The 70,552-nt window shown below is 46.1% G+C and overlaps 3 protein-coding genes across 6 annotated transcripts; all 3 read left to right on the top strand.

The window, feature by feature from the left end:
- The first annotated feature begins 12,108 nt into the window (after positions 1-12,108).
- On the top strand, positions 12,109-15,185 carry tmem9 (transmembrane protein 9). The gene is made up of 6 exons (XM_062458647.1): positions 12,109-12,206; positions 12,705-12,832; positions 12,923-13,014; positions 13,113-13,221; positions 13,512-13,643; positions 14,049-15,185. The coding sequence occupies exons 2-6, from the start codon at positions 12,734-12,736 to the stop codon at positions 14,187-14,189; spliced, it is 573 nt and encodes a 190-aa protein (XP_062314631.1). The 5' UTR covers positions 12,109-12,206; positions 12,705-12,733; the 3' UTR covers positions 14,190-15,185.
- Positions 15,186-16,031: 846 nt separating this feature from the next.
- LOC134018577 (dihydropyridine-sensitive L-type skeletal muscle calcium channel subunit alpha-1-like) lies at positions 16,032-39,177 on the top strand. 3 transcript variants are annotated; one of them, XM_062458628.1, is made up of 44 exons: positions 16,033-16,496; positions 18,389-18,494; positions 22,479-22,618; positions 23,105-23,238; positions 23,554-23,706; positions 23,919-24,124; positions 24,419-24,522; positions 24,764-24,903; positions 25,164-25,242; positions 25,483-25,643; positions 25,930-26,155; positions 26,581-26,788; positions 26,995-27,115; positions 27,334-27,448; positions 27,563-27,662; positions 27,812-27,881; positions 28,476-28,608; positions 28,851-28,980; positions 29,228-29,287; positions 29,395-29,501; positions 29,675-29,762; positions 29,886-29,993; positions 30,119-30,171; positions 30,362-30,508; positions 30,737-30,938; positions 31,435-31,593; positions 31,769-31,879; positions 32,090-32,173; positions 33,266-33,313; positions 33,880-33,906; positions 34,061-34,186; positions 34,285-34,350; positions 34,617-34,708; positions 35,333-35,492; positions 35,658-35,785; positions 36,039-36,238; positions 36,333-36,434; positions 36,546-36,673; positions 37,357-37,482; positions 37,651-37,862; positions 38,059-38,120; positions 38,246-38,283; positions 38,407-38,499; positions 38,664-39,177. In XM_062458628.1, the coding sequence occupies exons 1-44, from the start codon at positions 16,306-16,308 to the stop codon at positions 38,907-38,909; spliced, it is 5,490 nt and encodes a 1,829-aa protein (XP_062314612.1). In that variant the 5' UTR covers positions 16,033-16,305; the 3' UTR covers positions 38,910-39,177. The 3 variants fall into 3 exon arrangements, with proteins under 3 accessions (XP_062314613.1, XP_062314612.1, XP_062314611.1); XM_062458627.1 differs by having other exon boundaries at positions 38,246-38,292; XM_062458629.1 differs by lacking the exon at positions 33,266-33,313 and having other exon boundaries at positions 16,032-16,496; positions 38,246-38,292.
- A 13,620-nt stretch (positions 39,178-52,797) lies between these two features.
- LOC134018582 (voltage-dependent L-type calcium channel subunit beta-3-like) lies at positions 52,798-63,390 on the top strand. Of its 2 annotated transcripts, none has more exons than XM_062458643.1 (14): positions 52,798-52,860; positions 56,332-56,451; positions 56,882-57,004; positions 57,147-57,262; positions 57,464-57,516; positions 58,155-58,174; positions 58,476-58,556; positions 59,828-59,886; positions 60,010-60,110; positions 60,445-60,596; positions 60,692-60,787; positions 61,031-61,201; positions 61,609-61,659; positions 62,289-63,390. In XM_062458643.1, exons 1-13 carry the CDS (start codon positions 52,822-52,824, stop codon positions 61,636-61,638), a joined length of 1,161 nt encoding a protein of 386 aa, XP_062314627.1. In that variant the 5' UTR covers positions 52,798-52,821; the 3' UTR covers positions 61,639-61,659; positions 62,289-63,390. The 2 variants fall into 2 exon arrangements, with proteins under 2 accessions (XP_062314627.1, XP_062314626.1); XM_062458642.1 differs by having other exon boundaries at positions 57,147-57,268.
- Positions 63,391-70,552: the final 7,162 nt, after the last annotated feature.

Genomic DNA, 70,552 nt, shown 5'->3' with positions numbered 1-70,552 from the left:
AATATTCCTAACAAAAGTTTAAAAAAGACAAATAAAAACGAGCGTTGATGATAATGCTGTGTAGTGCTGAAATACTATTAAGGTGTGTGTGGCCCTATCCTAATGTGGTTATGCATTGTACACACACACTGTACAGTGTCATGCCTCATCTATTTCCATTTGCTTGAAGCAGCTCACTTAATTGTACATAGTAGTATGTGTACGTGTGTTTGTGTGTGTGTGTGTTTGTGTGTGTGTGGATGTGTCTACATCCTGGTGCTGTTTCATTAGGCTCTGATTATGGGACCTGATGCAGAGTGACAGTGTGCAGATTGAGTTGCACAGCCGTTCTAATTCTCTCTATTAATAACAGCGCTCCACACTGCCATCCCGGACCACATTTATTAATCACAATTTGTCATCTGTCCAATGCTCCACCCTCTCTCTCACACACAATCTTTCTCCCTCTCTCCATCCTGCCCCCGGTGTGTCCAGTTATCCTTTGGGCTCCTCCACTACCCAGCCCAGAAACATGGTCAAGCATACTAAGGAATGTTCGCTCTCTCTACTTTTGTCTCTCGCTCTCTTCTTCGGTGGCGCCGCCTTCATTTTCTTTGAAGACTCCCAAGATTAAAACAAAATCTTTTCCATTTTAATTGCTTCAGGAACCACAGCTGACAGCTTGAAATGAAGGCTTTTTTGTTTTAAATGTATTTCCAGGGCACATGGAACAACATCTTAGATACAGGGATGAGTATGGAAATGGTATTCATGATAAATAAAGTCACTCATAAACCTTCTATGTAATGCTCATGAATCAGTAACCCAGCATCTACAGGATGTTGTGGAAATTGTTGTCTGTCACATTACAACAGTGTGACAATCATATTTATGAGTATCAGACAACCAGTTGATTGGAGTTAGAGTTCACTTACACATCGACAAGAAAAATGACCAGCTGAGACAGACAGTGGTACAGTAGTAGTATAGTCTCTCTGAGGCCTGAAGGCCAGTGAGAGGGATCTAATGTAAAGTGAATAGAGAAAAACACAGATAACATACAGCCTACAGGTCTCTGTCGTTTTCAATCAGGACGAACACACACAATTATAGACCTGTGACTTTCATCAGAACAAAATGTAGTTTACAGTAGGAGCACATGCATATAAATTAATTGAAAGACATAATACATTAACAGATAAATTAGGCAATATCTGATTTACTGAGTATGATTAGCATACTGTAATCACACAGAAAATCCTTGATTTGTCCCACATGTATGAAGATACTGATAAGCAAGTGAAGCTTGTATAATGTTGTATCACAGGAAATTAATATGGGCTGGGGCTTATTTTTTGCTTTCCTAAAGAAATCCATTTGATGGATTGAGGAGAATGACTGAAAATTAAGAGAAACCAATAGATTTAAAAATGGTTCAGGGTACTGAGGTTAAATGAATACTCCATTGGACCATTAATGGTACGTTAAAATTGAGAAGTTCATAGTAAAAAGGTTATATAAAAAAGAGAAAATAAGAAGACCTCGGGAAGCCCTTTTTCATGGCTTAACTCAAAAATGAACAATCTGTCTCGTTTTTTTGGAGCTCAAGGGGTAAGGTCATTATACCAAGTATGAAGTATAATCAATATGCACATTCCTTTGTATCCATAGGACTGACGAGAAAATATTCCCATGAGTGAAATCACATTTCTGCTCATGTCTGAGTTGGACACCCCTTGACCCCATTCGGTTGATTTATGAGCCAGACACTCCCTCCTGTCCTGTCCAGCTCTTCTGAATAACGGAGGAGAATTTATACTCCTCTTTAACATTATTTACCAACTATTGACATTTTTGGGACGTAGCCTACATTTAGAAAAGCCACTGCATTTAAAAATAGACACATATCTCAAAGACGAATAGGACTTATTGGGATGCTGACGGAACAGTTGGATGTACAGTCTATAGTAGATTTGTTTTCGAAGAGAAACAAGGGTGGAGTGGTCAATAATGCAACGCTTCAGCCTTTACGTGGCACAGTGTTTCTGTCAGGTGAAAGTGGCATGTCTTAATGGGAGGAGCCCTCTGATTGTACTGCTATGTACACCAGCATGACCACCTCTAAACCCTCTAGTACCACCACCCACCATCCTTACACCAGGGTCCCACCACAGGTTTCCGTAATCAGAGTTGGTGTTTTGGGGGGTGGGGGCATGTGTGCGCATGTGTGTGTGTGTGTGTGTGTGTGTGAAACAAAGACCGATTTTCATGTGCAAATGTCAGTCAGTCATCTCCCAGCATTCACACCACCGCCTTCTCCCGAGAGGGGAGGGGTTGAGACGCTCTGCCTGAATAATTTAGCAGCTCAGCGCCACCCTGTGCTCTGGGGTCGCAACCTTCTAAAGTGATGACAGAAAATGGTCCCTTAGACCCCACCCCTCCCCCTCCCCCCCCCCCCCCCCCCCCCCACACACACAGACACACACACATATACCTCATAGTCACTGTTCCAGACTGTAGGCATGACAAAGCCCCGCGGCCTCCAGGGGACGAGGCTCAGTCCACACACAGTATAAACTGTGTCGTAAAATAGAACTCAACAAAACAATGACATTTTGAGAGCGTCCCCCACATTGATGTTTATCCCTGCGTTGACACATACAAACACAAACACGCACACACGTTCACAAATCATGAAAAGCCCACCGTAGCAGATCAAAGATATGTGAGACAGATCGAGAGAGAAAGAAAGAAAGAAAGAAAGAAAAGGAGACTGGGTGACACATTGTGGACAAACACCCTCCTCCAGAATTGGCAATAGAACAGAAATTCAATTCAGGAGAGAAAGTGTCCAAATATTCCATCCGAGGATAGTGATTAAGATCATCTTCAACACATGACAGGGGGGGACGGGACATGGAGAGATAGAGGACAGAGAGAAAAATTGATCTGTCGTTCTGTCTGCGCAGACACTCTCTACCTTTCTATCAGTCAAAGCGAGACACTGAGTCATCCACCCAGAGCGGTCATCACTTCTCTTAAGCCTGACCATGACAGGGACGCCTGTGGGACGTGTGCACTGTCCAACTAAAAACGCCAACACTAGATGTTGACACGCTCTGTGAATGTTGGTCTATTATACTTAGCGCGTTCATTCATCATTTCCACTGAGCTGATTGCAGTATTAGATACAGGCTTGTCTCCCAGTGGTTGGGTTCCTCATTGTTCTTGTTCCCATTTGTCTAGAATTGTCCTTGTGCGTACGACTGATGAAGGACCCCAATTATGGAAGTCCATTGCTCAGCTCTTCCTGCACGTTCTATAAATAATGTTGGTTGATTCATTTTCCTAGCAACCTTTCAATTGACCTTGTGTTCACCTTAAATGGGAACCGCTAAGGATTCCTGTATCCTCTTCATTTCTCTCATTCCCTTTATTACAGGATTGATATTCACACTGTGGCTATCGATCCGTGCTGGTGAAATGCAGCCGTGCTCAACGTGTCTGCTATCTGTTACCATATGAGCACAGATGTCAAAGATGTTTAGCAAGGCACTCTTTATATCCTCAACCGTATTCGACTCTCACAATGTCGGACGATTTAATGGAATGTTGGAGAACCGAAGTGAATTGTGGTTCGGGGATGCAGTGGGGCGTTCCCATGGCGATGTCAGTAGTTGAGCCTAATTAATGCAGACGTGGAGATACAGGATCAGTAAAGATGCTGGAAGAACATGAATGTTGTGTTCTGTTTTCGCTACAAAGTCCTCTCCAACCTGACGTTTTGTTTCCTTGTGTGCTTTTTGTTTTGTTAATAAAGGTCACCTGGTTAACTCTGACTGAACTTCTTGCTGAAATTGACACGGGGTGTGTCAATAGACAGTGTTCTGACCTGCTGTCTTAGCGATGTGCTACAAGGGCAGGGGGAAGGCGAGCAAGACATGAGGGATCTCTGTAAATTATTGAGAGCGATTATTGGGTGACTTATGGTCACTGGCTGTCAGGGATTTCTCGATAAATTGTGGCCCCAAGAATTACACTTTCTCCTTTTTTTTCTCCCTGCCGTCTATTTATCTCCCCCTATCTGTCTGGTCGTCTTGACACTATTCCCTTTTCCTCCCCTCTATTCCTCCTCCCCTACCCCTCTCTCTTGCCTTCTCACCCTCTCTCTCTCTCTCTCTCTCTCTCTCTCTCTCTCTCTCTCCTCCTCTCCACAGCAATAAGTTCACAGTTAGAACGACTTTTGCAGCCCCGTGTCCTCAGTTGTCTTGCCGGCCCGGTGTCTGTGATAGACCGGTTTTAAAAGCACTGCGTGGGTGTTTTATGGCTGCATTTAATCTGCCTCTTTGCTTATTCGTCTAAGTTCTATTTATTATAAGGATCCTGAACAATAAATGGGCAGTGTGCAACATCCTGGCTCTAATCACTTACAGATAATAATATAACTTAAAAGATTAATTATAGGGGGCATTTGTTTTTTTTTAACCCTCTCCCTCATTAAATATGTACAACACCTGTTGCTGTGTTTCAAATGCTTGCCTCAGGTACACAAGGGTGTCAAAGGGCATCAAATGATCCTAAAAACTTAGTTTGTCCCTCTCAGTACAGTCAAACTAAAACATACCCATATGATATCTTTCATCCTTCTGCTTGGCATTTTATTTTGAGAAGTGACGGATAGCGTTTATCAGGACCCATATTTCCCTGTTGCATAATGTTTTGTAACTGACTGATCAGGTAGGCTGGATGGAGTTCTTTGTGTAAAAACATTGTGAATTATTCATCCCGCCACTGTCAGAGAGAGGGCATTTTCCAAATCAGCCCGCTAGGCCCCAGACCATGAATAATTGATTCGATCTGATTAAAGTTTGCTGTAATCAGGCCTCCCCTCCCCGCTGATAAAAACGCCACACCTGTGTTTGCTGTCTCTTAACCTGTCTCTCTCTCTCCTGTCACCATCACGCCATTCAAAACAAACAAACAAACAAAACAAAAACACAAGTGATTTAAGGTGATTCTTTTCGTCAGTTTTCCCCCAGACCAAACTTGGAATGAGAGAAGCTACAGCATTTGTCTTTCTTTGATTTTGTTAATTTTTTCCTCCTTGTTATGATGCCTTCGGCAGCAAACACATTTGTCCCTCTGTGCCTTGTTTCCACTGCACTCATTTGTGGACCGCTGTGAACTGTTCATTTACATCAGGGCTCTGGATCAATTTCTTGTATTCAGAGTGCAATATCACTCTGTATGTATTCATGTCCCTAATGACACAATACATTCTTACTCTTCACCGGAAAACCAACTGCTGACTGTTGATTAGTCTCAGAACAAGTGTTGAAAAACCGATCGCTTCCCTCCAAAGACTTGAGAGTGATGGATCCTTTGATACACATAGACCCAACTTCACTTGAAACTGTAATTGTAACCGGCAGACTGTCTGATTTACTGAATCACTTAATGATACAATGTTCCATCGAGGGCAGACTCCATGCCTACCTTCCTTCCTCCCATCCTTTCTCTCTTTTTCTGTTTCCTACATTCTCTACATCTTCTCATTTCCTTCTCCTTGAACACACACACACACACACACACACACACACTCACACAAGACTCATTCTGCAGTGGGATCACTTCCCCTCTCTGCTCTTAACCTTCAAAGCCCAACTAAGGATGGCACTTTGATCTGTCTTCCAAAGCCTGGGAATGAAATGCATGACAGAGGTGCGTCTTGAGGAGTGCAGGAGGGAGGGAGGCCTGGAGAGTGACAGGTAATGACAGTGGCTACACACTGTGACCTTTAGAACGATCACAGAAGCATGACGACCAGCCTCAAGGTGATAGAACAGACACTTTTGGGTGGAGAGAAACTGGGAGAGGAGTCGCAGACTAAGCGTTTGTGAGTCTGGTTGAGAAGTGACATCGTAGAGGTGATGGGAAGGGAGGGGTAGTCCACCAATGGTGGGTTATGTGTGTGTAGGTTGTCACTGTGGTGGGTACACTGGGAAGAATGAATGAGTATCAGGGATGCTTGGCACTGGGCTGTCTGACTGTGTGGAGTGTTGTCCTTTCTACAGCATCCATCCATCCATCTATCCATCCATCTATCCATCCATCTATCCATCTATCCATCTATCTATCCGTCCATCTATCCATCTATATGTTTGTAATTTCAGATCAGTTTAGTGTGAGACCATGCAGTTACAGTACAGTACAGTGCCGTTCTGGAGCAGCAGGTGAGGGTTGAAACAGACATTGACAGGAAGGACTTCTCCTGTCTCCAGTGTTCCATCCTTCCAGCCTCCACACCGTGTCCCTGGCGGGGGCTTTCAGGCGTCTGGGCTTCCTGTCTGTCCTGTCAGCCCTATATAAGCAAACACCCCCGCTCTCACAAGCCCTCCCTCCCAGCCGGCATCCCACACGGCTGGGCCGGGCCTGGGTAGCAGTCCGCTTGTCTCTGCTTCCCTCCACAGAGTCCTCACAGAAGGGATGAGAGGAATACTAAGAAAGCCGGCATAGATTTTCTGTTGGGGAAGAAGAGAGAGGGGGCAGGGGGCTGGGGGGCTGGGGGGGGGGGGGGTGGGTGGGTTGGTGGAGGGGCTTGACTGCCCACATCAAACTCTCCTCCTCCTCCCTCGCCCTGCTCCATTTTTTCACTCCCTTTCTCCCTCTCTCATCTGGCGGACTCTGGAGGGACCCTCTGTTTGTCAGCCAGGCAGTGGAGCGTCTCCCCCTAACCCCACCTCTCCCGCTCTCTTTCTCTTTCCTTCCCTCTCTCTCTTTCGCACTGTCCTTGTGTCTAACTCTCCCCATAGCTGAGTCTCTCTTCCTTACCTTACACACCTCTCTCACTTCATCCACCTCCGTCTCCCCGCCCCTCTCTCCTTCTTTCTTTCTTCTTCTGTCTCTGCCAAAATCCTCCTCCACTCCTCTCCCAGTTAGGACCGAGCCTGTTGAGGCAATAGAGGGGGAGAGACAGAGACATGATGGAGGGTGTTAAACAGGGCTGGGTATCCGTGTGCTACTTAGGGAAGAAGGGAGAGAGAGAAATGGCGAGAGGGAGAGAAAGAGAGAGAATTAATATGGACCAAGGAGATGTTCCCTAATAGGAGAGGCAAAGGATCTGTGGAATTCCAAATGAGTTTATGTGTGTGTGGTCGGGTGTGTGTGTGTGTGTGGAGGGGGGTGGGAGAGAGAGACAGAGATAGAGAGAGAGAGAGAGAGAGAGAGAGAGAGTGTCTGTGGAAGAGAGAAAAAGGCAACAAGAGTTTTATTTTAAGAGGCATTTCAAATCCAGCAACAGCTGCAGACCCATGTTTACACTGCAGAAATGTTACATTCAAAGCTTGATAAGGGTAGTGCAGAAACATTGTGCTTAGTCAATGCAATATTTTGCACCACATTTGCACTCAATTTATACAATCAACAGGGCTTCCTCCCATTGAACAACCCCCTCTTAAACAAACCCCAATCTCTCGGTCCAAACCTCAGACACACACACTCATGGCCTGGCCCAGCCAATCCTCCCCCCTGTCTTCCAGCCTCTCCACCCTCCTGCTTCCCTCCCTCCTCCTCGTCTACCCTGCCCCCCTCCCAGGCCCCTCCGCTGGGCCCAGCCAGCCCCAGCTCACTCCATACGTGTGAGGGAGATTAGAGGGAGAGAGAAGGGGAGGGGGGGGGCGCTCTATTGATTTCTGGAGCTGTGAGATGACAACTTTGGTCTAAGATCTTCCTGTTTACAGCTGATTCACAGCCGGTCTTCCCACCGTCGTGTATGCGCGTGTAGTGTACCCGCAGCCTGTGTGGGAGCTCATGCACGTTCACTGTTGCTTTTGATGCATTGTAATTGTCTGTGCGTGCACGTGTGTGTGTGTGTGTGTGTGTGTGTGTGTGTGTGTGTGCACGTCCTGGTGTGTCCGCATTGAATCCATTCACAAATGGGTATCTTGCCCACTCCCCTTTTCAGATCAGAGACGAAGCCTCAGCTACAACCACAACACAGGCTTCCACTCCTCCTCGCAGACACCCTCACCTGCTTCCAAGCTTCCCCTCGATGTGCCCTTCTCCAGGCCTCGGCTCTCCTTCCTTGTGTCTGGCTGTGGAGGTGTTATAGGGTGGCGGGTGTTGTGGGCGGGGGGGGGGGGGGGCAGGCACGATGCTGCCAGGTTCGATAGCGGTGGCTACGGAGGCAGAGGAGGATGAATCACTGTGGCATTTGGAGCACGAGGCTCAGGAGGAGGAGGAGGAGGCCTGAAGACGTGGGCCGATGGAGCAGGTGGATCCGATGCACCATCACCTGGGGGTTTGTGTGTGTGTGTGTGTGTGAAGGGAGAGTCGGGGGGGGGGGGCATGATGCTAGCAGGCTCAACATGGACCCAGTAAGGGGACAGAAATCTTCGCCCCCTCTACACACACACACACAGCACGTACACACACACGCACAGCACGTACACACACACACACACACAGTGTGACCCCCACCAGCCGCGGCTCTGGGGAGAGAGCTGTGCGGTCTCCCCTGGGAAGGATTAGAAGTGACAGCCTTCTCTTGATCTGTCAGCCCTTTTGTCAAACAGACCCCTGACTCTCAATGACCTTTGATGGCTTAGCATGTTATCCAAACACTTTGATGGGGCTGACACAGAGAGAGATGTCGCACAGAACTTCTACACAAACACGTCCTTTTGACACTTGGTGTGGAAAAGAATTGAGCCTATCCATCCTCTGTGTCTTGAAACACAAGGTCAAGCACACACTGATATGACTGTGTGTCCTCATGGGTTTCATGTGTGTGTTTGGGGGTTTCATGTGATGTGGTGAGTATATATAGATCAGCTGGTTCTGTCATTGGAACCAGGGATGTATTCATGGCCGTCAGGGCTATCGACCCTGCTGCCAAACCCTGTTAAAGCCGCCAGGCTGGTCTGTCGAGACCAAAGCTTTAAATCGCTTCTTTTTATTCCAACAACAAAGTTACGTCCTCCCCTCCAGCTATTTACTCACCTCTCCATCCATGTCTCCTTTCATTTCATTTTGCTTTATTGTTTTCGACTGTTGATCTCTCTCTCTCTCTCTCTCTCTCTCTCTCTCTCTCAATCGTTCTCTTTCTCTGACCTCTCCTCCAGGCTCCTATGTGAGATGCATGAGGATTTCTGGCAGGTTTGCTTGTTTCCATAAAATTTGCCAAAGGGATTCCATGACTGCCCTCCGAAGCTCTCCTCCAAGATCCCCCCCCAGGTCTATCTCTGAACATTACCAGAAACAGCAGGCGGCCCTCGTTATGGAGGCCCAGCGTTCTGGGCTGCCCAGGATGGACTGCAATGCAGGCTTTCCCCTTAACTCTTTATCTGGGGTCCTTACTTCTGAGATCATGCAACAGGATCTGAATCGTGTGCAGGGATGTGTGTGTGTGTGTGAGTGTACATAAGAGTGTGTGAGATCACGCTACGGGATCTGAATATATAGCAGGGCTGTGTGTGTGTGTGTGTGGTGTTACCTCCACACACTCGCGTGTCCGCGCACGGGTGTGTCCATCATGTGTCATGGCCGCCCCTGGATGTCGTGTTCTGTCTGGCTGAGTCTCCCTGCTCCAGCACTCCTCCACTTTCCCTCCCTGAGAACCTCTGTCCCTCAGAGGCCCCAGCAGCCCGGCTTTGGAAGTCTCGGCTGGGCGTCAGCTCTCACCTTGCTGACACCACAGCAGACAGCCAGCCAGACAGACACCTCTCCCAGCCTGGGCTCAGCTGGCGGACTGACAGCTGTCTGTATGGATGAAGAGGTGAAGGAGAACAACAACAGGCTGCACTCTACATGAACCGCATCTCTCGCTCGGATCTGACGTTCTGTGATTCTGTACTCGAAAGTGGCTCATAATGTCTGTGACAGTGTAAGTCCATTAGTACATTGATGCATCATACCTCTAAAAAGAGTTGAAGTACATTATGAATAATTGCGTAATATCACCACTTCCTACAGTGTATTTAATTACATTTTCTTGGTACACAGTATGAATGGCAGATGTTGCTTCCTGAGTCACAAAATGACATATGAGTAAGCCTTTCCAATGGTTACCAAAGCTGAACCATGACTCTAAACAATCCACACAGATAAAAACTGTACTCCATGTTTGATTACCATGGGAACCAGCAAATTCAGTCCGGACCCGAAACAACCCCCCACCAGTTGGCTGATGAAGACAAATGTGCAAACCTATGTTGGCAGAATTGCTTTTCGGTTGAGCGTGATCGGCTACGCTCGTGAGGGCGGAACCGGGGGGTGATTTATCGCTTTGGATTGTCACCGGACCACCAGCACCTGCCGCCTCCCACCATCTCAATAAACACGTGCGTCTATTAGAATAGGAACGGTACCCACAATACATCACTGCGGCAAAGGGAAGACTTGTGGGAAATATCACTTACCCTGGATCTTGTCTTGTTATTCAAGCAGTGTTCTCTCAAAGACGTGATAGAGACAAAGAGAGGAGCGCAGAAAGACACTACAGGAGGTGTTAAAAAGGTCAAAAAGAAAAATGGATAGTTTGGGGGAAGTAAGAGGTGTGGACTGAGAACTACAGTAATGCTGCAGTTGGTGTACTGTCGCATCCGACTTGTATGCCTTTGTCTTTTTCTCTTTTTCAATTTAAAGGTCCCTCGATAGCCCTGGTTCTTTTCTTTTCCAGATGAATACACTCTCAAGTGTTTATTGTTTCTGCCCGCCTATTAGTTCCCGGGTTTAGTTGAAAGGAGTATGTAATTATAATGTAGGGCAGGCTAGTATTTCCAAATTGTGGGTGTATGTGTTTGAAGCTAGTGTTAACAATTGTTATGTTTTGCATTGAATGTGTTTTGAACATTAATCCTCTAATGTTTTTTTTTTGGCTGCTGTTAATATTGATATCAACAATAGCACTTTGAGATTTAGCTAAATATAAAGTGCATTACAAATAAAATTATTATTATTGATTATTATTACTGCCCACAAATAGAATGAATTTCTGCTAGACTACATACTAGCTCTTGGGGGTTCTTAGCACCCCTTAGTGGACAAACTGATTGCTGTCGTTTAAGAATACGTATTGGTTTTTGGGGCCAGATGCTATACACAATTTCCATAATTACATTTGTCTAACAAGATTGTGGCCTTGCTCTGCTCTCTCTGGCTACTGTTCCAAGTATCCGGTGATGTACCTAAGTCATGCTCGTTATATGGGGGGTCCTATAACACATTCTAGATTAGATTTTGTGATAGTCTGCATTGCCATTTAATTTTGAATGCCCTCCGTTGAGTTCTGACATACCGATGAAACCCAGTGAGTGTCCAAGCGGACTGGCTGCAGTGTTTCCTTGACACTAATTACCCTTTGGGAATGGAGAGCCACACTGTGCATCCGACAGGTTCTTATGATGGAGGATGGAGTTTGTGGAGGCAGGAATGTGTGAGAACATGCTGGGTCTGCAGTCTTCTAGTGTTCAGGGTCCACACGGCAAGCAGGTACTGGATATGCCTAGTGACGTGCTTGGTCCTTTTTTTTTACTGAACCAGTGACCAGCTGTCAGACATCTTTAATAGGCGTAGGTGGAGAATGTATGATTTGTGGAAGTATAACAAGCAATCACTTTCTTACCGTCTCCAGTGGGGGTCTGAAGTGTGTGATTCATTCGTTATGAAGCCCTGTGTAAGGTATGCAAGTAGTTTACAATAAAGAGAGATATGAAAGCAGGATTAGGAGAAAAAAGGGGCTATGATTGGGTCAAGCAGTGAGAGTCACATAAACAAGTCCACCATGGATGCAAAGATCATTTGATCCAAAAGATAGTAACTATGATTTCACAAAAATACAGTGTTTTAGTTAATTTGTGGTATACATAAATTGGCAACTTTTTTCTGCCCTTTGCCTTATAGTTCTATCCTATGACAGTGTTTGAAGTGGCTCTGAATCTATAACATATTTGTATTTAATCACTGGTTTCAGTGTTGGTATCTGAATGTGAGAGTCACACTGAAAGACAGCTGCTTTCCTTTTAATCCTGAAGGAAACTGTGTGCATGTTACTAGCGCTTCTATACCAGCCCAGATGGTGGCAGTCGAGCGTTGACAGTGTACCTCTCCAGAGTTCTGTTTGCATCTTGTCATAACAGACAAGAAGAAGATAAGGTACTGTACTGCCTGCAGTGAAACAGAAGAAGCTAAGGCAGCCTTCCAAGAAGCAAAACCGACAGGCTCCTGTGGTATGAGCCGTTATAACATGGATGCTTATACAATGTATTATTTGTCTGCAGAAGCTAATATGGCTCGCATCCACAAAGTTCATAAATGCGCATTGAGTGAAGATGCAGGACAGAGACCGCAAGCTAACATAACAGTAGGGTAACTTCAAGCTAGCTCGCAAGCAAGGAAACTACATTTAAAGGGTGTGTGGGGTAAATTTGTTTTGAATGCTAGACCATATATTAATCAAATTGATTAGGGTTAAGGTTAGGGATAAGTTGCCGACTAGTGTAAAATAACATGACGCAATGCAACGGTTTTATTCCTGTCGTCCCCAAATTTTGGAGCATCTGGAATCATCTTATAAATTAATATATCTTAAACATTGGCTGGCTTGTGCGTTAGTCCGCGTGTGTCCATTCTCTTTATTAAGGTTACAGAAACGTAGGTATTGCACCACGGACAACAGGGAATTTGTTTTCGTGACCATATTGCAAATTTCAATTTGTCATCCCCAGCTTCAAGACAGAAGGTGCTGCGTAGGAAAATGTCTTCTAGTAGGCAGCAAGGGTCGCGTTTTCATTGGTTAACAGTTGCGCTGGCTGTACTTCTCCTTGAGGTTGCCACCTATGCACACGCTAGTAAGGTATGCCAGTCACCCTCATCCAATCGTCCAAGATTTTCAGTCATTTTAGGTTACGAAAAAAAGTTGATAAGGCTACCATCCAATTCACAGAGTTTTGAAGATATCCGCTGCAAGTGCATCTGCCCACCGTACAGAAATATCACGGGACACATCTACAATAGGAATGTCTCCCAGAAAGACTGGTAAGCTATCCATGCGTCACAACAGTCCCCCCCACCCACCCCAACTCTCCAGTGCAGTGATAATATAATTAGTTTTTCACTGACACGTGTGTTTTCAGCAACTGCCTTCACGTAGTGGAGCCCATGCCAGTGCCTGGCCATGATGTGGAGGCCTACTGCTTGCTGTGTGAGTGCAAGTATGAGGAGCGTAGCAGCAACACCATTAAGGTAGGCCACCTCAGCCCTACCCGCTGGAAAGGAAGCCAGCCCTCTGTCCAAATACCATTTGAAATGCATAACATTTCAAAATAGTTAAGTGGGTGGGGATTGCACATTTCCATCGTGGCAGACAAGAGCAATCTTGCACAGTCAATTAAAGTGTTGAATTTGACCTAGTGTCTTCAGAATGTTCTGTTTTGGGGCTGAGTTAGGTGTGGCGTGTTAAACAGTGGGACATATGATCTTTGGAGGAGTGCTGCTGACTGGTGATGAACTTGATGGTTGACCACTCCCACCAGGTGACCATCATCATCTACCTGTCAGTGGTGGGCTCCCTTCTGCTCTACATGCTCTTCCTGCTGCTGGTGGAGCCGCTGATCCGCAAACACGACTCCTACACCCAGCCCCTGCACAATGAGGAGGACTCAGAGGTACTCTCAATGTTCACCATGTTTCTCTCTCTGCTTCTCTCTCTGCTTCTCTCTCTCTCTCTCTCTCTCTCTCTCTCTCTCTCTCTCTCTCTCTCTCTCTCTCTCTCTCTCTCTCTCTCTCTCTCTCTCTCTCTCTCTCTCTCTCTCTCTCTCTCTCTCTCTCTCTCTCTCTCTCTCTCTCTCTCTCTGCTTCTCTCTCTGCTTCTCTCTCTGCTTCTCTCTCTCTCTCTCTGCTTCTCTCTCTCTCTCTCTGCTTTTATCTCTCTTTCTTTCTGATTCTCTTTCTCTGTGTGTGTCTCTCTAAAATGCTCTTCACACATTGGCAATGATTAAGGCTACAGGAACAGGTGCATGTGGCAACTATTTATCACTCTCACGTACTCCCCCCTCCCCTCTCTCCATCAGGACATCCGCCCCCAGGTAGATGGTGCCCAGGGCAGGGCCAACACTGTCCTGGAGAGGGTGGAGGGGGCCCAGCAGCGCTGGAAAAAGCAGGTTCAGGAGCAACGCAAGACTGTTTTCGACCGTCACAAGATGCTCAGTTAGAAGGCTTCCTCGGACAGATGGTGGGCCTGACCTGCAGGTCATCACCTCCGGACTCGGCCGGGTTTAGCATTGGCATTAATGTCGCTGTTTATTCAGTACTCCACAACCATTTCAAAGCCCTACCTGGTCACGTATAGTAATTGTATTTGCTGTTGTACTTAGCGGTTTGCATACGGAATGCAGAAATACAGGATACAACAACAATGAAATGATGGGGTATGTTTCAAACATTTTAAGGAGCCATTTACGGCATTAGGAGATGTGGCCTAAAAAGCTTGTTTTGAAGATCTCTGGATAAATATGAAGCTAGCTGAGTCATGTGAGTTGTTTTGAGCTTTTACATTTACAAACTCTTACTGTGAGAAGCACCACAGAAGATGCATGTGGTACACGCTGGCCCAGTCCTCCTCAAATCACTTGACAATCCACACCCCTATCCTAGCATTATTGTATTTTTGAGCTATGTCAGTTTATGGATAGGCTTTATGCTTGTAAATCCTAAAAGCGGATTTCACGGGATGTCCAAACGCTAATTTGTTACCCATGTTATAAGCTATGGCCTAGCCTCTCTCTCCCTATTCCCTAGAGAGATAAAGTACCCTACCCCTTGTATATCTTTTTTGTCCTCGCTGGGAGTTACATCAGTCTTTAACTGGAACTGTGGTCTTGCTACATCTCCCCTCACATTCATTTACTACTGATGCACTCTCATGTGGGGGTCCTCATAACTACACTGGATCACAAGTCACATACTGCTTACAAACACCGGCTGTTGTGTTGTTACTCCTTGATATTGTGTTTTGCTGCATTTATGGTTCTTTTGAATGATTGTTGAAATTGCTGTGAGTGTGCCTATATTTGAGGTTTTTAAAATGCATTTCATCTGATATATTTTACGTGTTTTGTTTTTTATGTTGTGAATTATTTATTACCTTGCTGCTAAAATATCTGTGGTTCATGCTGAATATTGAAAATATCCAATAAAATCACCTTTGAGCTTTGTATCTGACGTAGTATGTGGAACAGAATGAGGCACACAATGCTCTTGAGTGGAGGTTGGTAGTTTCTCTTCAAGGTCTGTGAGGAGCCTTCAAGGCTATCACTAGGGGGCGACAGAAGACACACCTAATTCCTGTAGGCCAGTGCCAGAAAAAACACTTTAAAAGCATCCTTGGCCTTGCATACAACAAACAGCTTCTATATGCAATAAAATGGTATGTTAATTGTTCATGCGTCAAAAAGTTCTCTAGATGGCAATGCTCAGTGTAAGATTCAAAGTGGATTGCTTCACCTTCTCCGTTTGCTGACACACATGATGTAAAAAGAATACTGTATGATATACTTTGGAAAATGATAAAGGAAAATGACTAGCTCTCATGTATGATTTTCTGAAAGGCCTCCTAATCATCTCTTAGTCCCCCCCCCTCCGCCTTCTCCCGGAAAACTCCAACTACACTGTAAACAGTCATCTCTGCACAGCGTCACACAAACATACCCAGCTTGCTGTGCCACTGAAGAAGACCACACTTCCACTTCTCTCTCCCACCTCTTCTCCTCTGGTCATGGAAGACCAGCGGCAGTCAGGGGAACAGCTGCACTTCCTTCTGCTGTCGACCCCCCCCCCCCCCCACCACCACCATCACCACACCCCCAAACTGCTTGGTCTCTTCTCCCCTGTGCTCCCCGCTCTACACCCTAGCCCCTAAAACCTCAAAACCCCCCCCTCGGCCATTCCCAAGCATGGCCACCCAGTGGCTCGTCTGTCTATATTTAAACTAAAGCAGGGGGCCAACTGCTCCTAGGCTCCTCTCATTATTCCTTGCCTGGTGAGGTTTTCAAGCTGCAGCCACGGCCAAGGAGAGAAGCTTCTTTGGCTCTGCGGGGAAAAGACGGAGAGTCAGGAAGAGAAAAAGAAGGTGGAGGAGGCAGACGGAAAGCGACAAACAGAACAGAAGTGTTTGAACCTAAGAAGGGCTCCTCCCACGGGAACCAGGAGGGGAATTTTGGGTACAGGACCCAGAAGCAACACGGTTTTTGGGATATATTCATTGAGAGGGAGCACTTTTTTTCCACCCCCTTGTGAATAGGGAAGCCTTCTCGGGCGTAACGGGTCAAGATGGCCTCTAATGCTGCCGAGGTGGCGATGACTTCGTTCATCATGAACGAGGACGAGCTGAAGAGGAAGCAGAGGGAGAAGCTGAAGAAGATGCAGGCCACCGGGGGAAACCCCCGGCCCGTGCGCTCCCTCTTCCTCTTCAACCTCAAGAACCCCTTCCGCAAAGCCTGCATCAACATAGTGGAGTGGAAGTATCCTTTCTAGTGTTCTGACTGCACACATTTGTACACTCTCACTCTCCGTCTCTCTCTCTCTTTCACTCTCTTTCACTATCGCTCTCTCTCTCACACACACACAAACTGCATTCCTATCATAATGGGTACAATTTGCCCCAAACTCCATGTTCCACACATGGATTGAAAGTGCTCCCTGGCATTTTGTGTTCCCTGTAAGGATATAATCGTGCAGTGTATGTTACAGTTTCCATAACATGTCCAGCATGGAATCTGTAGGGAGTTGAAATGTATCACCTGTAAACTACCATGTCAGATATACAGACAAGCTATGTATACATCGCTAATAATGAACAGATGCTCTGCGTATCTAAAAGCTAGGTTATTTTGCTCCTGAAAAAGGTCAAGTCCCTTATCCTCTTGAAAAGCTTTTGAGATGGTTTGGCCGGAGGTCAGAGTCGGACTGGCCGGAGGGAGATTTCCTGAATGGCCGGTCAAACGGCCACGGTATAATGCAAAAAAAAATATAATAATAATAATAATACACAGTCGTGGGCTGGTCTGCGTTTCAAAGTCCCGCGACGTTTTTCAGTCCCAGTCCAGACCTGCCGGAGGTGTTAAGACTTGTGTTATGTGTGTGGCTGACCAGTATCAATGTGACATATGCAGGCCTGGTCTTTTCACTGATCCAGGGAGTTAACCCAGCACCTCGTTGAGCCATCGGTTGGACATAATAAATAAAACCTCTTAATTCAGTGATAAGTCTGGCTGGCTCACGTTCTGTGCTTTTAAGTCGAAATACTTCCATGGATATGTCAGCACGAGGCTAGTCTGAATACTGCCTGTTGGTGTTGAGTGGAGGTCTTTCTCATGGGGGGACTTTCCACATTGCTTTTAGACCAAACCAGATTGCCTTATTTATGCTGGCTATATATAATATATGACCTAAAATAGATTAGGATGTGGTGATCAAGCCATGTTAGCTCGTGTTTTTGTCTTTGTCATTAAGGGTAGTTATTATTTAGGAATAATTGCATTGCTCAGTGGACATATTTTTCTTCAGGATTTACGATAATTGAGATTACATGTATCTGTCTACATGTTTTTACAGTAGCCTACTTGACATTGTCATCTGAAGTTTGTCAACGATTATCAGTATCAGTAGATTATTGGCCTTTTCAGTTCTAGTTTGGGTGGTGTGTGATATTCGTATAGATATCCGTTTTTCCATTTGAGATCACACACTTGGACAAATAGAAGAAAAAGACCAAATCTACTGAAACCATTTTTTGTAAATTCTCCCACTTGACACCCATTAGCCGACCATGATCTTTAGAACAGATGAACAGTTGATTGAACTGGGAACTTTTTTCCTAATACATGTGAAGTGTACATAGTTTGATCATATTCTGGGGCCCTCCAGCTGTCCTGTGGCATCACAGTCAGACAGCCCACAACCCCCTGAGCTGGCAGGGGAATTCTCACAGAGCGCCCCCTCTGGACCGGACTGCCAACACGCTGGCGAGAGCAGGCAGGATTACACACAGGAGGCCACAGATGGTAGATGAATAGTCTTTGAGGGATACGTTACAGCGAGGTACAGTTATCAAAGTGCACTGGTTACAGGCTCGACTATTTTCAATAATTAGGGGTTTGAGTTGGACATTGAACCTGCAGTTTTGTGTCCTACTCAATCCATCACAGTTCAGAAAGCACCAATCCATATCTAATCTGACAACATAGAACTATCAGTCCCGACCCACCTCCCAGACACAGTCAAGTCAAGGTTGAACTTGAAAAAAAGAGAGATTTGATGTCTGTCAAACCAGCCCCTATGTTTCTCTCCCTGTCTGTTCTGTTTGTCCTCCATTTTGTCACCTTGTTCTGGTCCTGACCCTACCCTCCTCCAGACCCTTTGAGATCATCATCCTGCTGACCATCTTTGCCAACTGTGTGGCCCTGGCCGTGTTCCTGCCCATGCCTGAGGAAGACAGCAACAGCACCAACACCAGCCTGGTGAGCAACCAAACTTCTCTTCCCATCAGGGGCGTTCAGGCTGGGTCATTGTCTTCCAGTGTCTACACTCAGACACAGAAATATATGTATACATATAAAAAAAGTTCTAAATAGACCATTCTGCAACCCAAACAAAGAACCCTTTACTCTAGAAAAGTTGTCCTAATATAACTCTTTTTAGAAAATAAATAACCAAGAAGGATCCAAAACAACACTTTACTGAGCTGAAAAGTGTAAATGTAAAACCTTATTGTCTGAACCTATATCCTTCCATGTTCCCTTTTCATTGTCATAAGAGGCTTTATGTGCTTTGTGCACCCATTTGTTTTTGTAGACGGTTTGTAGTTTGGTTTAGTTTTTGTTGGTTGTCGCTGTACCATTTAATCCCTGGCGTTGTGTTTGCGGATTTATCACAAGCCGTGATATCGGCACTTTAACATGCCAGAGCCAGTTCGTGGCTTTTCATTTGTGGCTCGCCTTTGAACATTTGGAGTTAGTGAGGTCAGACTCTCCACTCTGGTCACTGGCTGGTTGAGAAAGCTCCCGAGTCCCATCCTCAACATGCCTCCAGGACAGAGTCAGTGCTTTCGTGCTTCAGTTAACCCTCTGGTTCCCCCACAAGAACCCAGAACACGTCTTTGCCAGGCACGAGACTGCTAATGTGTTTACATTCAGCACCAGGCTATAAACCATGTTGTGTCTTTCTCATAAGAGTAAACCCCTCCGACAGAGGTTGTTGGGACTCATTTAGCATTTAGACTCGCATTGACAATGTATTGTAAACGTGACATTGAATGTTTATGGCACCTCTGCGCAGTAGCTAATGGTTTTCTTAGCATCCAATCCTGGCTGTATGACAGGTGAATGCATGTCTTCTAAATGTGGCTAATGTCGTGAGACAGTAAGGTTAGACCAGTGGCAAGTGCTGGTGTCATGTGTGTGGGCAAGAGGAGGACCCAAACGCAGAGAAAGGCAGGCAGGCAGGATTCCAAATATCAAAATGTATTTATTTTAGAAAACTTGGGAACAAGTAGGGAATACTCACACAAGAACAAACTAAGCAAGGGACCATATATACACAAAAAGAAAACTAGACACCGGTGAAACGAACTAAAACAAATTAGCAAACTTAAAACCTGACCTAGACACTTAACAAGACACAGGTGCAGGGAATCAGACACAGGGAAACACTAGGGCAGGGAAAAACACATGAATTCAGGCTGGGGTATGGCCGTGGGTGTGACAGCTGGTCTTCCTTTAGAGGGTCTGTGATGGCATTTTTTGATATAGTTACTAAGAATGTATTTTTAATAGACTGAGGTTGTGTTTAAACAAATGGATGTTGCAGTTGGTCTTAAGGTATTTATGGTGTTGGTTTATGATGCCTGATTGAGAAGCTAGGGGCACGGAGGTTGGGGGATGTTTGAGTTCTGTGGCCTAAAGGGAGATGGGTAGATGGATCAGTTGATCTAGCAGCCCTGACCTTTTGGCCGAGGAGATTGTGTCCTGTGTCCTGTTTGTGTTTCATTAAGGGTATCTTTACTGTCCTCATTTAGATAAAGAGCCGTGACATCAAAAGACTTTGGTCACTTGACCTGGGGGGTTATATTGTCTTAACTGTCACTGACCAGTGTTAGCCAATCACAGAGACCACTGCATTGATGAATTGAACATTTATTAGGGGATCTGTTTTAAGTGTATGAAAGCACAAGCTTTATGATTGTTCTTTATCACTCTGGCGAACGACCTGTGGCTAGCACCTCCTTCGTTATGACTGATCAGCAAAGCTTTGTTTAATATTACGTAATTGTATAGTCCAAATAAATTGTATTAAAACCACATCTCTTGACTGTTCGGATCTACACAGTGACACTTGAATTTCCACCTTTACAGGTCCTGGTGTTTTTTGTATTTTTAGACCTCTCTCCTGAGGTGTGTGTTAACGCTGCAAGGGGTTGCAGGCCACAGATTTGAATCGGACATAGAAAAAGGTGTGTGCGTGTCTGTGTATGAGTGTCTATGTTTCTGTGTCTGTGTTTGTGTGTCTGTGTCTGTGTGTTTCAGTGTCTGTCCATGATTACATACATGTAAACATTTCCATGAATTGATTTATGGGTTTACGGTTGGACCCAATGCTTTGAGTGCGTTTGCATTTTTGTGCAAAGATGTACACACGTGAAAGCATCTAGAGCCGGAGTTCAGCCAAGTCCCATGTGCCCAGCCGGCTGGTGGCTGGCCCAGTCCCATTTGCCCAGCCAGCTGGTGGCCAGAGGGGAAACTTGGCAGTCTGACCCTGCTAAAGACTCTTGACCTCATCGCTCAGGGTGCTAACGTGTTGCATCCAGACAGACACCTGCTTCCGAAGAAACATCCGTGCCATCCATCCCCCCCCCCCACCGCAGCACAATAACACAACAGCGCTGCACATGGGGTCACACTCGGAGGTTACACACACCTTTGCACACACACACAAGGGCCTATTTCCCTCCGTGAAATTCATCGAGCAAATCACCAGAGGCGTCATTTGGATGTTATGCAGGTCTACAGGACTTTTCTACCCGCCCCCTGGACGCGGGCCCCTGGGCCAATCCTCCTCTGACTCGTCAGCATGGTCATTCCAGAGATGTTAGACCCGAAAGAGTAACTGACCTGGAGGAGGGGGGGGGGATCACGTGTCTCCACCAGGCCCCCTTTGGCAGTCAGAACTAGGTCAGTCTGGACCAGCAGCACCTCAATGATGCATGTTGTCGTTGGAGAGCTTTGCAGAGAACCGCACCCTCTGACAGTCCCCAGTCATGAAATATGACGACTCATAAAGCGATATTCGATCGCTATTAGCAGCGTGCTAATGGTCCGAGTGTTAGTTTCGTGTTGTTTCTGACAGGCATTGAAAAGATTTTTATTGACTTTGGTGGGTTGGTTACCAAGTCCCTCAAATTAAATTTGATTCATCTGAAATAAAGCGCAAGCGAGAATTCATTTAATGGCACCATTTAAAGGTTGGTCTGAATATACTTTAAAGCCATGGACAATTAAACTTACTAGCTATAGTCATAGTTATAAGCTACAGCCAGTTATTTCTATGTTTAAGTTGTGTACATCTAATGTTTTTCATTTATTATGTCATTCAGCTTCAGTCAAGTGTTGAAAAATTATAATGAGTGTATTTTAGGAAAATTCTTTAACTAAGGTTACTCCAAGCAATGTGCTTCGACCACAGTGCGGCTAGTGTACAGTACACACACACACACACACACACACATACACACACACACACATACATACAAGGGCCCTGAGAGGAACCATACATGGTGTTGTCGACAGTGTGTTTGCTTCTGCTCTTACTGATACCACAGTGAAAGTCTAAGGTGAAACGCAAACAATAGTTTTATGCAAGCTTGTTTTCAACATCACATAAAACATTACCAGCTTTAATATGTACTGGCTGTAACTCATCTGCATTTACGCATCCTTGAACAAAACATTTGAATGCTTCTTTGAAAGCAGGTTCTGGTGCATATGGTCCATTTGATGAAACTCAGGCGTTTGAACTTGTGGCACCCTCTTTCTGCTGTTTATCTCTGTATCAGTTTCTCGTTGTCTTTCTTGCCCGCTCTCTCTCTCTCTCTCTCTCTCTCTCTCTCTCTCTCTTTCTCTCTCTCTCTCTCTCTCTCTCTCTCTCTCTCTCTCTCTCTCCCTTCATCCATTCATCCCCTCTGCTGAGACACACTCATCCCTTTAAGCCCCTTAATACCCTATTTAATCAAAGTGCAGACAGACAAAAGCAATACAAAAGGGATTGGAATACAAGTCAAACTTAATCTAATCTAAAGTGCCCATTTCTATTTTCTTAAGATGTATGTCACATGTCCCAGTAGCCTCCATCCTCACTCTTTAATCCTGTATCAACTAAATATCACCGTCATATTTTAAGGATTAGAATGATGCAAAATCTAATTTAGGTTGTTTTTTCATTTTTTCCAGGAAAGTCTGGAGTACATCTTCCTTGTCATATTCACATTAGAGTGCTTTCTGAAGATAGTGGCGTACGGGCTGGTATTCCACGAAGGAGCCTATTTACGGAACTGTTGGAACGTTCTGGACTTTGTCATCGTCTTCATGGGGTAAGATGAGACCTTAGAGAGGGGAGCTGTTTTTCTGCTCCCATAGTCGTTTCAGAAAACCACTCCAACCTCAAATCAACAACACAAGGGTACTTTTAACAAAACCGAATCATCTGTACCGATTCTACCTTGCTCAGTTTAAAACACACTGTGAAATTATTCTTGTGCTACACATTCGTTGACAAACATTATGTCTAGACTGGACCAAATGTATGACCTACCATTTGACAAAATTCCCTTCACCTCTTATTCTCAGTCTCAAATACTACTCAGTCTTAAATATTAGTTCAGTCCCATATTTTACTATTTTAGTCAGAATCAGGTTTATGCAAAGTAAGTTCACATGAGGAATTTGCTTTGGTAGGTGGCGCATAACAATTAACATGGTAAGTAGAAGCATAAAGAAAGATAAAACAAGTACTGTAGTAAAAGGCATAAATATAAAATATAAAAAGATGGGTACAGATGCATTGTGTTGTCCCACAGTGTCTTCACCGTTGCCTTGGACACCATCAACCACTTAGCTGGCGTGAACATGGAGAAGGGCGGGGGCTTCGACATCAAGGCTCTCCGAGCCTTCAGGGTGTTGAGGCCCCTGCGTCTCGTGTCAGGAGTCCCCAGTAAGAACACGCTCTGCACTGATGTGTGATGAAGACAAAGATGCCATATAGCTGGATTGACACACCACTGGAACCTTTTTTGCTTGTATTAAATTAATAAGATGTATGTTTTTTTCTTGTATTGAGAACCTAACAACGCTTCACAATTCTTTTCCAAATGTTCAATTTTTATCACAATCCATAGAGTATTTGTCCTTTAAGGTATACGTGTGTGTGTGAAACCAGTGAGTAAAATTAGCTAAATATGTTCCCCCAGTTAGCATTGAATTTGTCAGTATGTGCTTCCTGTATTTAAATGTGTTTAAATACATCCAGGCCTACAGGTGGTGATGAACTCCATCCTCAAGGCTATGCTGCCCCTCTTCCACATCGCCTTGCTGGTCTTCTTCATGGTCACCATCTACGCCATTGTGGGCTTGGAGTTCTTCAAGTGCAAGATGCACAAGACTTGTTATTACGTTGGCACAGGTCTGCAATAACCTATAAAAAGAATGATGTTACCCCTTAAAAGCTTCACTGCAAATCAAAACATCACCACTAAGTATCTAAGTAAACTACAGCCAAGTACTGAAAGGGCATGACGTTAAAAATCCAAATGAGTCATTGCACAAAACAATGTTTTCCGAATCCTTACAAAAATGTGACCAGTAATCCACTCCTCCTCCTCCTCCCTCCGTCAGACATCATGGCCACAGCGGAGGGGGAGAAGCCGGCTCCGTGCGCCCAGGCCGGCAACGGGCGGCGCTGCCTCATCAACGGCACCGAGTGTCGGCCGGGCTGGGAGGGTCCTAACCATGGCATCACTCACTTTGACAACTTTGGCTTCGCCATGTTGACCGTGTACCAGTCTATCACCATGGAGGGCTGGACAGACGTCCTCTACTGGGTGCGTTTTTTTCACACCAGCACGGTCTGCAGCCTTGACCAGTCTTTCAAGACACCATTAGTTGGTGTACATTTTGTTTTAGCCCAATAGTCATATAAATGTCCTGTAAATATCTCTTTCTCTTAACAAATCTGCACACCACTTTATTTGAAATCAGGGCTGTTGGGAATAGACAGGTGCTTACTCCATGGAATGGCTCCTAGAGATATGTGGGGAACTAGTAGCAACAGACGAATCCTACTCTTCACCTGACATTATCTTCCGTAGACACGACTCTTCTGTGTTGTGTTCCAGGTGAACGATGCCATAGGTAATGACTGGCCCTGGCTCTACTTTGTCACGCTCATCCTGCTAGGCTCCTTCTTCATCCTCAACCTGGTCCTGGGCGTGCTCAGTGGGTACGGTGACCTTTCACCTCTCCCTCACGCTCATGTATCACAAGGCCTCTTAACACATAAAGTCAGTCTTTTTTTCATGAACAGATGACATCATCTCCATACGTAACAAAACAGTACAGTGCAAACGTCTTAGGCACCACCAACAAATCGTATGACCCTTACTAACGTACACAAGTCCAATCCCTTTCAATCCAAAATAAGACTGTTTAAATGTCCTCTTCACCTATCCATCCACACACAGGGAGTTCACCAAGGAGAGAGAGAAGGCCAAGTCCCGCGGAGAGTTCCAGAAGTTGCGGGAGACCCAGCAGCTGGACGAGGACCTGAAGGGCTACATGGAGTGGATCACCCAGGCGGAGGTCTTGGATGCGGATCAGGACGGTAAAGGTGCATGAAGGTTTCCTTGATCTAACACCTCTCTGTCTGCCTGTCTGTCTGTCTGTCTGTCTGCCTGTCTGCGTCTGTCTGTCTGTCTGTCTGCCTGTCTGCCTGTCTGCGTCTGTCTGTCTGTCTGTCTGTCTGTCTGTCTGGGGTTGTGTATAAGCTCCCTCTAAATGTTTATGGAAATGTTGATTTAATAAGTTATGTTCTTTTCTATTCTATGTCATGTTCGATTCCAATACCTTGATGTTTCTTGACAGGACTCCTGCCGTTGACAGATGGATCAGAAACAGACAGTCTTTATGAACTGGAGGGAAAGAGCCGCGTCATCTACTACTAGTCAGTTTGATCAGCAAGTTGCAGTTACAGTTATTTACTGACATGATGGAAGTGTGATACAGGCACACACAGTGACTATGACTGAGTTATGTTCTCCCTACTTTCCTTCACCCGCTTGTCCTCCTTGCTCTCTCCTGCTTCCTCCTGCTGTCACCTCTCTCTCTCTCTCTCTCTCTCTGTCTCTCTCTCTCTCTCTCTCTGTCTCTCTCTCTCTCTCTCTCTCTCTCTCTCTCTCTTCAGTCGCCTGGCTCGGCGTTGGGACCGCTTCTTCCGGATGAAGTGTCTGGTGTACATCAAAACCAAGGCTTTCTATTGGCTGGTGATCTTCCTGGTCTTCCTCAACACGCTGGCCATCGCCACTGAACATCACAACCAGTCCGACTCCCTCACAGCTTTTCAAGGTGCGTTCAGCACACGCAAACAGAACCCTTTTCTTCAGCTATGCACAAACATCAATGCACTCAACAGATACATGCGTTTATATATTTCTTGTAGAAATGTCCTTTATTTTTCAGCCTTTTCCTTTGAATAATGAACCTACTCTTATGAATATATCAGATTACAATCGTTACAATCTATACATTTTTGTATATGTATACAATGTCAATGATAATCTTTTTGATATATGTTTCTCTCCTATCTCTTTTTCATTTCTCTTCCCCACTAACTCAAACTGGTGACTGTCAGACGTTGCCACCAGGGTGCTCCTGGTCCTGTTCTCCCTGGAGATATTTGTCCAGTTGTACGCACTAGGTCCCAGGACCTTCTTCATGTCTCTTTTCAACCGTTTCGACTGCTTCGTGGTGGGGGTGGGCATCCTGGAGATCATCCTGGTCTCTCTGGAGGTCATGACCCCGCTGGGCATCTCCATCCTCAGATGTATCCGGCTCCTGAGACTGCTCAAAGTCACCAAGTAGGTCACTTGGATTGGAAACTGGTTAATCTACAACTTGTGTCATAGTTGTTTTGTCTTGTAGAGTTAAAATAAATGGTACTTCCGGTAGATAATCAAATGATAATTTGCAGTTTTATATAAAATAATTTTCATTATTTTAAGACAAACAAGTTTGTCTTAAGGGACATCCCCTAAAAATGGAACGTTACAAGAGTACCATGACATCATTTTATATCTTATACACAGACCCAAAATATAAACATGTAACTATACAACAAAGTGTTGATCTCACAGTTCCCAGAAAGGATCTCTCATGTGAAATCCAAATGGTTGGGGCTTATTTAAAGATTTAATTTTAACTGACCGTTTTAAGAGCTGTATTTTGTTTTGTATTATATTAGCCTGTGACTATCTCCTCTCTCTCTCTCCTGTGTGTGTGTCAGGTACTGGACTTCTCTCAGTAACCTGGTGGCCTCCCTCCTCAACTCAGTGCGCTCCATCGCCTCCCTGCTGCTCCTCCTCTTCCTCTTCATTGTTATCTTCTCCCTCCTGGGCATGCAGGTGTTCGGGGGCAAGTTTAATTTCCCCGACCAGGAAATAAAACGCAGCAACTTTGACAACTTCCCTCAGGCCCTCATCAGTGTGTTCCAGGTGTGGTAACCCTCATGCGCTGACTGCGAGCTCTATTCAGATATGAAGTTCTTGTTAAAAAGTCTTTGGATACGGATGTTGTTTTAAACTATTGTTAAGCTCAGTGACTTAGCATGTGTTATCATCTAACATCTAGTTCATTAGGAGTCGAATTTCATTTTGAGGGTTTCATGTTTGGTCTGAAGCATCTGTTTCGGTGTTTTCAGGTGCTGACTGGAGAGGACTGGAACTCCATCATGTATAACGGCATCTTGGCCTACGGAGGGCCGTCCTTCCCTGGCATCATGGTCAGCGTCTACTTCATCATTCTCTTTGTCGTCGGAAACTGTATCCTGAGGAGACGTACTGGAGCTGAATATGAGATGTCTTAGATCATTGTTAATTTTTCAGGCTTTTTAATAGCACTGGAGTTCTGATGATTTAAACTGTACCATAGCATCTAATGAGGACAGCCAGAGGACTAGGGAAAAATATGCAGTTTTGTTGCTGTTGCTTGTTGATGATGCTGACATTGTGGTTATTATTCTGAGCTTCGCCGCAACCAGACATCCTCCTCAACGTCTTCCTGGCCATCGCCGTGGACAACCTGGCGGAGGCCGAGAGTCTGACTTCGGCTCAGAAAGAGAAGGCAGAGGAGAAGCAGAGAAGAAAGCTGCTCAGGTAAAACAACTCTCTTTCTCAAACGCCACACAGAGATGATAAACATGTTTTGATCCCCGTGCTGTTCTATATATGTCTGGGTTTCCATGAATACAATGTTATTTTTCTCTCTAGATCCAAATTTCCTGACAAGGCTGACGAGGAAAAGGATCGATTAGCTAAGAAGCTGGCTGAACAGAGGGCAAAGGCCGATTGCATTCCTACCACAGCCCAGGTCAGAACTCTGTCTGAGCCCGCTTGGCTTGGATGTGGTCAAGATTCCAGTGCCATACTGCTAGAGTGGACACTTCAATCAGTCAGAAAAGTGCCTTGGTCCAAATGATTTCAGGTTTGAGCTGATCAGTGCGTTTCCTTTTTTTCCAGCTCAAAGTGGATGAGTTTGAGTCTCATGTCAACGAAGTGAAAGACCCCTTCCCTCCTGCAGACTTCCCAGGTATGCCAACTGTCTAAAACTTGCAGGCCTACTTTACACAAAATGTAAACGTTTCTTAAAAAACGTTAGTTTGGTAATTTACAAACTACCGGTAAATAATGATACTGTACATTATGTAATACATATGAAAACATATTTTGGCAGTAAAACACCCCTAAACCTCTTATCTTCTACACGCCTCTGTATTTCACATGTTCTATGAAGTTTTAATGGGAGTTCAGTCAATGCACTTAGGTCTTAGGGTTCATGTGCAGAGTGCTGAACTCATTACTGGCACATGTCCTCTCCTGGTGTTGGTACTGTTAAGTATAGTATCCCCTAATTATTATTAGCCAGGACAATTTATAGTTCAGGTTTCAAGTTTGACTATGTCCACCTTCTCTGACTACAACCTTATACAGCTTGTGAAAGCTCACATGTCTTTGTTGTGCTTCATTTTCCAACAGAAAATCTTGGAGAGCTGCATGTTCTAATCCCTCATGTCTTCTACCGGTGCTTTTAGACACCCGTATTTGAATTTCAATAGCTGTATTTCAATCACAAAACTGCTAACAAGCACCTCCCCCACATCTAACAAGCTCACCGCTCTGTTAGGTGACGATGAGGAGGAGGAGCCAGACATCCCCATCAGCCCACGCCCCCGGCCAATGGCTGACCTCCAGCTGAAGGAGAAGGCGGTGCCCATGCCTGAGGCAAGCTCCTTCTACATCTTTGGACCACAGAACAAGTGAGATCAACAAAAGTTGAAGAAGTTGGATAAATGGTCATTGAGAAGTTGTCTTTTTGAAAAATATTAATTAAAACAATGGTCATTTATTTGTTATATTTTTTAACAATATTAATGAATTGAGCTGTCTTACTGAGTTAGGATCATCTGATATCCAATAACAAATCTTCAATGTGTGTGTCTTTGTGTGTTTGTGTGTGTGCATCCGTGCGTGTGTGTTCGTATGTGTGTGTTCGGCCAAGGTTCCGTAAGCTGTGCCACAAGATCATCAACGCCACGCCCTTCACAAACTTCATCCTCCTCTTCATCCTCCTCAGTAGTATCTCTCTAGCAGCTGAGGACCCTATTGACCCCAGGTCCTTCAGGAACAAGGTCCAAGCTCTCTCTCGCTCTCTCTCTCTCTCTCTCTCTCTCTCTCTCTCTCTCTCTCTCTCTCTCTCTCTCTCTCTCTCTCTCTCTCTCTCTCTCGCTCTCTCTCTCTCTCGCTCTCTCTCTCTCTCTCTCTCTCTCTCTCTCTCTCTCTCTCTCTCTCTCTCTCTCTCTCTCTCTCACACACACACACACACACACAAACACACACAGTCACAATATTAATAAGAACCACTTCAATTATGTGCAGGTCTTGGCTTCTGCAGACATCGTCTTTACCACTGTGTTCACCATTGAGATTGTGCTCAAGGTAAAATTTCCTAGAAGCACTTAGACGTTGTTTCATTTAAGCTGGTGTCAGTTGTAGCTGACATGCATGTTTTTGTCCGCGTCTAACTATCCACGTCTGACCACCAGATGACAGTGTACGGAGCCTTCCTGCACAAGGGCTCATTCTGCCGCAACTCTTTCAACATACTGGACCTGCTTGTGGTGGGCGTGTCTCTGCTCTCCATGGGAATGGAGTGAGTTGATTGGATAGCGACAGCCACACACTTCTAATCTGATTCCATTCAAAACAGTTCTTCTTTTTCATTCTGCCCATGGGTCGTTTCTTGGTTCACTTCCAACACGAGTGACTCGGAACATTTCCACAAATACGTATAACCTTGGATGTGTGTGTGTCTGTTCTGTGTAGGTCCAGTGCCATCTCTGTGGTGAAGATTCTCAGGGTCCTGAGAGTGCTGAGGCCTCTGAGAGCCATAAACAGGGCCAAGGGGCTAAAGGTACACACACACGCACACATACTTCTGCATACACACACATGCAATGAACACAGATAGACGTATTGTACCCAGAAACACTGTGTAGTACTGCTGGGGTGTGACTGGACCTGTTCTGTTTGACAGCACGTGGTCCAGTGCATGTTTGTGGCCATCAAGACCATCGGCAACATCGTGTTAGTGACCATGCTGCTGGACTTCATGTTTGCCTGTATAGGAGTACAGCTCTTCAAGGTGACATTTTGTTAAATGACTCGTGCGACATCTTTTTAAACGTTAGATTTTTGGTGTTTTTAATTGTCATGGAGCGGCTTTGAATCCTTTGTCTTAAAATAATCCTTTATCTGCTTCATTTCCAGGGCAGATTCTTTAGTTGCACAGACCCCTCGAAGTTGACGCCAGACCAGTGTCAGTACGTACTTTCTCAGCATATCTAATTTGCCCATTTCTGAGGAACTCTTACATTTCGGTTCATCTGCCAAATTGTTAACACATTATGAAATAAAAGTAATTTCATATTAATATTAATAACAATAAATAGTCACTATTCATAATCATATTTTCCTAATACTAATCTATTCACCAATCACTTGTTCTTTAAGAGGCCTCTTCATGAAGCACATGGAGAACTCCCTTCATGACAAAGTGCTGGCTCCCAGGGAGTGGATCAACAGCGACTTCAACTTTGACAACGTGCTCAACGGCATGTTGGCCCTGTTCACCGTCTCCACGTTCGAGGGCTGGCCTCAGTAAGCAGTCTAAGACCACACTGGAATACCAAGACGGTCACTCAGTTGCATGATTTTCATCTTTCTTCCATTCCATTATGTTCTTTCATGTCCATTATACATTTCTTCCTGTGTTAGAATCGTACATCTCGCAAAAGGGGATAAAGTACCAATGAACTGTTGTGTATATTGAGCATCTTTCTCCCTGCCCTACCCCTCCCTCCCTGTCCCCCTCCCTTTCTCTTACAGGCTGTTGTACAGAGCGATCGATTCCAGTGGGGAGGACATGGGCCCAGTGTACAACAAACGGGTGGACATCTCCATCTTCTTCATCATCTACATCATCCTCATCGCCTTCTTCATGATGAATATCTTCGTGGGCTTCGTCATCGTCACCTTCCAGGAGCAGGGAGAGCAGGAGTACAAGAACTGTGAGCTGGACAAGAACCAGGTGTGTGTGTGGAGTTAATACGGACAAGAACCAGGTGTGTGTGTGGGGGGGGAAGGGCAGGAGTACAAGAACTGTGAGCTGGACAAGAACCAGGTGTGTGTGTGTGGAGTTAGTACAGACAAAAAACAGGTAGAGATGCTGGACTCACCTGGGCTTGCTTTGACATGCAGGGCCATGTGTACCACGTCCCACGCACCTTGATAGAGCTTCTACATTTTAGAAGGCCTATTTCCTAAATTGAGATACACATGATTAGATACATTATTATTGGCACAGTAGACCCTTGACAGATATTATCTTTAAAAAAATCACTTACAATACGATTTGTCTCATTGTTTGGTCATACTCACGATACGCATGATTTGTATCTCATTTTGGATAAAGTGTAAATGAATAAAATGTAAATATTGCTCAAAATGAAGTAATAGATGTATGCGTGCGTGTAGTGCTGTGTTCTATAACAGACTGTGAGTCCATGTCTGTTCCCCGTCTCCAGCGCCAGTGTGTCCAGTACGCCCTCAAGGCCGGCCCCCTGAGGTGCTACATCCCTAAGAACCCTAACCAGTACCGAGTGTGGTACATCGTCACCTCCTGCTACTTTGAGTACCTCATGTTCTTCCTGATCATGCTGAACACCTTGTGTCTGGGCATGCAGGTACACAAAATGACGCTCCACCACTTTGAAATCTGTTTCATTCACTCAACACAAACGATTCACGACATGATGTCGAATATTCAATGATGAAGGTACCTTTCCACATTGTTGACGTATTTGCAGGATGTTGTTTAAGGTTTTCTTCAAACCGTTGGTTTGTGTGTCTCCTGTCTAGCATTGTAACCAGTCGGACCATGTCACCAAGTTGTCCGACACTCTGAACGTGATCTTCACGGTGCTCTTCACTGTGGAGATGGTCTTGAAGCTAATGGCGTTCAAGGCTCGGGTACGTCCTGGACCGTGGGCTGGCAGGAAGGAAAACAGTTCATGCTTAATCTAGAGTCATCATCAATCAAAATGAGCATTGAACTATGATAACTATGATGAGCACTAACTACTGATAACTATTAGCTAAGTGTAAAGTATTACTATTTCATAAAGTGTTAAAACACGTTTTCTTTTTGCGTTGTACCTCGGTTGTGTCATGTCGTTGCAGGGCTACTTCGGAGACCCGTGGAACGTGTTCGACTTCCTCATTGTCATAGGTAGCGTGGTCGATGTCATACTGAGCGAGGTCGATGTGAGTATCACACAGCCACATTCTGGAGTCCCAACAGGAGACACACTTCCAAACGTGTGTGCGCTTAACATGACTTTTTCTAAGGAACCCCCAAGAACAGTAGAGGGCTGTTGTCTTCCACTGTGTTGTAGATCTGTATGTTTGAAATCGACAAGGATGTTTTAGCAGGTGTTGTACTCTTATAGTTAAAAGGGTTCACTCATTTGGATGTGATTTACAATCCATGTCATCGGACTGTGTTTATCCAACACCCTGACCTAGAAACACACGGTGGGCCCAGGACAGGCTTTGGTCAGATCTAGTGAACAGGATATGGTCAGTACCACTGCTAAATTAGGAACACCCCCACTACACCCCCCCCTCACCCACCAAACACTCGCTGCGTGACCATCTCCCACCTCCCTCACCATTTGGAATGCCAAAGTCATGTAACTCGATAAACCACCATTGAAATCAAGCACCTGTCCCTTTGAGAGATGGACTGAACATTTTGCTTCAGTAACACCTTTGATGTTGAGTGGTGTTTTGCTTCAGTAACACCTTTGGGTGTTTTGTGTCACGGTTTTTGTGTGCTTTGTTTTATTGACTCTGGTTAAGGGCAATGTCGCACAAATGTCTTTTGACACTGGTTTTACGGTTCATGTTCACAGAGCGCTTTGATTGCAGCCCTCAGTACTTACAGTACCTTGAAGTTTGAAGCACTGTTGTAATCACTGTTGTCATCACCCGTATGCAATTTATGTGACACATTCACATTTTCAACATCCGCAATCTCACAAAATCGCACCTTTGTCACCACACAGCACTTTCATCTGCTTTCCATTCACCTGTCTAACACTACACCCGTTCTCTCTCTCTCTCTCTCCTCCTTGTGTCCTCCTTTTTCTCCCTCTTCCCCTTCTATTCTTCCTCCCTCCTCCCCCGCTACCTTCTCCCTTCTTTCCCTCTCCACCAATCTCACCATCCTTCGTCCCTTTTTCGTATTACTCTCTCTCTCTCTCTCTCTCTCTCTCTCTCTCTCTCTCTCTCTCTCTCTCTCTTTCTCTCTCTCTATCTCTCTCTCTCTCTTTCTCTCTTCTCCGGTTTCCCTAGAATGCCCTGGCTGCCAGTGGAGGACTGTACTGTCTCCATGGCTGTGCTGTAAATATCTGCATGGGCCTTGTCGTGTGAGCACCTCCTCTCTGTTTCACTGGCTACAGTAACCCGACTGTACTGCCTGTCCACAGCTAGCTAGCTAGTTAGCGCGCTAAAGGAAAATTGGCGTTTGAACTGTCTAGAGGCTGCTGTCATGTCAGCGGTAGATTAACACTTTGGTGCTTGTTGTATTAGCTAAACCATTTGGTTTAATGAGTATACCAAGTGTGAGTATAGTTTCTGTTTACCCGAACATGTGTCTAACTCTGTTAATTAATGGCTTCGACAAAGGAGGCATTGGTATCTGTGTCCTAATCTTCCATGTTTATTGTATATTTTGCATGAGCTGGAATTGTTTAAACATGCTTTTGTATGTAGGCCTATCGGTTGTGTTAAGAGTACGTAAGTTCATTAATACGTTGGCTTTCTAAATATGTCCACTGAATTTTTGGTGTGACTAAGATTAAAAGGCATGTACAGTATAAAGAGTCATTGACATGCTACCTCAGTAGTGCCCAAGGAACCACAACAAGTAAACTGATATAATCTGTCTGCGGTGTGTCCCATTGCAGGAGACAAACCCAATGCAGGCCATTGCTGTAAGTCATTACTTTTATCATGATATAGCATTTTTTTTTGTTTCTTTTGACCAGTTTTGCACTTGGTACTGCACATACACTAATAATAGTGTTGTGTTGATATAAAATTCAATCAGTAAAATAAAACGACACATTCTTCACTGCGTGCTTGAAGGACTCAGAGAACGCCAGAGTGTCCATCACCTTCTTCAGACTGTTCCGCGTGATGCGTCTGGTGAAACTGCTCAACCGCTCAGAGGGCATCCGCAACCTGCTGTGGACCTTCATCAAGTCCTTCCAGGTCAGCATCAGACCAACCATCCTCCTCCTCATCTCTTTTATCCCCACTGTGGGTTACGTGAAGATCTGTGTGTGTGTGTTTGTGTGTGTGTTCCACAGGCTCTACCCTATGTAGCGCTCCTTATCGTCATGCTGTTCTTCATCTATGCCGTCATTGGGATGCAGGTGAGCGTCTCCCTGTAGTACTGACTGTCGATGCGTCACACACACTGACAATCAGAGGTGTGTGTTTGTGAGCAAGCAGGCCGGCAGGCCGTCTGTCTGACTGACTGACTGACTGAAAGACGGACAGACTTACTGACACACATACATACACACACACATACACACATACATACAGACATACATACACACATGCATACATACTTAAAGTCAGTACATGCAGAACGATGGATCTGCTGTTTGTGACATTTGGGTTCGCCCTCCATCAGGTGTTTGGGAAGGTTGCCTTAGTAGACGGGACGCAGATCAACCGCAACAACAACTTCCAGACATTCCCTCAAGCTGTGCTGCTCCTGTTCAGGTGAGTGGGACAGAGGAAGGAGGAACAGAGGGAGGAGGGGGGAGGGATGAGGGGGAGGAGGGACAGGGGGAGGAGAGGAGAGGAGAGTGAGGAATGGAAAAGGGGAGGGACTGAAGGGGGGAGGGATGTGGACTGAAGGGGGGACGGAGGAAAGAACATAGACAAGAGAGGAGAGACAGGGAGGTGAAACTGAGGGAGGAGAGACAGAGGGAGGAAGGGGGAGAGACAGAGGGTGGAAGGGGGAGAGACAGAGGGTGGAAGGGGGAGAGACAGAGGGTGGAAAGGGGAGAGACAGAGGGTGGAAGGGGGAGAGACAGAGGGAGGAAAGGGGAGAGACCGAGGGTGGAAGGGGGAGAGACAGGGTGGAAGGGGGAGAGACAGAGGGTGGAAGGGGGAGAGACAGAGGGAGGAAAGGGGAGAGACAGAGGGTGGAAGGGGAGAGACAGAGGGTGGAAGGGGGAGAGACAGAGGGTGGAAGGGGGAGAGACAGAGGGTGGAAGGGGGAGAGACAGAGGGTGGAGGTACAGAGGGAGGTAATGATGGAACAGCTAACTCTAGTGGAAAACATCCGGCTATGTTTCCCTCATCCCACCATCAAGTTCGTATATATTCTCACCCAATCAGATGTGCCACTGGGGAGGCGTGGCAGGAAGTGATGCTGGCCTCCATGTATGGGAAGAAGTGCGACCCCAAGTCAGACTTCCTGCCCGGGGAGGAGTACACCTGTGGGGCTAGCTTTGCAGTGTTTTACTTCATGAGCTTCTACATGCTCTGTGCCTTCCTGGTGAGTTCCCCTAGAAAGGACTCGTTAGGGAAGACAAGGCACAGCTGGTGCCTTGTGATGCTATAAAAATTACAGTAAAGTTCTTCCAAAAATATCAAAAAACTAAATGTTGTATTTACAGAGTAGCTTCATATGACTTTAACATGTGACTGATACTTTCTTCAGATCATTAATTTATTTGTGGCTGTGATTATGGACAACTTTGACTACTTGACTCGTGATTGGTCTATCCTCGGCCCTCATCATCTGGATGAGTTCAAGAAGATCTGGGCTGAATATGACCCTGAAGCCAAGTGAGTTTCTGCCTGCCTGCCTGCCTGCCTGCCAGAAAGCCATAACAAACTTAAATTAACTTCCATCATATCAGGGTGCAGGAGAGCTGTAGAGTGTTTAGTTCATTGAGTGTTGAGTGTCTTTAGCATTCTTCTATAAAGTGTTCTATAGTCAGTATCGTTATTCCAATTTATAAAAATTACATCAAAGTAAATTAATTTCCATTCAATTAGAACTCCATTCAATTTGAGTTCTATTAAATTTGACCTGCAGGGGCCGGATTAAACATCTCGACGTGGTGACTCTGCTACGAAGGATCCAGCCGCCGCTGGGCTTCGGGAAATTTTGTCCTCACCGCGCTGCCTGTAAGAGACTGATCTCCATGAACATGCCCCTTAACAGTGACGGAACAGTCACCTTCAATGCCACCCTGTTCGCTCTGGTCAGAACTGCTCTCAAAATCAAGACTGAAGGTACTGCTTTTTGAAAACTGGACACACACACACATTAGTTTTCGGTTGATATGATGAGGTTGAATATCATTTTGCCCCTTCTTGTCTTCGTCAGGTAACTTTGAGCAAGCCAACGAGGAGTTGAGAGCCATCATAAAGAAGATCTGGAAACGCACCAGTATGAAACTGCTAGACCAAGTCATACCGCCCATCGGAGGTAAACACCACAACATGTGATTGTGAACTGTTCATACAGTTGTTCTGTACCTTTGAACAAAAACACATCAAACTGTATCATCAATGACATCATGTCGTGTTCCGTCCCCAGATGATGAGGTCACGGTGGGGAAGTTCTACGCCACTTTCCTGATCCAGGACCACTTCCGGAAATTCATGAAGCGTCAGGAGGAATATTACGGTTACCGTCTGACCAAGAAGAGCTCCGACGAGGTCCAGGTCAGATCCGGCAGGAGAACATCACTCTGTCTTCATCTCTCTACCTCCATCTGCATCCCTCCATCTCTATCTTCATCTCTCTACCTCCATCTGCATCCCTCCATCTCTATCTTTATCTCTCTACCTCCATCTGCATCCCTCCATCTCTATCTTCATCTCTCTACCTCCATCTGCATCCCTCCATCTCTATCTTCAGCTCTCTACCTCCATCTTCATCCCTCCATCTCTATCTTCAGCTCTCTACCTCCATCTTCATCCCTCCATCTCTATCTTCAGCTCTCTCCCTCCATCTTCATCCCTCCATCTGTATCTTCAGATGTCTACCTCCATCTTCATCCCTCCATCTGTATCTTCATCTCTCTACCTCCATCTTCATCCCTCCATCTCTATCTTCATCTCTCTACCTCCATCTTCATCCCTCCATCTCTATCTTCATCTCTCTACCTCCATCTTCATCAACCCATTTCCTTTCATGGCTTTTTAGTTTGCCATCCTTCCTTGCTTTTTTTCTCAACGGCAACCCAGTGCATTTGTCCTCCACCTCCCTCTCTCTCTCTCTCTCTCTCTCTCTCTCTCTCTCTCTCTCTCTCTCTCTCTCTCTCTCTCTCTCTCTCTCTCTCTCTCTCTCTCTCTCTCTCTCTCTCTCTCTCTCTGTCTCTCTCTCTCTGTGTGTGTGTGAGCAGGCCGGTCTGAGGAGCATCGAGGAGGAGGCAGCGACGGAGCTCCACAGAGCCATCTCAGGAGACCTGCTGAACGAGGAGGAGTTGGAGCGAGCCATGAACGAGGCTGCCGAGGGGGCCATCTACAGGGTGAGGTCCAGCGGGGCCGCAGCTCAGAGCGCGGGGGCGTCCACACGCTCACAAGGACTGTGGAACGGGATCGAAATAGAAAAGTTTGAGCTGTAGTTTGAATCCATAGACCCAGTATCTCCATGAGAAGAACAATGATAACCCCAGTTTACCGTCCTGTCTGTCCAGCGTAATGGCGGCCTGTTCGGGAACCAAGTCGACCCGTTCTCCTCGGAGCCCAGCAGCCCCTCGGCCACCCAGATGACCAGCCATCGGCCGCTGCAGTTCTCCGAGAGTCGCCGCGAAGATGTCGAGTCACCGCCCGGCTCCGCCTTCCGGCCCGGCCAGGAGTTCTTCCCCGCGACGCCGCGGGCAACGCAGAACAACAGCAACAACAACGCGTGAGTGTGGCGCAACACTGGAACCAGCCTAAACGTACAGAAACTCTGTGTGAGCGACACGATATGATAGTGCAGCGAATCTTCTGAATCCTCTTATGGAGGATACAGTGATGTACTAGCATGACGATGTTTACTGCACATGCTGTACATAAACATGGCTTTGATGCCCTCTGATGAATGGTGTCGTTTGTTTTAGTTATGTATACGAGAGAGAGGGAAGACCCCAGACCTACTCTTTCAGAGAAGATCCAGATCCTGGTCAGTTTAGCAGCCTAACTCCATACCGCTCCCTACAATGCATACTTCAATGATCTCAGTGTTCTCTTGATCCGTGTCTGGAGCCCCATGACTTACCACATTTCTTCCCTCTTTATTTCACATAGATACCAAGCACTTCTCCGACATCACAGTGAGAACAGACGTGAGTCAGGTAACATGCCTAGCAGAGGACACGTCTCAGCTCAACGCCGTCTGCACTGTTACACCAATCAATGCTTGGATGACATAATGTAACCTAACCCTCTGTCCACCTGTCTGGTCACAGTTTCCCTGTGACCTGAGCTACGCTGACAGCCAGGCCCACTGCCCCCCCGGGGCTGCCGCCATGCCCGCAGCAGCCGACCAGCTCATCCAGGAGGTTAGTGTTGCAGCCGTCCAGCTCCCCATCCAGACATCTGTCCTGGGCGGGGGGGGTAGGGGCGCGGGGGGGGGGGGGGGGGGGGTTGAGTGGTGACTTTCTTTTCATTCCAAAAGTGTAATCAGGCATGAGTGCATATACTGTAGTTTCTTTTTTCCTGTCAGGCCTTGATGGTGGGTGGTCTGGACTCCCTCGCCAAGGACCCCACATTTGTGTTGGTGGCCAAACAGGAAATGGCGGAGGCCATGCACATGCCGGTAACTGACATGGAGGGCGTGGCCCAGGGCATCCTCAACGGACGCAGTGGCCGAGTCACCGCCGTTAAGAGGAAGAGGCGCCCGATCCCCATCCCTCCCTCGGTCCCTGCCAGTACGGAACAGGAGAGCGCACATGCCGACACTTCCGTCTAGTATGCTTGTCAACCAATTGCTGTTGTCAGCGGATCATATGACTTTACATTTGACGAGGCTGTGCAGGTGACCTCACAGCATAATCTAGCCGCGTGTGTTGCGCTGGAGATGGAATAAACCAACTAACCAGGTTAAGGGTCGAGCTAACTGACTAGCTCAGGGTAATCTAACTGACTAACAAGGATAAACGATATTTTGTTCATCCTCACAGCATCTCAGGCGCCCTGGTTGATTTCAACAAATAAAAGACTTCACTTATGTGAAAGTACCACTGACTGACAAACGTTTTATTTTTCATGTTTGTTAAAGGTGATCCATTTCATAGAGTGGTTGAACAACCAGGAGGTCTGTTGAGTGTTTATCTGAAGTTTCAGTGAGATGAAAGCAGTTGCACATCCAGAACATTTTCATAGGGGTGGCCAGATGTCTCCAGTACTTATTTTGGGGTGGCACACACAACTAGTTAACAGTAGCATAGCACAAAGAGACAGTTAACAAAACTATGTTAATAAATCACATAAGAGCTTTTGCAATAAATTGTAATTTTCCACATTCATACATTCTATTTGACACCTATTTATAACATTTGCAACAATAGGTTTGCTCACTTGTAGAGTTTGGTGTGTTGGGTCTAGTAACTAATTATTAATCATGTTGCTGTCCAATCAGCAACAATTATAGTGAGGCGAGTCCCACAACCTTCTAAACCACAATAGAATGTGGTTTATGCATCAACCACTGTCTCCCTCAAATGTGTGGGACTAAGGTAACTGATATAAACTAAGGCAATGTATGTTAAAGGGAAGGGTTTACCAATCTCTGTTTTATTATACGCTTGTCTTTTCTTTGACAACACAGTTTTGTGTGCTGCCTACCCTGCAGAGGGTGTAGGAACATTCATTTTCAAAGAAGGTTTTTTTCTTATTGTGTTGGACATGGTACTTTTTAATTTACGAGAATTCTTATTTTGTTAACAAAAAATTAACTGTAGTATATCGACTGTACAGTACTTTGTGTAAACTTTGTTTTCATTTTACATTTCAAATGTAGTATAGTATATTCAGGTATATTTATTTAATAAATATGTGTCGGAAGTATTGATTCAATTCAGTTGTGTAAAATACCAATTTGACTATTTTGAAGGGACTTTTCTGGAGAGTCAATTAAGTTATCACTATTGCCAGTGTCTTCAGCATAGATATTATTGAAAAAATAATATGGTGGATTTAGTCCAAATTTCACTGGAAAAACATTGCCTGTGTTTGTAACTGCATGCACTTGTTATTTCTTGTGCCTCCATGTGGGAGTCAGGTGGCTGAGCGGTTAGGGAATCGGGCTAGTAATCAGAAGGTTGCCGGTTCGATTCTCGGCTGTGCAAAATGACGATGTGTCCTTGGGCAAGGCACTTCACCCTACTTTCTTCGGGGGGAATGTCCCTGTACTTACTGTAAGTCGCTCTGGATAAGAGCGTCTGCTAAATGACTAAATGTAAATGTAATGCTTTCACTGAAACAGGTCTGAAGGTGCTATGTCTCCCTCTGGTGGCTGTACCTGGTGGTACTCTTGGTTTACTTCCCTCTCTGTGTTACTGCAGGACATGGACCTAACCTCTATCATACTTGACCAGTATTACAGTATGTTACACTTAATCTCACAATTTTTGTGACAAGTGACAAATCAAAAGAAATTATCCGAAACATTCTCTGTCTTGTGTAAACTGACTTTTGACTTTTTAAGTGTTCTTAAGTGCTTAAGATGAAATCCATTTTACATCATTAGAGACACATTTTTATGAAATATGTTTCACACTACTACTATTTCATGATAAGGTTGCTATATATCCTATACCAAATTTAAAAAGTCTGTATGGCTAACAGGCAAGCTGATTACAACAGTGGAATGTTACCTAGTTTTAAACCACGTCATTTTCTGTAGCAGGTTAGATGTCTACCAGCTACCAACTATATGCTTACACAGCTGTTGTGTTGGTCAGTGTTGAATTGCTGCCTCTGGTATATTGACAAAATAAATTTGAGCATGTTTGTTTCAGTTTTGAAATGGAAAATATCTGTCTTTTCTTGAATTGCTGATGTGGCTGTCTGTCATCAGAGATGCAACTCATCTCTCTAGACTAGGAGCACCATTTCAAACCCCTATACAGAGACCCTTAAGTGTAATGCACGTTCATGCATGCGTACATGCATGCACCATAGCCTGTTTCCTCTGGATGGGAGACAGTCATTTCAGTGCTTATTACACATAGTTACTAGGAACGGTGCCTCAGCAAACAATATATCATTTTTTTGTCTCGAAAAGTCCACATTAACCTTTTGTTTTACGTCTAATAACACCAGTACATAGAAAACACAGGAATTGTACTGGTTTAATATTATGTATTGATTGTCTGATATGTTTTAAAAACTAAACAGAACGTTTTTGTAATTGTGCCCAAGCGTTGGCTCCTGACTAAACGACTGTGACACATTAGTTTTGACACATTAGAACAAAACCACACACAAATGTGAAAAGGCAGGGAATGAAATGCAGGGGCCCGGGCTGGAATCATCGTCCCCCAAGTTGCATGAATTTTATTGTAAAGTTGAATGCATGTAATTTCCTTTTTAGACCTACGGTATTTTATCCCTTGTGAGTGAATACTTTCACTAACTGTACAACAGAGGGCGCCAATACTAATCAAACTGCTAACAAGGACTGCTAACAACTACTGTTCCAACTTTAAATATCATATTTTTTGCAACCGTGAGTGACTTGCAACAAAAGATTGTATTTAATTTAACTGAATCAATTGAAAATTTGACAATAACAAAAGTAAGAATAAATTGTATTGGTTGATTGGACCTTAAGTGAACTTGTGTGTGTGTGTGTGTTTGTGTATCAGTGAGACAGCAAAGAAGCAAGAGGGGGATCCAAACGGACTGCTTCCTGTGTTTTTGACATTGACTTTACCAGACTTTGCTGGTCGATATCCACTGTGGAAATGGACAGCGTAGCAGGATTCACTTAGAGCAGGCCACAGAGTGCTACATCAGTGAAAACTGAGAAGACCCGTGTCCCACATCTCCCCCACAAGCACCCCCCACCCCCACCCACACCCCCCACCCACACCACCACCCCCAATCTTTGACTGCAGGCGCTGCTTTGATTGCTCCCACCCTCGACAACAGAGCATCTTGATTAATTAAACACAACATCTTGTCAAGGGAAAACCTGTCCCTTTTCTTATTCCAACAATCAATCCCAGTAACCAGTACACTGGAACTCATGTAAGCCCCTTCTTTTAATGAAATAGAACATCCTCTTGATCTTGGTTGATGTTTTATTTCGTTTTACAGTCAAATAATTGTGACAGGCGCTAATGTTCCTTTAGGAAGAAGGGACTTACTGCACCTACAGTGAACAGGCCATGCTGTCACCATTCGCTGTTACTGTTTGCTGGTGGGAGATTGATACAAAGTAAGAGCTGGCAGTAGGATTTGTCTGTAGCTAGTGTTGCTTTTCGATATGTGCCTTCATGCACAGGTAACGTGTATCTGTTTTGTTCCGACACCTCCCAGAAATCCAGAACCTGGCTCCCTGTAGAGGTGGGCCATAACCCTTCTCTGGTATTTCATGGTAGACTCCTTGAGGGGGACATTTCTTCTTCAGTATCTCAGGGGGATTGTAGTGACCGGTGACAGTTAGGAGCAGGCCCAGGTTACCCAGAGTACTGGCAGGTCATTTTAGCAGTGGTAGTGGTAAAGGGATGTGGATTCCTGCTTTCTAAAATGAATGTTAGGGATTGTGCTTTTGTCTTACAGGCACACTTTGCCACCTGTTTTGCCTTTAGTGTAGTTGAACTGCAAACTACGTATATAAACAAACTCGCACCAATGTTTCTCATACTTAATTTTTTTACTTAAAGAGGTTAAGTGTTGTTATTTCCTGGAGTCCATGGTCCTTGGTGATGTAGTAAACATCCCCATATAATAAATGACTAAAATGACTAAATGACTAAATATATAATACTAATGCTAAAGTTGATTACTTAAAAATGCCTTATTGTGTAAAGCAGTCTACTTGTCAGTGACATTTTCTTTCAAACTTTTCAAAATGTAAAATGAATGACATTACACTTAGAACATGTTCCTACATGCATTTTATTGTTGAATAAAACAAATTATATTCATCTTAGTTAAATTTGTGTGTGGGTTTTTCTTTTTGACTTTACTGTTTGCTGCAGATATAAGCCAATTTCATGTTACCAAAGTGTGTCAACGGATTTACAGCTGCCCCTCCCTCAACCGACCGGTGCCATCCTGCAGTGCCTCTGCACAGACTCTGTCACCCTTCAACAACCACCACCACATGCTGTACCTGCTGGGAGTCCCTGATAGAGTACATCACCAGTCTCGCCACTGGAAGCTTGGCAGCAGCCAGGTGTCATCTCTCTCCACTCAAAAGTCACAACGCAGCCCCCCCCAAAGGCTTGAAATAGCCGGTTCATCCATAATGCACCAGAACCAGTGCTGCCCGACAGAAGCTCTCAGAGGGACAGACTGACAGACATCTGCACTCAATGCTTGGGTGCAGTTCATGTGGCTTCCCTCCCCAGCCCGGGACTTAGCCAGTGCCTTTTCCACACAAACCAGCGTGGAGTTTAGCTTTCAAGTCTTAATTCATGTTTTATTCACACCCACTGCTCATATTGAATTCGAATTGATGCCCCCCCCTCCCCCCTCCCCCCGTTCTCTTTTCTCTTTCCCTGACTGTTTCCTGCAACCTTGTCAATGAATTATGAATGTGATCGGTCAAGTTTTAGAAAAATCTTCTTGCCATAATTGCGTGACCTAAACTTTACAATACACCCAACGTGGGTGGGTTTAGTGGGGTTAGTTATTTGTCAAAGCCACTTGAACATGGGCAGAAATGCAATTTGTCCGTGTCTACGTTCTGCTCAGGTGGAATGTTGAGTTGAGGAGTTGTTGACCGTTCATGTTCTGAGGTGGAGTTTACTCAACACACAAGCATGCACAAAAGCTTTGGAGTCAAGCTGTCCGTGCACATCCAGCCGTGAAAACCACAGAGCACACACAGAGCACAAGGGAACCTCAGCATGTCTGACGGACAGACACGTGAAGACTCCCAGGGCACCTCACCAAAACTCTCTTCCAGACTAAGTTTGGGGTTGTTCTGACATGTTGAAGCCTGTGGTGGATGGTCGAAGGGTATGACTGGACTGTCAAGTGCTCGAGGGGTAGTGGTGTTTCTTCTGGGCTGGAGACTCGATGTTCTTGTGGATGCTGAACATGTTGCGAGAGATGGGTTGAACCGATGCAAGAGACTGATTGGCACTGTTGGAGTGGTTCTAATGCCCCTCCCTTTCCTGTGTAGAAACTGTATTTGGTGTCTTCTTGCACAGCTGTTCCGTTTGACTTGGCTTCAAGTATTTAGAGGGACCCTTCTTGGACTGTCTATGGTCTGGTGCCTGTATGTATCCCTTTTCTTCCTGCATAATTGTATTCAGCAAATGTTCTGCATCTTTCAGAATCACCAACGGTCTCTGACGGAGGGGATCCCTCACTGAATTGATCCTCCTAAGGTTTCTTTGAAATTTTCCTTGTATTTTTGGAGGGTCTTAGGTTGGTTTATGTGCAGATCCATGGGTATCTGTGAAGCTTTGCTTGTAAAAAAAAAAGGTCTACACAAATAGAATGATATTTGTCTTAATAGTTACTGTAATCGGGATTCTCTCCCATTCCTGTTTCGTCACGATTGTTTCGTCATGATTGTTAGTGTGTTTGTACTTTAGTGAATCAGTGGGCATCCTGTGTCGACTGGCAGGTATTGTCAGAATGGTGTGGGTTTATGAATGCTGTTGTAACTGTTGTTGTTTAAACATAAGCACATTTTAGTTTTTTTGGGGGGTGACATTGTACTATTTCAAGGTATTTTGTAAATAGCTTGTGTCATTATGAATACATACCTGGGGTTCTGTTAAAAAGACGTGGAATTGGGGTAATGTTTGCCTCACTTGGCAGGTGACAGTTGCAGAAGACTAAATACATGCCTGAGAGCAAGTCTATCTTAGGTCTTCTGAATCTGTCCCTACCAAAGACTCCAGTGAATAGGACTAATCTTCCAGTTACATTGTACTGTGAGCCTTTGTTCAATGCAGACAGAAAGACAAAAAAGATAAATACAAGTTTCTTACAGACATGTACGTAAGTGAAGGATCATATCAGCATCAAGGCAGTCAAAAGACCAAAGTCAGATGTTGGTACATTTTATCAGTTGTGCCAGTACCACATTGTTATGATTGCTGCTCAAGATCTGTAATGAGGTCCATTCTGCATGTCTCAGTTGCAGTCTGAGGCGAGGGGTGACAAAGAGAACTGTAGTCTGAGGTATAAAGGAGGCAAGAGAGAGAGAGAGAGAGAGAGAGAGAGAGAGAGAGAGAGAGAGAGAGAGAGCAAAGGACAAGTGAGGGAGAGACAGCGCAGAATGGAAAGAGCCACAGAACAGCGGAGCCCTTCTGACGTGGCAAAGGGTTGAGTACGAGAGAGAGAGAGAGAGAGAGAGAGAGAGAGAGAGAGAGAGAGAGAGAGAGAGAGAGTGAGAGTGAGAGAGAGAGAGAGAGAGAGAGAGAGAGAGAGAGAGAGAGGAGAGGGAGGGGTTAGGGAGAGAGAGAGATATACTGCTTCCAAGCACGCTACAGTACACCTCACTGCTACCCGGGAGAGGGAGAACACCATGACTGACTAGCAGAACGAGCGAGCGAGAGAGAGAGAGAGAGAGCACTCTCTCCTACCTCCAACCGAGTAAGTAGCATCTCTGTCTCATCTACCTCGCACCCCGATATGCTGATTCTGCAAAGTGCAGCTGCATCCATCTGTCTCTCGATATCTACAATCTTGAGGTCTACGGGTCTCGGATGGAGAGAAAAAAATGTGTGTTTCTTATAGTGGGCGGAATTTGACCAAGTTCTTCTCATTCCTTCTTGAAAACTCATCACTGAGGAAATGTCATTAGCCCTTATGTGTGTAGAAGGTGTGAACATGAGGCACAACAACATCTGGTTATTTTAGATAGGATAGTGAGTTTGAGGACTGTGTCAAGCTTCCCGCTGCTTCTTCGCAGTGAGGGTGGATGTTGGGGTGTAAATCTTTTGCGGAAGGAGGATTTTTTTCTCTGCTGTTGTGAGGCGGATGAGAAGAGGAGGGATGGAGGGCTGTGGGCTTCCTCGTAAGCAGCCAGGCTCTCCCTGAGCGTGGGGGAAGGAGTGCATTTGGGACCGCCAGGCTTCCTGTGTGGGGTCAATTAAATACTGCATGAGACAGAGCACTAAAAGCCTGTCCCGCGAGGAGTGGAGTGCTTCGTTTGTGTGTGTGTGTGTGTTCGTGCATGCGTGTGTGCGTGTGTGTCGTTAGTGCATCAGTGTGCAATGCTTTGATTAAATTTGATGAACCAGCAGAGTTGCAAAAGTTGAAGACACAGGCTTTTTCTGACTTTCTTTTTGGACTTATGTTTCTGAACGAGTGACACGGGAGCACAATTTGTGTGCTGTAGAACTGTTTTGTGTGGTGCAGAACATTGCATTACAAGCGTATAATTTACTAGTCATCATTAAGCTTTGAATGATGACTGACAGATTAAGACCCACATCAAGAATATAATATGTAGAAGGACTTTCTGATATACCAATTCAGGAATAATAAAAAAGATGAAGAACCTTTCAGTAAATTTACAGAATGGAACTCTGCTATACGGTAATCTGTGAAATGAAACAATTTGTATTTTATTTTCATACCACACATTGCTTGATAAGCAGACATGCCCCATAGCTAACTCAACCCAACCACAAGTAAAGATGACCAAAGCTCACTTCATCAACCAGGCACAAGAATGTCACTAAGACCTGGCAGTATGGAGGCCTAAGCAGTGTGGAGCTTGAACAGTGTGCAGTAGGTTCCTAGTGTTATATGGGTTTAAGCTTCGCTCCTCGCTTTACTTTGAAGCAGTTTGGTGGAGTCAGAATGAAGGATCCCTAGGGGGCTGAGAGGCCTAAGTATGCACGGCGAGCAAGGCCAAGTCGACAGCCGCAATGAAAGATGGAGATCCCTGGCCGCACACTCTCTCTCTCTCTCTCTCTCTCTCTCTCTCTCTCTCTCTCTCTCTCTCTCTCTCTCTCTCTCTCTCTCTCTCTCTCTCTCTCTCTCTCTCTCTATGTCTCTCTCTCTCTCTCTCTCTCTCTCTCTCTCTATGTCTCTCTCTCTCTCTCTCTATGTCTCTCTCTCTCTCTCTTTCTCCACCCTCTTCTCCCTCACACTCTAGCACCTCTGTCAGTGTCTCTCCCCCCCCCCGCCCCCCACCCCCTACTGTGATTCATATCGTTGCACTGCCCTCATTGCATCAGCGGCGTCTTCGCCATATTGCGAGAACGTGCCACCTATTTTTAAACAGCGGGTACAGGCACATTATAAACAACTCTTCTTCTTCTTCTGGTGTCCTTGGTGCGGATGCAGGTCCTCAGCCAAGAGATGGGGGTGCGTTCTTTGTTGCTGTGCTACGTGGGTAAAACGTGGAAGTGTCTATTTTGGGATGTTAGATGGTGGGTAAGCTACATGGGGGGGTGGGGACTTTTATTCGGGGGAAAGGAGTTAAGGGGAGGATAGAATGCTTAGGACAGTATCAATCTGTGCGTTTCTTATATTGATTCCCTATGGTTGGCCATCTCAGATTGCATTGTCTGGGGACAATGCAACTCTCTCTCTCTCTGATGAAAATTCCACTCTTTGTAACTCTATACCGGCTTGCATGTTACAATGATACAGTAGGTGGCCATAGACCAGCGTTTGGTTGGCTATGCCAGGGGAAGGAGATGCATACACAGGAAGTGACACACTGATACAGGAAGGCTGAACACACCAGAGCCACACACCCGGAGGAGACTGATGAGGTTGAACCTCCTACACCTCAACATTCAAAGGGTCCAGTAGTCCTAAATTACCTTTCGCAAACCCCTCCCCCAAACAGCCTTGACCTTAGCAACTGGTCACTACTGGAAGAAGGTCCGTGAAACCTTCGGTCGTTAAGGTGCAAAATGGTGAAAGGTGTAGGCTAACCATGGCTACCCCTTTTCCAAATCCTAAACCGAAGAGGAAAGATGCCGGCAGTGAATAAAACACTGTGGGAGGCCCCAATCTTAGCTAAATACAGCACCTTAGAGATCAACCAACTCACTTCTGTCTGCTCCTGTTTAGCTAGCTGAATAAACTGTTGTCATTGGCTAGCTAACTCAATCTGGAGGATATCGCAGAGGTATGACTCCAAAAAGAATATTTTACACTGACCAGTTATATGCTACTCATCCCCTCCATCCTTAGCAGTTTACAGTACATTAGGATAAGCTATACAAAGGCATATTGACGGCTTAGTAACAGTAACTAAGGCGGGCGGAGCATTTTCAAAAGCTAAATCTGAAGCAACTGCATTTGTTTCCATGTTAAAAACCAGCTGGCTCTCACTGCAGGGAATAAAGCGATACTCAGTGAACTCTGACAGGCTTTCCTCTAGGAATCTATCCCACCCTACTGCCACCTACACAGCCCAGGGTCTGTCAGGACCTGCTACACAGGCACAGCCCCAGGTCTGTCAGGACCTGGTACACAGGCACAGCCCCAGGTCTGTCAGGACCTGCTACACAGGCACAGCCCCAGGTCTGTCAGGACCTGGTACATAGACACAGCCCCAGGTCTGTCAGGACCTGCTACACAGGCACAGCCCCAGGTCTGTCAGGACCTGGTACACAGGCACAGCCCCAGGTCTGTCAGGACCTGCTACACAGGCACAGCCCCAGGTCTGTCAGGACCTGGTACACAGACACAGCCCCAGGTCTGTCAGGACCTGGTACACAGACACAGCCCAGGGTCTGTCAGGACCTGGTACACAGGCACAGCCCCAGGTCTGTCAGGACCTGCTACACAGGCACAGCCCAGGTCTGTCAGGACCTGGTACACAGACACAGCCCAGGGTCTGTCAGGACCTGCTACACAGGCACAGCCCCAGGTCTGTCAGGACCTGGTACACAGACACAGCCCAGGGTCTGTCAGGACCTGGTACACAGACACAGCCCAGGGTCTGTCAGGACCTGCTACACAGGCAGAGCCCCAGGTCTGTCAGGACCTGGTACACAGACACAGCCCCAGGTCTGTCAGGACCTGGTACACAGACACAGCCCCAGGTCTGTCAGGACCTGGTACACAGGCACAACCCCAGGTCTGTCAGGACCTGCTACACAGGCACAGCCCCAGGTCTGTCAGGACCTGCTACACAGGCACAGCCCCAGGTCTGTCAGGACCTGGTACACAGGCACAACCCCAGGTCTGTCAGGACCTGCTACACAGGCACAGTCCCAGGTCTGTCAGGACCTGCTACACAGGCACAGCCCCAGGTCTGTCAGGACCTGGTACACAGGCACAGCCCCAGGTGTGTCAGGACCTGGTACACAGGCACAGCCCCAGGTCTGTCAGGACCTGGTACACAGGCACAGCCCCAGGTCTGTCAGGACCTGGTACACAGGCACAGCCCCAGGTCTGTCAGGACCTGCTACACAGACACAGCCCCAGGTCCGTCAGGACCTGGTACACAGGCACAACCCCAGGTCTGTCAGGACCTGCTACACAGGCACAGCCCCAGGTCTGTCAGGACCTGCTACACAGGCACAGCCCCAGGTCTGTCAGGACCTGCTACACAGGCACAGCCCCAGGTGTGTCAGGACCTGGTACACAGGCACAGCCCCAGGTCTGTCAGGACCTGGTACACAGGCACAGCCCCAGGTCTGTCAGGACCTGGTACACAGGCACAGCCCCAGGTCTGTCAGGACCTGCTACACAGGCACAGCCCCAGGTCTGTCAGGACCTGGTACACAGGCACAGCCCCAGGTGTGTCAGGACCTGGTACACAGGCACAGCCCCAGGTCTGTCAGGACCTGGTACACAGGCACAGCCCCAGGTCTGTCAGGACCTGGTACATAGACACAGCCCCAGGTCTGTCAGGACCTGCTACACAGGCACAGCCCCAGGTCTGTCAGGACCTGGTACACAGACACAGCCCAGGGTCTGTCAGGACCTGGTACACAGACACAGCCCCAGGTCTGTCAGGACCTGCTACACAGGCACAGCCCCAGGTCTGTCAGGACCTGCTACACAGGCACAGCCCCAGGTCTGTCAGGACCTGCTACACAGGCACAGCCCCAGGTTCTGTCAGGACCTGCTACACAGGCACAGCCCCAGGTCTGTCAGGACCTGGTATACAGGCACAGCCCCAGGTCTGTCAGGACCTTCTACATAGACACAGCCCCAGACAAGGGAGCAGAGAGGAGAACGAAGGGAGGCTATATATAGACTCAAGTTCCAGCAGCAGCAACAACAACCCCCCAAAAAATTCAGCTTTTCGATCTCCAGTCCCAAGGCTGAGATATACGGACATTCTCTCTCTCACTCGCTCTTTACTGTCCCTCCTCTCACCCTGCACCACCCTCATCCTGTTTCCCCCTGACTCTCTCCAACTCTCTCCCCTTCTTCCTTTCTTTCTTTTTATTTCCCTCTCTCGTCATTTCACTCCCACTGTTTGGAGAAGACTGCGACACACTAGCTCTTCTGGCACCACAGCCAATGATCCGAATCCTCCATCTTTCTGTTCTGACAAACCGGCTTTGGAGGGAGCTCGCCGTTTTCAAACTCATTTGTGTCCCTGTGTTTGTATATCTGTGTGCATGCATGTGCACAACTGTGTATCCCCGCGTGTTTGCATGTGCATTTGTGTGTGCGTTTGCGTGTCTGTTTGCGTGTGTGTTTGCGTGTGTGTTTGCGTGTGTGTCTGCGTGTGTGTTTGCGTGTGTGTTTGCGTGTGTGTCTGCGTGTGTGTCTGCGTGTGTGTCTGCGTGTGTGTTTTTGCGTGTGTGTTTGCGTGTGTGTTTACGTGTGTGTCTGCGTGTGCCTCCCTGCCTTCTTGCCTGCCTTTCATTTTGAAAAGCCACGCAGTGGGGTCATTTGGTGGGTCGTACGTAAAAGTGGGCGGCGGTCTCGGACGCGGCTAACGTCCAGAGGAGCGCAGAGAGGGCAGAGCTGCGCCGGAGGTCCCGCTGGCAGCTGCGGCCTCTCTGTCTGTCAGGCAGGTGATGCATGAGGCCGTGGAGAAGCAGGGGTGAGTCAGCAGCCATCTCCAGTCCATCATGTCTTCATAGCAGAGCGGAGAGAGAGAGAGAGAGAGAGAGAGAGAGAGAGAGAGAGAGAGAGAGAGAGAGAGATGAGAGAGAGAGAGAGAGAGAGAGAGAGAGAGAGAGAGAGAGAGAGAGAGAGAGAGAGAGAGAGAGAGAGAGAGAGAGAGATCGCTATAGGCGGCAACCACATTGTTCCCCGGTCGGACTATTAAAACTCTGGCTTTTCCTGTGCAGCCTCAGGCTCCAAGGACACTACTCCGGAGTCCATTATGCTGGCAGCATGCGCTTTCACCCCCCATTCAACTTCGGCCTGCTTAAGAATTAAGTGCACTACCCCCCGCGCTTTCAGTGAAAAAAATGTCTCAGGGCTATATTTCTGTGTGGCTTTTCAAAATGAAAGCTTTTACGTTGTGCCGACCATCCCAAGCCCTAACCCTTGACTTCTTACGTTGTCCATCCTAAGCCCAGCTGTGCCCACCTTAGTCCAGTCCTTGATGAAGTCTCTCCCTGTCATCATCAGCGCCTAAGGCCTTTCCCTGGCTCTGTCTTTGCCTCCAATTCAATTAGTCTTTGTCTTCTCCCAGCCCCGCCCTAGCCCTGCTTTACTCCTCGACAGATATACATAACGTTGGCACCTGACTGCCTGGCCCTCCAGTCTCTCGTTGGTGCTCTGGATTCGACAAGAGTGAAGGAGACGTCAGACCTGCTAACTCAGCCCTTTGCCAAGTATGGACTCTGAACCGCAGCAACGATTTGGCCGAGATCCGTCCGGGCCGCTCTCAGCTCTGGGTTGGCTGGTGTTGTTGTGTTCCTCGACCACCCTGCTTCACAAACCACTTCATAGAAGCTGTGCTTCAGCGTTTCTGCATCTGTAAACACACCAACATGAACCTGCTGCGGGGCGTCTTGCGGAGTGGGGAAGGGGGGGTTGGGGGGGGGGGGCCTGTGTGTGGGCGAGGGGTTGGGGAGAGGTGGGGGGGATGCAGGGTCTTAAGCGGATTGTTCGTGATCATGGCGCTCAATTGTTGCTTTGTGAGGCAGGAGGCTCTGGAAGCGAGAGCGTGGACGTTCCACATGAAAGGAGAAGGCTATGTGGAGCAGAAGAGAGTGGCGTCTCCCTTGGAGGAAACGGAGATCCGGCGTTCACCCGGGGAGGAGAGCGGAGGTCTCTCTTGGAAAGAGAGTGGCTAGGCAGACTCTTGTGTAACTGGAGACGAGGGGGAAGAGGGGGGGGGGGAGGGGAGGGGAGGAGAGAGGGAGCTGGATGGAAGGATGGATAGAGACGGCAGCCAGAGTAAAAGGAGGTCTTGCATGACGGGAAGAGGGCTCTGCTCGGAGCGGGGGAGCGGACCCACCCCAGTAGGAGGGTGTGTTGAGAAGCCGCTGCTGCAGTCAGGGCATCAATTTTGTATAGGAAGTGGCTTGTCGGAAGCGACGCGCTAACGTCAGCGTGGAGCACTTAGGCCGAGCGTGCCTCCTCTCTCTCTCTCTCTCTCTCTCTCTCTCTCTCTCTCTCTCTCTCTCTCTCTCTCTCTCTCTCTCTCTCTCTCTCTCTCTCTCTCTCTCTCATTCTCTCTATCTCTCTCTCTCTCTCTCTCTGTCTCCCCTCCTGCCTGTCTGTGAGCGCGGTGGCGGGCTGAGGGAGGGCTCTCTCCATGTGATGGGGGGGGGGGAGCTGCCAGTTGTGGAAGCATGTCCGACTCGAGCGCTACAGGACTCATCGCTAACAAGGTACTGTTGTGTTTGCGTGGCCGGTCTCTCTCCGTGATTTCTCCCTCTCTCTATGACTGTGTGTCTGTCTCTCCATCGATTTCTCTGTCTGTCTTCGCTACCCCTTCTGCTTTGAGCCACCGTCTCTCTCCCTAACTATTTCTCTTCCTCTCTCTCTATCTCTCTCTCTTTGCGCTCCTCGGCTCTCTCTCTCCCTGTCCTATCTGTTGACACCTCTCCCCTCCAGTGCCTTCTCTCTCTCCCTCTCGCTCTCTCTCCTCCACCTCTCTCTCATTCTCTCTTCTACCTGGCTGTTTCCTCCTGTACCCTGTACTCTCTCACTGCCTCAGCAGAAGTCTATTCTTGTTCACTCACTGTCAGCATCACCCCCCCTCTCCCCCCCCCCCCCCCACCACAACCACCCTCCTCCCGTCCTCGGACACAGGACATTCTGTCTCTCTGTCTCACCTCTGTGGACCTCAGCAGGCTTCTCAGCAGCTTGTTGGAGGTACATCTGTTGATTAGCACCAGCACAAGGCGTCTTTAGTTTAAACCTTCATCCATCTCTTCTTCTTTCCTTTTTCTTCTAATGTCATGCTGTAACCATATAAAGATACAGTAATGTCAGGACTCAGTTCTGTGCTTCTCAAATCAAAAGGTTTGGACTGATAGAAATGGAAAGGCTTTATTCAAGAATTGAATAGTGTTGAATTCAGGTACATTTCTGTGGCATTAAAGCTAGGGAGCTTACTCAGTCGTTGCAAAATAGTTGACGTTTTGCATTTTGTGACCTCCAAAATATGCACTACAAGCTAATTCTGTCAATGATCTCTCTCCGATTGCAATGCTGAGCATGTGAGTCAACAAAAGGAGGGTGTATTCGTTACAGCGGAAATTAAATGAGGCCACCAGTTCCCAGTGTTATTGGTGAAAACTGTTATTATTATCTAAGACTCCGTTCAGCAAGAGAGATCCACCAGCTGCAACATGTGTCTACTGCCCTCTACTGGTGAGACATTCACCTTGGTGAAATAGTGTGACACAAAAAGGTTTTCTGCTCATCTTGTTTTCTCAGTGAAAAAACAAAGGTGCCCTTCTTTCTTTTATAAAAAGGTCACAGCAGGAATGTTCAATAATGTACCAGCAAAACGTTCGTCCTCACCCGGGCTAGAGGGTCGCAGTGTAGGGTCACTTCCGGGATGCTAGAGGGTCTAAGTGTGAGGTCATTTCCTGGATGTGTTTTGTGGTCAGAGGTTGGAGTACTTCAGGTTATCTTTAAGTTCTACGAGTTCCGGTGAATTTCTCTGTGACTGTTGTCTTCGTCCCGTTGTCTTTCTATTTCCTTTTTCGCTCCGAGCTCTTGAACACTCATCCTTCCACATGATCTTGCAGCCACATCTCACAGATGGTGTTGTCAGGCTACTGTAAGTATTTCTGCCACACTTGAATCGATCTCCAGCTGAATCCTTTTTGTCTCTCTCACAGTCACAGCATCACACTGCCAACGTGTCTGATCCCAGATGCCTGTTTTGTCTTTTCACTTCAACCACTCAGAAGGCGAAGCCTTCTCAAATGTGAATGCTCACCCACATACACTGACAAGTGAGGGCTAAGTTGCGGTGCAGAGAGAGTGATAAGCTTTCTACAAGAGGATCTGGGCTTCAGTCATTGTCACCCCCCCCCCCTCCACCCACACACCAAGTATCAGAATCTGACTGTGAAGCAGGCAGGGAAGATATCAGGTGACACTAAGACAGAGCTCTTCTGGTTGGAACAAGACATGCTGGTCACAGCTGTGTCTTTGTGGCAGTTGAGCTCTTAGGAGTCTGTGGAACATGGATAGGTGACAGCAAGGCGTTGTTCGTCTCATCACCACACACAGACACACTATTAGAAGAAAAAAACCCTGTACCACAGTTTCTCATGTGACATCATGAGACAGGTGTTCAGGCAATAAAACTTCAAAGGGGATAAAAGGCAACAAATATACATAGGGATTCTCTGCCTGAAATATGGAATATTGTTACTAGTCTAGGATTCTCACCGTAAAGTTTGTGTTTCTCAAATCCATGCTATATCTGTGTTGTGTGTGCAATCATCCTTGATCCTGTAGCTTAGCCAGTCTACCTATTTAGCATCGGCTAAAAACGCGCCATCTTTCACTGGACCCCTATGTTAGGATTTTCAACACAGTCATCGACATTATATTTCCATGGTCGACAGTAAGAGGACCAGCGTCTAGCTAATTATGCTTTGTCTCTTCCTGTGGTGTTATCATCAGATGCTAGCTCCCCTCTGGCGCTCTTTGATATTTAAATGATACACACGCACACACACACACACACACACGTACACACATGCACACACACGCCCAAACGGTGCAGTCAGGCAGCTCAACAGGAATCATGGCGCAAAGAAAATGTAACATTTATGGGATTAAGGAAAGGGGGGGGGGGGGTGGATACGGGAGCCAGGTGAAAAAAGGAAAGGGAGGAAGAAAGGAGAGGGAGTGGAGAGGGGAGGGCTGCTGTTGTTATTGAGCTATATTTGGCAGTCCTGTGTGGGTGTATCCGTCTGGTGTGCGAGGTGTCCTTCCTTCCCAGGAAGCCCTGCCTGCACCCAGCAGGGACGGAGAGAGACGACCAGGGGGACTGGTGAGTGCATGAAGGGGTTCAGGGCACATCGACAGCGTATGTGTGTGTGGGTGTGTGTGTGGACACGTGTGTGGGACTAACACTGTCCAGCAAGTACGATAAGGTGAGGAAAGAGTGACGCGCTGCTCATGCTCATCAATTCTCGTCATGCCGAACTGTAGATTTCGATACCTTTGGCAACAGTGTTGGGGCGGGCTGCACGCAAAGTTATGGCTGTGATTAATGACGACAAAGGCACAGAACAGGCACCGCTGACAGAGTCGGGCTCTGTGTTGCGTGTAAAGTACATTTAGAGCATCTGCTGCAAACCCCGACAGAATACCTCGCGAGCTGACCTTTGGGGGTTTCTTGGGCTCAGCACAGGAGCTGAGGTGCGTTCACTAGCTAGCTGGTACTTGGTATGTTGTTGCAGTGCTCACGCACAGGCTCCTCTGGGAGGGCTGCTTTGGAAAGCAAAAGGAAGCACCAATCCTAAGTCAGCTGCACCATGGGCCAGGCCATGTAGTCAGCTCACTGGTTATTCAGCATAATAGCAGCCGGGACCCACAACGCTGCAGTAATTGATGTGGCACCAGGAGGAGGTTGGAGGATCAAAACATGGAGGGGATTTGCAATCTGTGGGAGTTTTGTGGACTTGACGTGGGCTCGCATTTTTCCCGAGAAGACGGCAATGTTCTTTTGTTGGGGGCCCAGTCTATCTTCAGTTTCTCTGTGGGTGCCGTCTGTGCTGATGTCTCCTCTTCCCTCGCCTTCTCTCTCTCCCGTTGCACCATTCCCCCCCGTCGCCATATCCCCCTCTCCCTCCCTTCTTTCTCCTCCTCTCCTCTCCTCTGTCCAGGGTTCAGCCGATTCCTACACGAGTAGACCTTCGGATTCCGACCTGTCCCTGGAGGAAGACCAGGAGGCGTCTCGGCGTGAAGCCGAGCGCCAGGCTCAGCTGCAGCTGGAGAGGGCCAAGGTCAGCTGGCACATTGTCAGAGTCAGTCCCGTGTCCTCTAGGCCTGTAGTCTTCAACCCTGGTCCTCAGGGCCCACTGTCCTGTGTGTCGTAGAGTTTTCCCTGCTCCTAATTCAAATGAATGGGTCCCGATCAAGCTCTGTAGAAGCGTGGTAACGTACGAAGGTGTGCTGGAGAGGGGGAGCATCTAAAACATACAGGACGGTGGGCCCTGAGGACCAGCTGATTGTAACCTTTCATGTATTTTTAAACTTTGTTTAAGATAGTGTTGGAGTAGTATTTACCTATGTATCTTTAAATATGCAGTCACTGAATAAAAAATCACACCCTGTAATCAGCACTGACCAAAAGGCTAGAAATGTAGAACATTTGAAATGAATCCAAAATTCGTATAGATTCATTTGATCAAATTTGCCGGCGTTTCTGCGCAGTCCAAACCGGTAGCTTTTGCGGTGAAGACCAACGTGAGTTACTGTGGGGCGCTCGATGAGGATTGTCCCGTCCAAGGTGCTGCCATCAACTTTGAAACCAAAGACTTTCTACACATAAAGGAGGTGAGCTACGTTTTACTCCTCTTGCAAACTTCTTCAAAGCTATTTCCCTTAAGTTATGTACGAAAGCCCTTAGAGCAGTGATTCACTATTTGGCCGTGGGTTATTAGCTGCAGCGAGCGCTTTGGTTCTCTCTCCCATGTAGAAATTCAGCAATGACTGGTGGATTGGACGGCTGGTGAAGGAGGGAGCAGACATCACCTTCATCCCCAGCCCTGTGAAACTGGAGGCCATGAGAATCAAGCAGGAGCAGAAACAGACGTCAGAGTTCACTCTCACGCCCTCGCCCTCCGTTTCTAATTGAGGGTCCCTCACTTCTTGACCCTCCCTTTCCGCCACCACCCCCCACCCCCACCTCCCTCCCTCCTAATGGTAAAGGTGTGTCAATGTACTCACAGCAGCTTAAGATAGTTGTCTCTTCTCATCTCTTTGTTGTTGTTGTCATGTCATGGCGTCCCGCAGGAAGGCTAGGAACGCCTCGTCCGGGGGCAGGAGATCCACACAACCATCTTCAGGTGAATAGCAGGGGGCGTGGCTAAGAGCCATCTGTCCTGTGTCTGGCTCAAGGGGCGGCCAATCCCTGGTCCTGTCGACCAATAGGATTCAGTCTTTGGTATCAGGGAGTCAGGTGGCTGAGCGGTTAGGGAGTCGGGCTTGTAATCTGAAGGTTACCGGTTCGATACCTGGCTGTGCAAAATGATGTTGTGTCCTTGGGCAAGGCACTTCACCCTACTTGCCTCGGGGGGAATGTCCCTGTACTTACTGTAAGTCGCTCTGGATAAGAGCATCTGATAAATGACTAAATTTAAATGTATTTGTCTGGGATGCCGTTAGTCAGGTAATAAGGGGAGCTAATGTTGGACTGGATCGGTTATCAGTTACCCAGGAGTTGATCCTGAATGGTCACCTCAGGCCTTTTTCTACACCATCATGGTGAGAAGTAACTACTACTAACAGAATGTACCAACAGTCTACATGTACCACCACAAGATTGTACCCCATCTACGGTGTCAGACAGCATGCTCACAATAAAAGTGAAGCGTCTCAATATGATGTCAGTGACTTAGTAAATCTTTATAAACCCATCCTTTACCGTTTCATTAGCCTTAGCCGCCATCTCTCGCTAAAGCATATCTTCTCTTGTTTTTGAAAGCCAAACAGAAGCAGAAACAGGTAAGTGTGTGTTTGCAGCTTCTCGGGTCTGCATGTGGACCAAAGACAGGCATGGACACAGAGAGAATAACTAGCATTCTCTCCTCAAACACGAGCCTCAGAAGCACACAGAGTTATCCTCTCATTGCATCACTCTGGTGGGAGGCTAGCCTCCCAGACCTGGCGCGGGGTGCACATGACGTGTGTGTGTGTGTGTGTGCGTGGGGCGCGGTCGGGGTGTGTTCTTGCAAGTATGTGTGTGCTGCTGCTCTGTCGCTGCGTCCGTGTGACGGTCTGCATGTTGTTCTTTCCGTCTTTGCAGGTGGAGCACTTGCCGCCCTATGATGTGGTTCCTTCCATGCGGCCCGTGGTGCTGGTGGGCCCCTCCCTGAAAGGCTACGAGGTGAGAGGGGCCGTCGACAGGGAGACCTCCCCCCCAACACACACACATTCATTACACCATTAGCACACAGGCAAAACAATCCAAAACTCAAAGCCTTTGGCAGATCGTATTACACACACACACAGAGATTGGTTGCTCAGATGGAAGATGGAATTTGATATCTATTTTTGTATACTTTCCCGGTACAATATCCCATAGAATAATAATAGAATATGTTATATAAGATGGACTGAAATAGGCTAGCATTAGCTTGATAAACCAACCTGCGGACTGACTTATGAGGCTTGTAATTAAATGAAATCTCTCTGTATCTTTCTCTGTTCACCATTTTCTCTCTTCTCTACCTCCCTCTCTCCTCCTCTGTGAGTGAGGAGGCTGTGTGCCAAGCCGCTTGTTTTGTGTGTGTGAAATATTTATGCATCGCTCTGCTGATGTGCTTTGGGGATGCTCCAGTGGTGTACGTCAGCCGTGCCTCTCCCTGCCACCTCTTTCGCTTATTCTCTCTCTCTCTCTCTCTCTCTCTCTCTCTCTCTCTCTCGTTTCCTATTTTTCTCTCATTTTGGATCATTTTTTCATTACGGTTATTATTATCATTCTTTTACATTTTTCTTCTTTTTCTTTCTCAGTTTTTTGTATTGTCCTTTAACATTTCACTCTTTCTTCCTCTCCCTGTCCCTCCATCTCTCTCTCAATCCCTTTCTATCCCTCTCTTTCTCTCTCTCTCTCTCTCTCTCTCTCTCTCTCTCTCTCTCTCTCTCTCTCTCTCTCTCTCTCTCTCTCTCTCTCTCTCTCGGAGAGTGGGACGGCAGCTGCACTGCTGGTTTTATCATTATTATTATTTCACAACACATCCATTTTTCAGGTTTGCTTGAAAATAGAATGCCTCTTACACATGCACACATGCACACACTCAAGGTTTCTCTTTCTACGTCATCCTCTGCAGTGCTCATCTCTATTTAAGACACGCTGCCATTTCCAGTTATATCAACTCATGCCCTCTGTGGAGAAGAACTCACCCTACCTAGATAGTGTAAATATACATTGTATATACACTAAATACGTGCCCAGAATACTGTAAAGAACAGGCCTCAGATGGCACTTTAGAACCTCAAGATAGGAAGCAGCGTAGCTCTTTTCTGTTTGACGTAGCAACAATAGTGTGATTTTCGACAGGCTTGCGAGGGAGGGACCGAGGGTGAAGAGAAAAGGAGCGGGTGGAGAGAGGGAGACTTGTGAGGTCAGTTTAACATGGTTTCCATCTCCTATCCTAGGTGACAGACATGATGCAGAAAGCCCTGTTTGACTTCCTCAAGCACAGGTTTGATGGGAGGTGAGTACGGGAGCCGCCAGTCATGGCGACTTCGAGGGGCCCTCAGCATGCTTTGACTCTGACACCATCCGTTCACCTCGCGGGTCTTCTGATTAAGCGCGCTGGTGAATGCCCTCTCTGTAGGATCTCCATCACACGGGTCACGGCCGACCTGTCCCTGGCCAAACGGTCGCTGCTGAACAAGAAAGCCATCATGGAGAGGTCCAACACGCGCTCCAGCCTGGGTGAGCTGCGTGAGCTTCTTCAGAGAGGACGTTTAGGAAACCATCCTGTCAGTCCAGTCGTCCAATATGAATTAGGTACTACGGTTCTTCTAAATTATTCATCGCCCTGTCTCTTTCTCTCTCTCTCTCTCTCTCTCTCTCTCTCTCTCTCTCTCTCTCTCTCTCTCTCTCTCTCTCTCTCTCTCTCTCTCTCTCTCTTTCCTCTCTCTCTCTCTCTCTCTCTCTCTCCCCCCTCTCTCTCTCTCTCTCTCTCTCTCTCTCTCTCTCTCCCTCTCTCTCTCTCTCTCTCTCTCTCTCTCCTCTATCTCCTCCCTCTCTCTCCCCTCATTCCTAGCTGAGGTCCAGAGTGAGATCGAGAGGATCTTTGAGCTGGCTAAGACCCTCCAGCTGGTAGTGCTGGACGCAGACACGATCAACCACCCTGCCCAGCTCCTCAAGACCTCCCTGGCCCCCATCATCGTCTACGTGAAGGTGTCCTCGCCAAAAGTGAGTGCGCAGACACACACACACACATACAGAGGATGCTGATGTCTTTCCTCATTATCTCAATGGCTCTTTGTCTCTCTCTCTCACACACACAGGTTCTTCACAGGCTCGTCAAATCTCGAGGGAAGTCTCAAAGCAAGCACCTGAACGTCCAGATGATGGCTGGAGACAAACTGGCCCAGTGTCCCCCAGTATGTACCATCCTTACAGTGGTAGAAACACTGACCATTTAAGGGCATTGATGTCAGGACCCACTGCTTCATATCGAGTACATGAATGTTGAACAATCTGCTCCTTGTTGTTATGGTCACTCCGTGTGTTGTACTTTGGTGAATGGTTATCGTCAACATTTGTATGTATTTAGTTATTTTCATGTAACTTGTGCAATTTGTTGTCATTTGTTCTGACCGTGTGCCTGCTCTCCTCTCCGCCAGGAGATGTTCGATGTCATTCTAGATGAGAACCAGCTTGAGGATGCGTGTGAACACCTGGCTGAATATCTAGATATATACTGGCGCGCCACTCACCTGCCCGGCTCCGCCCCCCTCAACCCCTTATTGGACCAAAGCGTGGTCACACCGCCCTCTGCAAACTCCAGTCAGCAGGTGAGTGCTAATTCAGATAGTAATGGTCCACAGCTCCGTAGTGATCAGGAGCTGCGACTCATTTGAGTTTTGTTTATGCACTGACAGTTCTCTGAGACTCATTTGAGTTTTGTTTATGCATTGACAGTTCTCTGAGACTCATTTGAGTTTTGTTTAGGCACTGACAGTACTCTGAGACTCATTTGAGTTTTGTTTATGCCCTGACAGTTCTCTGAGACTCATTTGAGTTTTGTTTATGCATTGACAGTTCTCTGAGACTCATTTGAGTGTTGTTTATGCACTGACAGTTCTCTGAGACTCATTTGAGTTTTGTTTATGCCCTGACAGTTCTCTGAGACTCATTTGAGTTTTGTTTATGCACTGACAGTTCTCTGAGACTCATTTGAGTTTTGTTTATGCACTGACAGTTCTCTGAGACTCAGGAACTCATAGAGTGATCCCTGCTGCCACACACCTGGGTGAGTTTGCTTTCAAGTTGTTGTTTTTTGCTCCTTTTTCTTTTCTTTCCCAAGTGGCTCATACTTACTTTGACACAAATTAATAAAATAATGGTTCTAAAAATATCCACTGACTGGACTCGAATTGTCAAGTGTAGGCCTACTGTGTTTTCATTTCGCTGTAATAATTGGAAATAGCAAGGTGAATGGGACTACGCTATAGAATCCCTTTCAAAAGTGATCAGTCTTTGTGTGGTTATCCAATGTTATCAAAAGCAGTGTGCAGGAGGGAATTTTATTGTGCAGGTCAAATGCACTTCCACTGAGCTATGCCTGTCCCCAAGGTATTGAACCGTAAGGTTCTGTGAGCAAAATTGCAAGTTAACAAACAGTGATAGGCGGCAGTGCATTATGGGTAGCTAATTCTGTAAACACTGCACCTAGATTGGGATTGCTCGTGGACTACCGCCAAATTATTACCTATAGGTAGCAGAGGACAGGTCTGGCTGTGAAACACCCACAAAGCATTGTGAATGGACAGTTGCATCTCTTGACAATCTGACCCTAATCCCTGTCCTCCCCCTTCTCTCACCACTTTCACTGGTGTTACCTTAAAACATGTCCCCCATCCCCCTCCCTTCTCCCTGCAGGATCAGCGCCCTTGCTATTGGCCGGGGGTCAGTGCACAGAGGACCATGGGTCAACAGGGGTCACCAGAGGTCACTCGGCCCTCAGTGGGCCTTGCCACCATCTCCACAGGTCACGACCTGTCTGTTCCCCAGGAAGCCGAGGGGCGAAGGGGGGGAGAGAGGGAGAGAACACCCACAGCCTGGGAGACAGACAGACGGGGGGTGGAGGGAACAGAATGCGGTTGAGTTGGAGGACAAAGACGGCTGAAAAGAGCAAAGATCCACCATCACCAGTAAAGAAGCCCCCAGCCCGTCTTACCCTGCCAGCAGTCCCTGCTCCCCCTCCATACCACATCTCAGGGCTGCTTCCTGCTGCAGCGCGCCTACTGGTTAGAACTCAGCCAGCTTAGCGACCACCAGCCGGCCCCCTCTTACCACCATCGTCCCCCACCTCCTCTGTCAGTACCAAGACCCCCCCACCCCCCTAACTCTGACCAATACTGTTGCACCATTCCATGTGTGTCCGTTAAGGGCTGGCCCCCCCTGACCACAGATGGACTGTTCCAGCACTACGGTGAGACCCGCCCCACCCTGCCAGAAACCCAGCGTTTCACAAAGCTTTGACTGTAGCGCGGCAGCCTTTGCCACCCAAACAACAACAACAAAAAACTCTCAAATCAGAATACAAATGTGTAGCTTCCTGCCCATCATTTCCTGGTCCCAAAATTGAAAGCGGAAAGAAAATAACACACGTCCTTAAGTATTGGTACCAAGTCTTCCTTCACCGCAATTCTCTGTGAGATCAGATCCTACAAGCAACCAAACGTTTGCCGAATGGTCCACTGGGAGGTAGCAGAGTGGTCAGCACGATTTATATGGGTGTCCAGACCCCAGAGGAACACTATGGTCTTCTCCTCTTCTACAGCTTGTTGTTTTGATTGCTTGCTCAATGTTTTGGGGAGTTTATTTGTTTTTGTCCCTAAACATGTTTTTGTTGTATTTTTGCACAGTAGTTATCTAACAAGCTCGATTTGATCCATCTTCTGAAGACTCAAACATGCATGAAAGCACAAACTTGCTTTGTTAGTTATTGTAATCATGTCCTTGAATGTATCAGCAAGCACTCCAAATGCCACAGACAAGATGGCAGTGTAGTGACAGCACAACCCTTAACAGCACAAAGTTGAAATGCACCAAATGGAGTGGCTAGAAACCCAGGAAGTGTCTGTTTAGGTTCCTGTTTTTCACTCGAGATACAGTTAACTTGCACATCTCACACATGCAATTAAAAAACTCCAAATGTTGACCCAAGCAATTATCTTCCTTACAGATACTTTAATAATCGTTCGTTAGCCCTGATTATCTGACAGTGTGAGAGAGACTCGGTGGTGTATGAACTGAATAGACAGGGTAGAAAAGCATGCTCCACACACACAAACACACACACACTCCAAAAACAAAATCCACATAATCGAGAATGTATTTGTTGCATGCCTTACATTACTTAACAGCCTCCTGTCTCTAGTCATGTATACATTCCATGATATAACTGTTAAGCCCTTACTTCCACTATTGTTATGTCTATGAAGGTCCAACAAAGTCAGGTGACCATATACCAACAAACTTGGAATAAGTGATTCAATGTACCGCACTTCTTGCGGACACAGTTCTTATCGGGGGGAGAGTGACATCTAGTGGTGATATCTGTGCATTACATACAGTATCAGGTTATATCTTTTCTTATTAGAACCTGCTTTATCATGCATAGAAGAAATGGAACTGATAGAAGTAGGAGTACAATAATATAAGTAAATAGACCATATGACCTTCCATCTTCAATGTAGATCAGCCTTATATGTTCGTCATTTGTAGACAGTGTTATGCAAACATTAGAAAAATTGATTTCCAATAGCTTGAAATTATTCAGCCTGTTTTAAATATTCCTGATATGTCAAAGACCACTGCATGACAGTGAGTGAGCCCCCCTTCCCTGCCACACACACACACACACACAAACTAGTGACTGTGTCAGCAATGCAAATCATTATCTGGTGTAATTCCACACTGTGTGAAACTATACATGAATTCAACCACTACGTCACACTTAATCATTCAAAGTATGTGTGCATGACATACATTTTATTTTCTCTGCCATTAGAAAGGCTTTTCAGGTCTATGGTCACACCATATTTCAGTTAATATCCGAAATGTTTATTTTTTATTTTTTATATTGTGTAATAATCCCATGTATTATTATGATGTCTTTGTATATACTGTATATGTAATGCTCTGCTCTTCCTTAGTAGTATCAAGCTAAAAAAAAATAGCTAAATAAAATCGACAAACACTGACAGAAGTTCTGAAAGAGGTTCTACCAGACAGGAAGTGTTGAAGCCTCAGACCGCATGTGTTTCCTTACAAATGTGTATTTTCTCTCTCTCTTCTTCATATGCAGCACATATGAGTTGGGACTATTTTACTTAATGCATACATGGACAATCCTTAGCGGTTCCGAGTGCTTGTGCAAGGCTTAAGAAGTCTGTGTAACAGTACCACAGGATGTGACACATCTCAGCTGCAACTCCTCCATCCAGTCAACAGCAGCCCCCTCGTGCAGAACACTCTTTCATCTCGCAGGTCATCCCTTCAACCGCAACTACAAGAAAATAAAGGATCAAATCTTTCGAAAATTCCAAAGCACACTTCTATTTCAAACAGCCATCATTTTGTTTTGATTTGTCTTTTTCTCTGACATAACCTAAATTCTGTATGCAATACAAAGTCGAGCATTGGCTAACAGTAGCTGAGACTATCAACAACCCACTTCTGTCAAGGACTGGGTCAAATTGCACTACTATGATTTCTATGTTTGCTTTACAATGCAATAAATGCACTTAATCTAATGCTGTGCCCACCTCCAATGCAGAACAGGGTGTTCAGTATGATAATGATGTCCACATGTCCCATGACTCTAGAATCGTGTACATACAGCCAACCCTACTGTACCAAGAGCGTGTGGCCAGAATCAATCTGTTCTCTGTAGCACACAATGGAAAATAAAAAGGTGAATCAATAAACAAAGCATTTTAGCTGTGTTTACAACTGTCTGCTTTTGTTATGCCTGAAAGGTTTTTTTATGTCTCAGTTCAGGGCGAGCCCTGTATTTAGCCCACTAAATAACCCACACCTTGTGTACCGAACACTGTGTCCTCTATGTTCAGCTATGAGAGAATGTGCTTGAGGGATAATTCTGTGCTGTTGCAGCATGCCCCAGCAGAGGGCAGAGATGACACAGTCAGGTCTTGGCTGAGGATTCCGTCACAGATCATTTATACACGATTGTGTATTACACTGTGAGAAGGATAGAGATCTTTTAATGGATCCTCCTTCTATTCCTATCTATTGTTTTCTCGTATTTGTTTCCCTCCCTTTATGTCTCCCTCCTCCTTTTGGGATGATGACACTACTAGAAAACTCTTTTAAAGCACTACTCAAACTAACCTTGAGATCAAAACACCACCAACACAGAATAGCCACCATTAACTATATGCACAACCCCAGCACCAAATTGACCAACAAACACAGAAACAAACGACGACTTCGGAAAACAGAGGACAGGTGAGGTTTGAATGGGATACAGACGAACTGCTGATTGGTCTGAAGCAGTTGCACTGGTGACAAGGAATGGAGCCAATCACAAACAGACACCTCAATGTAGCAATGAGAGTGAGGGTAGAAACAGAAGGGAAGACAAAACACTCTGCGAACGCAGACAGAAATGTAAATATATGTAAACACGTGGCTGTAACAAAGTATGAACCAAAATGATTTAGTATTCAGATCCCAAATATTCAAAAAAATATAAAACCCTGAAAGAGATCATCATAATAGTTAGCATCTCTATTTAATTCCCACAACATAATCCCTCATGCCCATCAGCCCTAAGATAACACTGCCAACCACTCTCCACAGCTGGGCCCCAGTGCTGGCTGGTGTGTCCCAGAGCCAGGACCCACCAACCCTGGCATGGACGCCACTCACCAGGCTGGTCTGGGCCAGCTGGCCTCCCCTGGCCTCTTTACTGACCTCCCTGTCCAAAACTGACACTGAGGGCAAGGATGGACACAGACCTCATCAGTATACACACCTCTATAGAGGATGGAAATGCCATTGAGTTTAATACAAAGAATATAACGCCACTAGATGCATACGTTTTTGCAATGGAAATACTATTGACTGAGCTGTTTAGCTACTACACAACCCAAGGCAACTTCCTAGTCCTTCAATAGTGACACTTTGGGCTGCAAAAAAGAGACTGGAGGTACAAGATGTACTGTACTGAGGGTGCAAGATGTACTAGAACTGTACAAGAGGGAGAAGGGGTAGATGGGGGGGGGAGGTAACTGAAACAATGCTCTCGCTTTTTTTGTCTGTTGTCGATAATTATTCCAAATGGACATCACTGTTTCCATATGCCGCACTCGCTCACACAGTTTCTGCTCCATTTCCTGTCAGTAGCTGATTTCTACTTTTTCTATGTGTCCATTTCCTCATGATGATGGACCATCTGTCATGTAGTTGAGGATAGAACTCAGGCTTTCTCTGACAGCCAACATCACTCATTCGCTTTATGGCTCTTGCTCTCTCTCGCGCTCTGTCTTCTCTCTCTCTCTCTCTCTCTCTCTCTCTCTCTCTCTCTCTCTCTCTCTCTCTCTCTCTCTCTCTCTCTCTCTCTCTCTCTCTCTCTCTCACGCTCTCTCTCTCTTTCTCTGAAAACACACATGCTCCTACTGCGACGAAACATGTCCTAAATAGATTCAGATGACCTAACATAGGTTCTTTCCACAAACTGTAAATAGATGCAGTGTGAACACACACAGACACACACACACACAGGCATTAGGCATCACAGATACTGTACATGCACAACACCATCTGGTTCTGCCTTCATTCTGCTTCTGAAATTATCAGATGTACAGTATGCAAGCTTTTGCACTTTATGCTATGTCCTGACAGCTGTGACCCCCATTCTGTAGCAGGGCATGATGGCACAGCTTTTGATTTATTTTACGTTTGCAATGAAACACAGTGCCACTCGTGTTTTGGCATTGCTCAAAGGTTCCCTTTGCACAGATACTAATTTCAGTTTACAAATATTGCAGTAACATTCTGGGGTGAGTCAGGGTTGACACGTGTTACTGCTCCTTCCTGACAGTGTCTCACACACACACATATACACATTACATTCACACACACACGCACACCATATTGGGAGGTGTCACTTTAGTGCTTATGATTATTTACAACCACCTGCCCCTCTACCCTGCAGTCTGCATCAGGAAGAGCCTCACACGTACTGTTCAATATCTCATTTACCCAAATGAGAGGTGAGGTGAGAGGAAGTTCAGCCCGGATCCTGTCTATGTGATCTCTGCTGTAATCTTGCCTATTGATTTAATATTTTTAGGGGTCATTGTACTGTATCACAGCACACCTCGTATTAGGAAACAATCTCAACCTTAGATGAATCATATGAACAAGCATTTACCTGATAATAGCATGTTAGAATTTTGTGACCATTTTTTTTAACTAATCCTTCAAAGTGTAATGTGTGTCCATAGGAATGTTGCTGTGCACTAGGTGACTCGCAGACTAGCCTCAAGCATTACCTTTGCTAAGCTTTGTGGTAAGTACGATGACTATAGCAGTTGATATGAATAAATATAGCAGTTTCCAATAAAGTTCAATAAGAAAATTGGTTAGTAGAAGATAGTACCAAAGTGATCCACATATCCGTAGCAGGGACATGACTGTTTACATTTACATTTATTCATTTAGCAGACGCTTTTATCCAATGTGACTTCCAAGAGAGACCTTTACAAAAGTGTATAGGTCAACAACGAGATAGCCCCAAACATTGCGGGTAGCCAAAACATGAAGCATACATTGTGAAAACCAAATAAGGGCCAAAGGCCAGAACCACAAGAGCATGTAGTTAAACAAGTTACAATTAAACAACATGAACCTGAAGTGCAAGAGTGTACCTGTAGAAAAGCAAGCAACAATAATATATTTCACAGCGAGTACAATCATTTTAAATCAGTTACAGCTAACCAACAAGAGCAACAAGTCTCTCAATAAGAGTCATTTGTGATCCTGGAGGAAACTAACATCAGGTCCAGCAAATCATTCCTAAGTACCGTTGTACTCCCGGAACAAGTGCGTCTTGAGCCTTTTCTTGAAGGTGGGGAGACAGTCAGTGTCTCTGATGGAGGTGGGGAGTTAATTCTAGTTTGCTACTTCTGACTTTGATTACTTGCAGCCCTTTAGTCGACCATTTTATTATTCTCTCTATGTTCTATACTGTACTGTTGATTCTCTATATTCCCACATGTAGGTGCAGAGTCTGGGCCCCAGGTGAATTCTCATAGAGACACGTTGAAATGGACACTAGAGTTTCTAGTGTCAACAGACCAGTTGGGTGACGCTGAGGGGACACAGACTTCAGGTACGGAAGATTACTTTTGTAAATTGTAGATGTACTCTCTACAATACTACAATTGTCTAGGTACTCTACAATACAGTACTGACTTTTAAAAAGGAGACAACTATGACATGTAGAGATCATCGTCATTGAACATTATCCAAGAGTGTATTAGTGTAGCTGTTCTTAAACCAGGGAATTTAATCATAAACACATCACCAAAGTGTGGTGTGCCATGATTCAGGAGGACACTATCAGACAGAATTAGTAGAAGAGGACACAGCAAGAAATACGCAGTATTTCACTAGGCAAAGATTATTGATATTTCTTGTAGGTGTTTACCATTCCGTGGGGGTGCTTAAGCACGAGCGAGCACCTCCCCCCTACGACACACACACGAATACACACGCACAGACATGCACACACACACACACCCTCCAAGCGCCGCCTCTGCTTTGTCAATATGGGGGGTTGCTTGTAGGAAAGAAAATCTATTTGATTCATTTTCAATTCGGTAAAAAGAAAGTCAATTATTTGAAAGGGTCTTGAAATGATGAAACTTTTTTGGGATATCCACATATACAATATACAGAGTTATAGATGTGCTGACGCTATACAAACCCATACTGTATGTATATTCCCACAATGTCACGTGATTCTCTCCCAGTAGGGTTGTGTCTTTCCTTCATATATATGCTGATAGAACAAAGTGGGATTGAGGGAAGATGCATTGGGTTGTAAACTGTGGACGAATGTCAGTATGAAGGATGAATTCCACTGCCTGGCAAAATTGCTTTGACCCAAAGGCCAATAACCCACCGTGGGCAATGACTGAGCAGGAGTAAGAGAATTAGCTGGGAGGTAGCTAGGCACTAGAGAATCCACCTCATTTACTTAGCCTTTTAATTTCCCATTGTGTTGTCGGGAGGGGTGATATCCATACAGTGCTAACCTTCGAGGTGTGAAAGGCAGCACGTCTGATTGGAGGTGTCCCCTCCCCTGACCTGATCCTCCAGGCAGACGATGGACACCTGCAGAGGGCTCCAGACTCCTGGGGGATCAAACCACTACCAGGGATCATGGTCATGTGCAATACCCCCGGATGACAACATTATACTGACTGGGGAAAGGTGCTATTCCTCAACCTAGTCTTTGGAAGGCCCTTGCAAAAATAGGTTTGTTGAGGGATGGGCCTACCCAATGCATTTTAGCCATGTTTTTATTTGTTCTCACTTTTGGTATAATTAGATCTGACCCGTAAAGTTAATCATGCTTGTGTGCTAATACAGTAGATCACGACCGCAAATAGCACACCAGGGGAAAGTGATCAGATTACGATCAAATAAGGCAGGCTTTTCCTAATACTCTAGATAGGTTCTATCTAGAGTATTCTAATTAAATTAGAAATGTTAGTATTCAATTCACGTGTGATAATCCATTGTCTGTTAAATTTGAACGATAAAAGAAAGTGTTTCTCTATTAATGCTCTTGACTTCATCCAGTAGTTCAGTTGAACGAACATCCATACAGCGGTGGTGAGGTCAGTTCCTCGTCCCTGGCATTATTGATGTTGAGGAGTTAAGTCAATCTAATGATTTAATTTGTAGCAAGCCAAGCAACAAGCTGAAAGGGGTCGACTAGTAGAAAGACCTACTCGGTCAACTGGAAAACTGACATAGGCTATAGCTGTGGTCTAACTATGGTAGAATGATAACAGGGTGCAAGTTACTGAGACAATATCAGCATACACGTTTGACTAAAAACATTTATTTCGCTCAAAAGTCTTATCTATGGAAACTGT

The sequence above is a fragment of the Osmerus eperlanus genome, chromosome 4 (assembly GCF_963692335.1).
Source record: "Osmerus eperlanus chromosome 4, fOsmEpe2.1, whole genome shotgun sequence".
NCBI classification, from domain to species: Eukaryota; Metazoa; Chordata; class Actinopteri; order Osmeriformes; family Osmeridae; genus Osmerus; species Osmerus eperlanus.
This window is presented reverse-complemented; position numbering and strand designations above follow the sequence as displayed.

Bases quoted from the DNA above. Each gene is read 5' to 3' on its own strand.
- tmem9 (XM_062458647.1), top strand. From the start codon at position 12,734: ATGTCTTCTAGTAGGCAGCAAGGGTCGCGTTTTCATTGGTTAACAGTT. The intron at 12,833-12,922 runs GTATGCCAGTCA...TCCAATTCACAG, and splicing joins CCTATGCACACGCTAGTAAG to AGTTTTGAAGATATCCGCTG. The intron at 13,644-14,048 runs GTACTCTCAATG...TCTCTCCATCAG, and splicing joins ACAATGAGGAGGACTCAGAG to GACATCCGCCCCCAGGTAGA.
- LOC134018577 (XM_062458627.1), top strand. From the start codon at position 16,306: ATGGCCTCTAATGCTGCCGAGGTGGCGATGACTTCGTTCATCATGAAC. The intron at 23,707-23,918 runs GTCTGCAATAAC...TCCCTCCGTCAG, and splicing joins TTGTTATTACGTTGGCACAG to ACATCATGGCCACAGCGGAG. The intron at 27,449-27,562 runs GTAAAACAACTC...TTTTCTCTCTAG, and splicing joins CAGAGAAGAAAGCTGCTCAG to ATCCAAATTTCCTGACAAGG.
- LOC134018582 (XM_062458642.1), top strand. From the start codon at position 52,822: ATGTCCGACTCGAGCGCTACAGGACTCATCGCTAACAAG. The intron at 56,452-56,881 runs GTCAGCTGGCAC...GTTTCTGCGCAG, and splicing joins TGCAGCTGGAGAGGGCCAAG to TCCAAACCGGTAGCTTTTGC. The intron at 61,202-61,608 runs GTGAGTGCTAAT...ATGCACTGACAG, and splicing joins CTGCAAACTCCAGTCAGCAG to TTCTCTGAGACTCAGGAACT.